At 49.5% G+C, this 71,710-nt stretch overlaps 2 non-coding genes and 6 pseudogenes across 2 annotated transcripts; all 8 read left to right on the forward strand.

The window, feature by feature from the left end:
- The first annotated feature begins 26,392 nt into the window (after positions 1-26,392).
- Positions 26,393-26,511, forward strand: LOC144825517 (5S ribosomal RNA; annotated as a pseudogene).
- A 110-nt stretch (positions 26,512-26,621) lies between these two features.
- LOC144825856 (5S ribosomal RNA) lies at positions 26,622-26,740 on the forward strand. Its single transcript, XR_013609626.1, has one exon. It is a non-coding gene; the product is annotated as a 5S ribosomal RNA (ribosomal RNA).
- Positions 26,741-27,753: 1,013 nt separating this feature from the next.
- LOC144825862 (5S ribosomal RNA) lies at positions 27,754-27,871 on the forward strand (annotated as a pseudogene).
- Positions 27,872-27,981: 110 nt separating this feature from the next.
- LOC144825466 (5S ribosomal RNA) lies at positions 27,982-28,100 on the forward strand (annotated as a pseudogene).
- Positions 28,101-28,435: 335 nt separating this feature from the next.
- On the forward strand, positions 28,436-28,554 carry LOC144825625 (5S ribosomal RNA; annotated as a pseudogene).
- A 4,179-nt stretch (positions 28,555-32,733) lies between these two features.
- On the forward strand, positions 32,734-32,842 carry LOC144825552 (5S ribosomal RNA; annotated as a pseudogene).
- Positions 32,843-45,674: 12,832 nt separating this feature from the next.
- Positions 45,675-45,793, forward strand: LOC144825626 (5S ribosomal RNA). Its single transcript, XR_013609458.1, has one exon. It is a non-coding gene; the product is annotated as a 5S ribosomal RNA (ribosomal RNA).
- An 8,904-nt stretch (positions 45,794-54,697) lies between these two features.
- On the forward strand, positions 54,698-54,816 carry LOC144825388 (5S ribosomal RNA; annotated as a pseudogene).
- The last annotated feature ends 16,894 nt before the right edge of the window (positions 54,817-71,710 follow it).

Here is a 71,710-nt window from a genome sequence, read left to right on the forward strand (position 1 = left end):
AACATACACTCACACTCAGCAGTCACACGGATAACTCACACATACGGGCGCACAAGGGGGAAGTGAGGCTTACTCCTATTTAGGATCTTTTTGGCATCACGGGGTGGAGGGAAGGTAAAACCATGCTGTCATATTCTGCGAAGGGGAGATTGAAAAGATATCTGTCACGGATTGGGTTTCAGGATACTGAATCCGAGTAGTCAGTATCGGGCTCAGAGTTCTACTTACAGTTCAGTTGGTCTCAAAGTTCTAGGTACCTACTCGCCTCTCCGTGCCTCCCCGTAATGATACAGACGCCGCCGGGATTGTTATAGCGGCAACTGTGCTTCCGGGTTGGGCGTGGCCACGACCATGCGTAATGACGCAAATGTGACTCAGGAGTGGAAAGAGAGAACGGGGCGAGTGCGTCCCGGGCGTTGCTAGGCAATGCCAGGCAGGATTGTTTACGTGAGAGTAAAAAGCAATCCTGAAAAGGGGGTATTTATACAAGAAACAGAGACTGTGAGTACATCAAATTAGGCATAAATCACATATCTCGGGGTTATACAATATGAAAACTAACCCCGAGATATGTGATTTATGCCTAATTTGATGTACTCACAGTCTCTGTTTCTTGTATAAATACCCCCTTTTCAGGATTGCTTTTTACTCTCACGTAAACAATCCTGCCTGGCATTGCCTAGCAACGCCCGGGACGCACTCGCCCCGTTCTCTCTTTCCACTCCTGAGTCACATTTGCGTCATTACGCATGGTCGTGGCCACGCCCAACCCGGAAGCACAGTTGCCGCTATAACAATCCCGGCGGCGTCTGTATCATTACGGGGAGGCACGGAGAGGCGAGTAGGTACCTAGAACTTTGAGACCAACTGAACTGTAAGTAGAACTCTGAGCCCGATACTGACTACTCGGATTCAGTATCCTGAAACCCAATCCGTGACAGATATCTTTTCAATCTCCCCTTCGCAGAATATGACAGCATGGTTTTACCTTCCCTCCACCCCGTGATGCCAAAAAGATCCTAAATAGGAGTAAGCCTCACTTCCCCCTTGTGCACCCGTATGTGTGAGTTATCCGTGTGACTGCTGAGTGTGAGTGTATGTTTGTTGGGGCAAAATTCACCACGTCGATCAGTGCTCACTCCAAACCTATACGTGAGCAGGCGTGTCAAGCATTCGGAAGTGCTGAGTGCTACCCACTTTGAATGATAATGTACCATTTAACCACCTAACCACTTAGCGCACCTACATCACCGGAGTGTGCAAGTCTGAGTCATAGGTGAAGCACGTAGAATTCACTGCGTTGTTCTCTCACGCTAATGGCACTGTGAGTTTTTGTTTCCACGCACGATTCAGTGCTAAATTTGACTGAATGCCTATATTGAGTATTTAGTGATCACCGAGCACATCACCAATGGTAGAGTGTGCCAGCTTTAGTGATAGCCAATCACTACCGATCACAAATAACCTTGAATGGAATGTACGACACAGCAGAAGACACGTGAGAACCAGTTTGGCACCTCGTAACAGGCTTGTATTAATCATACTCATGACCTTTTACATTTCTTCTCCTACAGGTCTTTTTGCTTTTTAGCTCAACCATTGTTGTTTATGAGCCTTTTCACTCTGACCAATTTTGTCAGTTGTGCACAGGGAAATAGGGACCGGCAGGGCGTTAGTGTGTCCTGACCACCCATTTTCCTTCTTGGTCCTGACGAAAACCCGGCACTTTTCCACCAAACGGGTTGAAACATGTAGACCTCACACATAAGAGATACACACGGTCATAATACCTAAACGTATCCACACACGTATTTTTAATATTGTCCAGTTCTTGATAATAAAACTTTCTACACAAGTATACCAGGACAATTTTTAACATTTTTTTACTTCACACACAAAATACCCGCTCCACTGTAGTCCAGGTGTCGCAGCACACCCTGATGGCACTCGGCTGTCAGGGTGGACCCCGATGATGAAGCATGTCACCGACTAGGTCGGTGAGTGAGGGGTTTCTTAAAAAGGAAGGACTCTCTTCTTTTTCTTCTCATTCATTCCATTCAGACCGCTTTATCTAAGCTACTTCTGATGGTACTCCTCTCTTGTTTTGTTTATTATTGATACCTAGGGGATCAGGAGTACTCTCCGTTCACCTTTGTGAACAAATTCCCTCACTCTCTCCTTTGGTTTATTGTTTAATGATTTTATGTCTTCACTGGACTTAGTGATAAATAACTCTAAATCGCACGTCATGACTTTTGGGACTGTTAAAAATAACTCTAAACAGTTCTATTGCAATGGTGACGTGATCACTAACATCAAAACTTTTACTTATTTGGGTGTGATTTTTGACTCCAGAGGAAGCTGGGTTCCCCAAATTACAGCTAAAACTAAAGCAGTTAGGAGTTCGGCTAACGCCATTTTAAGCTTTTCTAGGAGACTGGGCGGAAAACCAACTGGTGCTCTATTAAACATCTACAGGGCGAAATCTGTGGCAATAGCCAGGTATGGTTCAGGTTTGTGGGGGTATGTGAATGGTGAGTCGATCCAGAGGGAAGAAAATAAGTTCCTTCGATCAATATTAGGGTTACCACAGTCCACAGCCACGTTTTCAGTCCACCAGGAACTTGGTCTAGGGTACATTTCTGACACCCTTCTTATGGCCCCAATTTTGTTATGGATAAGGACCTGGATTAACACCAATCTAGGCCTGAACCATAAAAGTTTGGTGGACTGTCTAAAACTGGATAATTTTGTTAAAATAGTTTGGCTTTCTTATATTCAGAAATGTTCTTTGGTTCTTGGACGTCCCGATATTTTTACGGCCCCCCAAGACCTAAGGAAATCTGATTTGGATTGGGTTAAGCTTAACTTTATTAAAATTAAAAATATGGAGAGGGAGGAACGACAACTGACCAAAACTACGGTCAGAGCTCATTATCTGACCATTACTTCCCTCTCTATACAACCATACCTTACCACTGTTAACATCCCCTTTCACAGGTGGCTTCTGGTTAAACTTCGGTTTAATCAGATTTATATGGTGCTCTGTGATAGTCAATGTTGGTATAGGGAGGAGGACGCCCCTGTCTGTAATTGTGATAACTTTTCAGCACAAGACAATATGCACTTTATGTTGTTCTGTCATTTTTTTACTGTGCCCAGGCAGAAATATTTGGTTCCACTATTGAAGGACAAAGCCTTCCAACAGGCTAAACCAGCCCTCCTGTATCTTCAACTTTTGGATTCTGCTTTGGCTATGTTTAGCGTGGCCAATTACCTTGTTGCTGCAGTCAGGATCAGGAGGAAAAGACTTAAAATTTAATACCTGGGTTTTTGCATGGAAGGCAAAATTGGATAATGTTCTGTGTATTTGTAATCTGCTAAAAGCGTAATATGTACTCCTATTTCTAGCTGTATTTTTAAGTATGATTCATATGTTTTAACTGATGCTTTTTAACTTTTTAACAGTGTGAATCTGTATATAGTACTGACTCAATGAATTTGTATTTTCTCAAGCCGTATTATTGTCACCTCTATATGAATGTAGTATGCTTTTATGATTTTTAACTAAATCGAATAAAGTGGTTTTTGACTTGACTTGGATAGCCACAATTATTGGTCAACCAGAACACTACTTTGTTCATAAGTGAACCATGGTCTTCTACCTGACCAGGTTGAAGTCTGGGTACATTAGCCAATATTGCGACATAGGCACTACATTCAGGGAGTAGATTTATAGACGTGACAGATTTTCTATCCTCATAAGCTGTGGCTTTTAGACTATCAGACTTTGCAGGATCAGATCTAATAGAGTTACCCAGCTTAGGGCCATATGTAGGTGGCCAAATACCAGTCGGTAAAGCCGAAAATCGGTAGATTTCGGCTTTACCGACCGGTATTTAGCCATGTGAGATGTACGTATTACCGAATGGCATCGGTAATAACAAATCTGTAAATAATTACTGATTCCTTATTTACCGATCGGGGAACACCGAAAAAATGAATACCGAATCGGAAATAACGAATCGGTAAAAACCCCAAAATGCGATGTAGCAAAAATCAGTATTACCGAATTTGACCAAATTTGGTAATAACGATTCGGTATTTACCACTTATCCTGAGCAGGTGGTAATCAGGTGCAGTGTATAAAAACAGCCCCAAAATCCAACTGTGTGAACACAGTGGCGGGCCTCTACCTCATAGCAAGGCGGCTACGCTTGAGGGCAGCTGGAGTGAGGATCTGGATACGGGAAGAGCGGGTGTACAGACTGCGCATCACATTGTTTCAATTGACTGAACCTGAAATCCATGAATGGTACAAACTGCACCCACACACCATCCTTGACCTAATACAGGACCTAAAACCCTATCTTGAGCATCAGACACCAAGGGCGCACACAATCCCCACCCATGTCCAGGTACTCTGTTGCCTGCACCTCCTAGCATTAGGAAGTTTCCAGGGTGTGATAGCCGCAGTGGGTGGTGTGTCACAGAACTGTCTATCCCATTTTTTCAACACCTTCCTGGATGCCATGATGGACAGAATGGAACATTACATTACCTTCCCCAGTACACTGGCGGAGCTGCAGAGGAAAAAGCTGGAGTACTACCAACTTGCGCGTTTCCCACACGTCATTGGCTGCGTCGATGGGACCCATATACCAATCTGCCCACCTGCAGCAACTGAATACATTTACAGAAACCGCATATCCACCCACTCCATCAATGTGCAGGTGATATGTGATGCCAAGTACATCATAACTGACATTGTGGCCAAATTCCCCGGGAGTACCCTCGACTCGTACATATTCCGGAACAGTGGTATCCATACACGTCTGGCTGCTGGTGAATTTGGAGAAGGATACGTACTAGGTAAGTCAATGTGACACACCCTGATGTACACCTTGGCTCAATCTATTGGTCACACAAATGAATGGCACTTTCTTCTGTACATAGGTGACAGCGCATATGCCCTCCGGCCTTATCTACTCACACCCAACCACACCCAACTCATGTTGCCACCCAACCACCCCAAGGGAGAGGAGATACAATGTGGCACATAAGAGCGTGGTGGAGCGCACATTTGGACTGCTTAAAAGCAGATTCCGTTGCCTCCACAAAAGTGGAGGTGCACGTCTGTACAGCCCCATCAAATGTTGCAAGATTATTGCTACATGTGCAATGCTACACAATCTGCCCACAAAAAAAGGAACAGCAGTGGAACTAACTGACTCTGAGGACGAGGACGAGGACAACCCTCAGCCAGAGCCCTGCGCAGCTGGTGTTGCAGTTGAACATGATGGGAGACAGAGACGGGCAGAGATAACGTCAAACTATTTCTGAGTGAGTAACGAGACAGAGCCAGTAACAGTTTTATGTTATGATGTTTAATAAGCACACCACCAGTATTGTAAGAAATGTCCATTTGGACATGGGTTACATCAACCATCTAATGTTTGACAATAGGCAGTGGTCCCTACTTCCTGCGTCCACGCGCTGCATGTGCACGTACCCTGGCAACACTGTCTGTAGTGTCAGACTGTTCCTACGCAGTGCCGTGGCGTTCGCTGCGCCTCCTGCCCTTGATGGGAGAGGGCGTAATGCTACCACGGCTGGTAGCCTCCTCACTGTCCCCCCCTCTTCCATTGTGGCCGCCTTCGCATTCTGCAGGAGCTCTAATGCAGAGGTCATAGAAACCATGCCCCTCGCCACATCCCTGCTGCAATGCGCCATCTCCTCCTGCATGGCGATGGATCTGCGACACATCAGTGAGGTTGCAGTGGCCAGCCGGTTCACGTCCTTGGTATAGGCCTGGAGCCTCTGCCTCTCCCTGCGCCTGCCAAGACGGTCCTGCTCCAGCTGGCTGCAGAGGTTGTCCACAGAGGTTGCTACTCTCTGCATTCCCTCACACATGTTGTCTCCCATTGCACTGATGCCCTTTTCCATCCTGTGCATGTGCTTGTTGATGTGTGCCACCTCCCTGTGCAGTGATCTCATCTCCCTCCATTGCAGGCGCTGGACCTTCAGCATATTGCCTTCCAGTCCAGCAAACACACTTTCACCCTGTTGGGATGCTTCAGGACTGTCCGGCCTTGCCTTGCGGTGTCTGGATGAACTGTGGGCGCCTTCAGACGGAGTAACATCCCTCTCCCTGTTGCCTCCCTCATGGATTGGAGTCTGTTGGCCCCCTGTGCCCTCCTCCTCCGACGACGACTCCATCTGCTGGAGGGTGGCCACGGCATGCCTCCTGCGTGACTCTGGTGGTGGTGGTGGTGGTGGTGGTGTTGGTGATCGTCGCAGTGGGGACTGGGTATGAGGGGATGGAGGCGTTCCCTGGCGCTGTGGTGATGCATGTGATGGAGAATTTGGTGGTTGTGGTTGCGTGGAGCTTGTGGTCCCTGCAGGCATGCTTTCTTCCTCATGTTGCCTCCCCTCTGGCCTGGCTGTCTTTGCTCTGCTCCCCTCTGCAGCACTGCAAGATGTCTTGCGTGTAATGACACAAATGTATATATTCTCACTGCTCTGTCTGCATTTGAATTACATTAAACATCATGCCTACAGATCACAGTGTTTGTCCTGACATTGCCAATTACTTTAACATGCTATTGTGTTTGCTAGCCTGACTGTCCTATACATCAGTTCCCTCTAACTATATCTCCCAAAATGCATAGCAGGTAATGGGTAAGACATGGAGTGGAGTGGGAGCCCCTATGCCACTATGGGGATTGGGGTTGGGGAGGGGGTAGCACAGCATGCTGGGCATGCGTCTTACCTTGTTTCCTTGCTGCTCTGGCAGAGCTGTCTGCGTCTCCCACGCCACTCACACTCTCCGGCTGGAGGGTGGACTCCACCATCAATTCCAGTGGTGTTGGTGCTGGTGCTGTTCTTTCCTCCACCTGTTTTGCCAGCCTGCCTCTGCCTCTCTGCAATCCTTGCTTTCGCTGTCTTCCTGAGGTCGTACCACCTCTTCCTGATGTCCTCAATGGTACGCTGGGTCACACCTATGGCATTTATTTTGTCCTGAATGCCAGTCCAGATCTGCCTCTTTTGAGACTCAGACACATGGAGGGACTGCTTACCAAACAGCCTGTGATAGTCCTGACTGACAGCCTGGATCAGTACCTCCAGCTCCTTGTCACTGGACTTCAGCTTTCTTTTCCTCTCACTTCCCTCCTTCTCCCTGTCCTGGCTTGCCATTTCAATGCTGTTTTCTTTTTTTTTATTATTGTTTGTAGCTGTGAGGCTCTGTTGCTGCTGGCTCCTCAGCTCACCTGCCTGCCTCACAGTGAGCTCCAGGTCCTGTGCAGCTGCCTGGGTGTGGCCACCTCCTGTTTGGGAGGTGATTGGGTGACACAGGATTGGCTGATTCATCGAATTACGAATTTTTGAATTAACGAATCGGTATTTACAGATTTGGTAATGAATTCTGTAATTCCGAATCGGTATTGGTTTTTCGGTATTTTTTTTTTACCGAATCAGTATTTTTTACCGATTTTTAACGAATCGGTAATGTTTACCCATTTTTTATCTACATCGCATTTACCGATTCCTTAATACCGAATCGGTAAAATTCAGTATTATGGAATCAGTATTCATGTTTTACCTACATATGGCCCTTAGTCTCTAAACATACCTTCTTGGTTGGGATAGATCTATAACTATTATTAGAAGATTTACCTAAATTGGCATCTTTTTCTTTATTCACCACCTCTACACAATTGTTCCCTTCCTTAGCAGTATTAGTATATTTGTTATCTAAAATAGTAATCTGGTTGGTGGGGTCCGCAACAGCAACTTTCTGTAGAGTTCTAATCACCTCATTTTGAAATGTACCATTGACATTGGCCAGTGATCCGCGAGTCTTATGGATTTCTCTCGCCAAAGTATCTAGCTTGTCGTAAAGCCGCCTTAACAGCTGAATCACCTTCTCAGAGGTAAAGTTAGGCCGTACTGTGGGAGGTCTAATTTAGACGATGAACCTGGTTTCCCTGTGTGAGTATTCTTTTTATCTTTTTTTGTCTTGGGGTTGGGATTGGCGTTCTCTTGTTCTATGTGATTCTTTCTGCATCCCCTAATCTTTTTCTGGGGCGGAGGGCTTCCAGGGGTAATCAAAGTAGGAGTCAAAGATAATCTGGTATAATCTCCGTTACTGCCTTCCGCTCTATTGTCGTCAGGGGCTGTCTCCTCGACTAGCAACGGGAGGTTAGTCGATTTATCAAATAGATTCTCGCTTGAAGGGCTTGTAAAGGCCCTGGCCTCGGGCCCCTGATCTCCCCCCATATGACTAGATCCTATAGACAGACGTCTCTCAGTACGGTCTATTTCTACTGAGAGGATGTTTACTGCTTTAACCAGATATGTATCAATCGTAGTACAGGATTTATCAATATACGGCTTGGCAGGCTTCCTCCTTGCCATAATGTTACAAGTAGGTAAAGCTCCAGTAATGGGGCCTTACTGCTATCAATAAAGTGCAATATGAGTTGACCTTGATTAAAGTGACACGTGCCTCATGGCTATCAATACAGTGCAATGATAAGTTGACCTTGGTAAAGTGACGCGTGCCTCACTGCCAACAATAAGGTGCAATGTATAGGTTGTCCTTGAGTAAAGTGACACGTGCCTCATGGCTATCAACAAAGTGCAATGATGGATTGATCTTGGTTAAAGTGACGCGTACCTCGCCGCTAACATTAGAGTACAATATAGGTAAACTTTTTTTAAAGTGGCACGTGCTATACAGTACAGACTTAACTAAGTCGAGCTTAGTAATCTAGGCAACCAACTAGAGACAACAAGCAGGGTGGATCTGTCAGGCTCTGCTTTCTGGCCTCTTCGGGGCTGTATTGCTAGGCCTATATCCTCCCCTATGAACTGCTTCAGAGTCTGAATCTGATAACACAGACTGCTAAGGGTGTCCAACCGGGGAGGGAAAGGAAGGGGACAGCAGGGAGGGAGACCTGAAATGACAAAGAACAACTCGTTTAGGAAGACCCTCCCGATCGTGCAATTCTAACCCACCCACTTCTCTTAGTCTCTTTAACTCAAAGGAAATCTACACAGTAAAACACACTCGTACCTGTAAAGGAAAATACATGTGACAGTTTCTGTGGAAGACACGCAGTGAGGAGGTACCAGGCACTCTACCCAGCTGTAAGAATGACAAAGAGAGACACGTTTCAGGAAAACCCTAACCTCTGAGGGCTGCGCTATGTACCTGGCTGCTTAACACACCTACCTAAAATAAGTAGGAAACATTCCTCAATGGGTGAGATTAATCCCTCTGAAATAGTACCCCTCGGGTGTCTCCTAAGTTAGGAAAATGATAAACAATTGTTGTGATTGGAAAAGCATTGAACATAACAATAGAAACGGAAAAGGGTTCTCTGGTCCGTTTCACAATAAAGCGTGTCTTTGATTGTGGGTGTTCAAAAGACCACACCCTGAACTCAGAAGCACCAAGTAACAATTAGTCAGACTAGTCCACCGGGGTTTAGAGCCTCGGTTCTCTGACTATGCATCAAAGTTACTCGCGTTTGGAATGTTTGTTTCCCCCTCAGCCGAGAGAAACTCAATTATCCGTCAGGTCGCCACGTTCACTGCGTGGCTCGTATGTTGTAATCACAGCGTGCAGCAAGCAAAGGAATTCGCTTTTGTTTCCCCCTCAGCCGAGAGGAAACCGAACTGGCAACAAGACTCCACGCCCCAGCGTGGTACACACGAAAGTCAAAGTGCTGAGTAAACAGGACAAACGCGGATAAGATCTGCTTTCTTACCGCTACTCCTCGAACACAAACCGTTCTCCAAGATGCGAAAGGAATTATCGGCAACATCAAGTTCCCCGGGGCTCCCTTTGATTACGCAATGCGATGCGCACGCACCGTGTGTTCATTACGTGACTGCCCCTCAGCATGACGGGAAATGTAGTTTGCAGTCGTTCCGATGCGCTAGGAGCGCGGTATTCGGTTCGTTGTTCCCCCTGCCAGGCGGAACTTGACAGTACATCCCCCTTTACAAAGGGCGGGCACCGGCCGCGGGACGGTCGGGACATAAGCGATGGAACCTGGAGACCAACCTGGGCGCATGCACCGACCCAGCCGGCTCCCAGGAATTCTCCTCCGGACCATAGCCCTTCCAAGAAATCAGGTAGTGCAAGCGTCCCCTCACCCACTTGGAATCGAGAATTTTCTGCACTTCAAACTCCCTCTCCTGCTGTACCCAGATAGGCAGGGGAGCTCGGCGTACAGGACAGAGAGAGGGCTTCAAGAGAGACACATGGAACACAGGGTGTATCCGAAAGTGTGCTGGTAATCGCAACCTCACAGCAACAGGGTTGACGTGTCCCACCACCCGGTACGGTCCTATGAACCGGGGATTGAATACGCTATGTCTCTTAAATTTGATGTGCTTGGTGGACAACCACACCAAATCCCCTTTCCTGTACACTGGGCCGGGCCTACGGTCTTAGTCCACCTGTGCCTTGTAACTAGCCTTGGCTTTTATCAGGTTCTTACGCGTGGCCATGAGCACCCTGCGAACATACAACAATCTCTCCCTGACTTCAGGCAGCTTAGTACTAACATTAGGCAATAACATCGGATTGAACCGGGGATGATGCCCATAAGTGCTATAGAACGGGGTATGTAAGGTAGAGGAGTGTTGGGAGCTGTTGTAGGCGATTTCTGCCACCCACAACCAATCCACCCAAGAATCTGTGTTTTCTTGCACGTTACAACGGAGATACTGTTTCAGCGTCTGATTCAGCCTCTCCGTTTGTCCGTCGGTCTGGGGGTGGAAACTGGTGGACAAAGAGGACTTGATTTGCAGTTCTGAACACCATGTTTTCCAAAAGCGTGCTGTGAATTGTGCTCCCCTATCGGACACAATATCCCTCGGGAGCCCATGTAGTCTAACAATGTTCACAAGGAGTGAGTGTGCTAGCTGTCCTGCTGTTGGGACCTGACCGCAGGCTACGAAATGCCCCATTTTAGTTAAGTAATCAACCACTACTACTATGGCTGTTTTCCCCTGATCTTTGGGGAGACCCACTATAAAATCAATGGAAAACCGTTCCCACGGGTGTTCGGGTGTGGGCATGGGTCGTAGCAGTCCTGTGGTTGATGACTATCCGACTACATTTGATTGCACTTCGTGCATTCATTTACCCATCGACGAAGATCCGGCCTAACAGAAGGCCACCAGAATTGTCGTAAGACCTTTTCGAGAGTTTTTCCATACCCCATGTGGCCTGCGCAGGGGGCATTATGACACCATGAGTATACCGTTCTACGTAATGAAACAGTAGGGCTGAGGACTTGGGTTCCCTTCATAGGTATTCCCTGTTTCACCCTCCACTCAGGGTGGAGTCTCAGCCAGGTTCTCCACACGCAAGTTTGTACTCCGTTTCTCACTCCTTTCAGAAAATAGTGGGTTTGGTTTACCCCTACGACCTTGGAGGGTTCGATGATGGCCTTAATAGGCGTCGCGGTGTGCAAGGTAGGATTTTCTTTCCTTGTTAGAGCATCCGCTTTTCTGTTTTGGGTACCGGGTCTTAAGGTTACTATGAATCGGTACTCTTCGAAGAACAACATCCAACGTAGTTGTCGGGGAGTCAAATGTCTGGCGGCCCGCAGGAACTGTAGATTTCTATGGTCCGTATACACGGTGACTTGATGTTTCGCTCCCAACAACCAATGCCTCCATTCCAAGAAGGCGTCGCGAATGGCCAGCAGTTCCTTCTCCGTGATTGTGTAATTGTTCTCCACCAAACTGAGTTTTCTCAACATGTAGGCGATGGGGTGCAACAGGCCTGAGGCTTCATCTCTTTGTGACAACACCGCTCCCAATGCAGCTTCGGATGAGTCTGCCTCCACTATGAAAGGTAGATCAGGATTGGCATGAGTGAGCACCATTGCCGTAGAAAAAGAGGTCTTTAACTGGTCGAAGGCGTCTTGTGTGTTACTATCCCACACAAAAGGCTCGTTCTTCCTCGTGAGTCGAGTTAGAGGGGCCACCATACCCGAGAATCCCTGGATAAAACACCTGTAAAAGTTAGCGAACCCTAACAGGCTCTGGATGTCCTTTATGTTACACGGACTAGGCCATTCTTTAATGGCTTGAACCTTCCGCTCTGCCATCACTTGTCCGGAGGGGGTGAGCATCACACCCAGGAATTCCACCGTTGTCACATGGAATTCGCACTTAGTGATTTTGCAGTACAAGTGATGTTTTTGTAACGCTTGTAGAACGGAACTTACGTGGGTTACATGTTCTTCTGTTGTATTTGAAAAGATGAGTATATCATCGATATACACCACGACGTGCCAGTCAAGGAACTCTCTCAGTACTTCATTTAGAAAAAACTGGAATGCGGCCGGGGCGTTACATAGCCCGAAGGGCATCACCAGGTATTCATAAAGCCCATACCGCGTCTTGAAGGCCGTTTTCCACTCATCGCCTTTTCTTATACGAACAAGGTGATAGGCGTCTCAAAGGTCCAATTTGGTGTAAATTGTTGCTGATCTTACCTGTTCCAACAGAACAGGGATTAATGGCAGGGGATACTGGTTTTTAACGGTGATGGTATTCAACTCCCTGTAATCGATGCAACATCTTTTTTATCCATTTGCTTTCGGAATAAAAAATAACGGCGATGCCGCGGGAGATCTAGAAGGACGGATATATCCTGAGGCAAGGTATTTCTCGATATATGCCCGTAAGGTTTCATTTTCTGGTATCGTGAGAGCATAAATCCGACCATTGGGAATTACTGCCCCTGGTAACAGGTCGATTCGGCAATCATATGCCCTGTGAGGAGGGAGCACCTCCGCTTCTTTGTCGCTGAATACTGCCTCGTAGGTCTGGTAACATGGAGGGAGAGACACCTCTTTCTCAGCGGCCGTAGCTATCCTTAGCACTGAGGCTAACGTTTGCGATGGATTAGGTAACCCGGAGAGACAATGTTCTAGGCAGTAAGGAGACCGGAATTGAACCGTTTTATTAGTCCATTGTATAACTGGTTCATGTTTCTGTAACCATGGAAGCCCCAGAATTATTCCATATTGGGGTGCCTGAATGATATTGAAAGACATGTGTGCATGATGTGTTCCTTCATAGTGAAGCCCATATTCCGGGGTATGGTGTGTAATGGGTCCGGCCTCTACCTCTTTCCCGTCGACTGCGTACACGACTTCCGGGTGTTCCTTGGTAATAAGATGCACTCCCAGCCTCCGGGCTTCTGCATAGTCCATAAAATAACCGGTAGCCCCCGAGTCCACCATAGCACGCACACCTTTTTCCACGGAACCCATCACCAACATCATACTTAGAAATAAATGGTTCTTCTCCTGGTCAACATCTGGTGTTTTGGAAGGGATGATGTACCTCCTTGATGGTTCCCATTCACGCACCTTCAAGCTTTGGAGTTTTCCGACTCCTTCCCTGCAACGCCTGCTGCGGTTTGCCCGGTTCGCATTCTTCCGGGTTTGGGCTTCACCGGACACTCCCTTAAGAAGTGTCCTTTCTTGCCGCAATAGAGGCATAATCCTTGTTTGCGACGATAGTCTTTTTCACCCACGGTTAGGGAGGCTCTCACCGCTCCTATCTCCATAGGCTCTGGCTGAGTGGATGGTTTCTCCCCAAGGCTCTGGCTTTCATAGGGTGTGACCGTCAGGTCTCTTTTCTTGTGATCCCCCTTTCGTTCCTTCATCCTGTGGTCCAATCGTAATGTAAGTTCGATAAGGGCTGTGCAAGTCCGTGGTTGGGGGTCGATTTGTGCTAAAACGTCTTTCAGGTCCTCGTTCAGACCTTGATAGAACAAGGCCGTTTGCTTTACTTCGAGCAAATCGGTTTCCGCCACCAACCGACGAAAGTTTTTCAGATACGTTACCAAATCCGACTCACCCTGCTTGAGCTTCAGCAGCTCCCGATCCGCTGTGAATGTTTCTGCCCTTCTGTCGAATGTCTTTTCGAATTCTGCACGGAACTCATCCCATTCGTAAAGGAGAGGGTCATCTCTCCTAACCACAGGGACTGCCCATTGCGCTGTCTCACCCCCAGATATGAGATCAAAAAGGCTACTCTAGCCTGGTTAGTGGCGAACATCTTAGGTTTACACATGAAGTGCATCAATACTTGTGTTATGAACACCTGCACCTTTTTGTTGTCTCCATAAAACCGCTCAGGTGGGGCCAGGGGTATCTGAGAGGGCATTTCTACCACTACTGAGGTGGAAGCAGAGGGACCCCAACCCACCGTCGCTGGGGTTCCAGGCAATGTGTCCAAACGTGCTCGTAGTTGTGCATTCTCCGCCCTAGAGGCGGCTACCTCTCTATTTGACGCCGTTAGTTCTACCTGGACCTGCGCTAACGCTGCCAGCACATCATCTAAGGTTGTCATGGTAAGGGTCAACACAGCCAAGAAGCGGATAGAATTCTTGGGCCGATAATTCTGTCAGGCTCTGCTTTCTGGCCTCTTCGGGGCTGTGTTGCTAGGCCTATAACCTCCCCTATGAACTGCCTCAGAGTCTGAATCTGATAACACAAACTGCTAAGGGTGTCCAACCGGGGAGGGAAAGGAAGGGGACAGCAGGGAGGGAGACCTGAAATGACAAAGAACAACTCGTTTAGGAAGACCCTCCCGATCATGCAATTCTAACCCACCCACTTCTCTTAGTCTCTTTAACTCAAAGGAAATCTACACAGTAAAACACACTCGTACCTGTAAAGGAAAATACATGTGACAGTTTCTGTGGAAGACACGCAGTGAGGAGGTACCAGGCACTCTACCCAGCTGTAAGAATGACAAAGAGAGACACGTTTCAGGAAAACCCTAACCTCTGAGGGCTACGCTATGTACCTGGCTGCTTAACACACCTACCTAAAATAAGTAGGAAACATTCCTCAACGGGTGAGATTAATCCCTCTGAAATAGTACCCCTCTGGTGTCTCCTAAGTTAGGAAAATGATAAACAACTGTTGTGATAGGAAAAGCATTGAACATAACAATAGAAACGGCAAAGGGTTCTCTGCTCCGTTTCACAATAAAGCGTGTCTTTGATTGTGGGTGTTCAAAAGACCACACCCTGAACTCAGAAGCACCAAGTAACAATTAGTCAGACTAGTCCACCGGGGTCTAGAGCCTCGGTTCTCTGACTATGCATCAAAGTTACTCGCGCTTGGAATGTTTGTTTCCCCCTCAGCCGAGAGAAACTCAATTATCCGTCAGGTCGCCACGTTCACTGCGTGGCTCGTATGTTGTAATCACAGCGTGCAGCAAGCAAAGGAATTCGCTTTTGCTTCTCCCTCAGCCGAGAGGAAACCGAACTGGCAACAAGACTCCACGCCCCAGCGTGGTACACACGAAAGTCAAAGTGCTGAGTAAACAGGACAAACACGGATAAGATCCGCTTTCTTACCGCTACTCCTCGAACCCAAACCGTTCTCCAAGATGCGAAAGGAATTATCGGAAACATCAAGTTCCCCGGGGCTCCTTTTGATTACGCGATGCGATGAGCACGCACCGTGCGTTCATTACGTGACTGCCCCTCAGCATGACGGGAAATGTAGTTCGCAGTCATTCCGATGCGCTAGGAGCGCGGTATTCGGTTCGTTGTTCCCCCTGCCAGGCGGAACTTGACAGGATCGGCCTCAAATGAGGTGGAGAGGGCTGTGCAATTCAATTATATCACAGAATAACAAACACACTATGTAAAAGAGAATAAACAATTAAAACCGATAAAAGTTAGCATATAAAAGTTAGCATAAAAGGGTAATCGAACCAAGGGTATTAGCAGCATAAATGTCATTAAAGTGCAAATTTTGAGTAGGAGTAGTAATCACCAGGGTCTAGAATGAGTGAAATGAAATATTCTGAGCCTCAAACTACTCACAAGTCAGGGTAGGCACAAAATAGTCAGACTCAATACCTTTCCCAAGATTCGCTCCGGCCCTATTGTTAGAGAGGAGGCCCTGCCCTGCCTCTTCCTGGTGATGACGGGCCCGCCCCGGCGCGTCCCGTGCTGCGGGGGTTGCTCGACGATTTTCTAGCGCCTCCGGGCGCAGGCAGGGGCGTCACAGGTGCGCCTTGTGACCCCGGGGCTGCTGGGAGTGGTAGTGTCGCTGGCCGTTTCCCTCACGGCACGGAGAAAAGAAAGAAGCACCCAGCCGTTTCCCTCACGGCTCCCGGGCTGGTGCTGTTGCTGCGGGTGAGTTCCAAGCGTCCCGTGCTGCGGGGAGCGTTTGCCGATTTTCTAGCGCCTCCGGGCACAGGCAGGGGCGTCACAGGTGCTCCTTGTGACCCCGGGGCTGCTGGGAGTGTTAGTCTCGCTGGCTGTTTCCCTCACGGCGCGGAGAAAAAGAAAGAAGCACCCAGCCATTTCCCTCACGGCTCCTGGGCTGGTGTGTTGCTGCGGGTGAGTTCCTAGCGTCCCGCGCTGCAGGGGGCGCTCGCCGATTTTCTAGCGCCTCCGGGCGCAGGCAGGGGCATCACAGGTGCGCCTTGTGACCCCGGGGCTGCTGGGAGTGGTAGTCTTGCTGGCCGTTTCCCTCACGGCGTGGAGAAAAAGAATGAAGCACCCAGCCGTTTCCCTCACGGCTCCCGGGCTGATGCTGTTGCTGCGGGTGAGCTCCTAGCGTCCTGCGCTGCAGGGGGCAGTCGCCCATTTTTCTTGCGCCTACTGGCGCAGGCAGGGGCGTCACAGGTGCGCCTTGTGACCCGGGGCTGCTGGGAGTGGTAGTCTCGCTGGCCGTTTCCCTCACGGCGCGGAGAAAAAGAAAGAAACACCCAGCCGTTTCCGTCACGGCTCCCGGGCTGGTGCTGTTGCTGTGGGTGAGTTCCTAGCATCCCCTCCACTAAAAAAAGCATCAATAAAAGCCCTCCGAGGTCAGTAGGCTCGCTGTCGTAATATCGTAATAAATGAATGGCTAGAGTCTCGTGACACAACCCCGGGCCCCTGAATACAGTGGCCCTCACCACAGAGAACAAAACGTGATTGTGATATTGCATAACGACTACTGGTAATACCCATGTCCTCTCACCTGTGACCTGCATCTGGCAAATTATAGTCCCACTGGCCACCGTATGTTCATGCTACACTGCGCGTGACACAATGCAGTCACACCCGTCCTGTCCCACCCTGTACTCAACCCCGAAGACCACGCAGCGGCACGTGCTACGCAGCCTACAACACGCAGCATGCACCATGTGATCGTGCGTCCGGTGTGCACAGTGTCGGCACGTGTGCGCTTGAGCGTAGCTATAAAACAATCTGGTCCGAGACCCACTCAGTGAGTGTACTGTGCTGAGGAGGGCTGGAGCTCTGGTCACCATGCATGGCGAGTGATTATGTTACGTCACTTGGGTGTCTTCCCTCAAGTTTTCACAGAAAGGCCTGAAACATTGGGCAAACTGGATAGGATTTGAAGAAGTTCACAAGGAAATTTTAAGATTGAATGAAAATGTTATTAATTAATTCTACCTATCATCTCACTCGCCATTTGGGGTACAGCAGTAGTCACACGTGTCACACATTGAATTATATATCTGAAATTATTTCCTACACAAGAAAACAGAGGCACATCCATATTATATAACAACTTTAGTTCGGCCAGACCAAATGGCTTTCAGATGACACCGTCGCGCTTCTCCTTCATCAGGAACATCATGACACAAAAAGAAATACATTCTGACGATACAGTGCAAGCAGGACAGTAAAACACATTGAATTTCAGGCAGTATATGAAGGCCACCGCACCTTTACAACTCTCAGTGCACAGGCAGAGAAACCACAAAGTGTCTGCTTTAACATGCACATTACACGGCAATTATAGTATATTTGAAGCTTCACTAAGCCTACTCATGTCAATTTAAAACGACTTTATATTAATTACAGTGGAAGCATTTGATGTGTGTCTTGTTCATGTTGATTAAACATACATAGTGTATTTTTATATTTGCGTCCTCACTAATTCAAATCTAACAAAGGCTGATTAAAGCGTCATTCCTACCTCAGTTCGTAAAAGTGTAATTCAGTTGTGTAACAAAGAGAACTATTATTACAGGTCATAGAAGTTTCAAAAAAAGGTTGCTATTATTACATGAATGACTAGCAAAAATGGAGGCCTAGGGGTGACAGTCGAGTGCGGCCAAGAGGCACTGGTTTGTAAGGGCTGAGGACGCCCACTGACAATGGGCTGGATGGGAGGAACTGTCCTGCCCTAGGAGACTGAACTATGCCTCACTATCCGATGCCCTTGATCTCTGTTGGGGGCTTTGGCTCACCTGTGCTTTGTTGCGGGGGTCATGCTCTTTTCAGCGCTGCCACAGATGACAGGGGCGGGCCCAACATGGTTGCTGGCAGATTTCCTGTGCCGGTGCTGCGAGCACTTGGAGTACTGCAGGCACTGGTGTAGCCAGGGCGTGTCGCCCTTTGGGTGCCTGGTGTTGCAGTGAATGGGCATTCTGGACTCCTGAATGACGTCGCCTCAGAACCCCATGGCCTGCTTGTGCTACACTTGCCTGGAGGATTGGGAGTGCAAGCGGGCCGCTTTATGTTGAAAACGGAGATTAGCATACTTGGTACAGAGGAGGATGGGCCACCCTCCCTCCCTCAGGTAACTTAATTGCTGGAGGCTGCTCCTGTAGGTGCGTGCTGAAGGTCCTGGGCTCACCCTATCTGAGGAGACATACAGTTGGAGCTACTGAAGTGCGACGGCTCGATATTTGATCTGGGTGACCGTTGTGCAGGATGCGTTGCTCTACTCCTCTTCCTTGGGGGCCTCACACTGACGCACCTACAATAAGCCATACCTCCTTGGGCCTGCCCCCCACCCATTGATTACTGTGATTGTTAGCAGCAGGATATTGTTAAACTGAAGACTTCAAAGCCCCCCTGCCAATGTCGATTAGTACCTGGATGGGAGACTGCCTAGGAATACAAGATACTGTAGGCATTTTGTTTTGCTTTAGGTCAATGAGAGTGGCGTGTTTCTCTTACTATGGCCAACACTGAAGTAGGATGAAAAAGCTATGGGGCCCAAAGTCAGTGCTCTTCATGCCTACGGCTAAACCACCCTGAAAGCATCTGATCTTGTCTGATCTGTAGGCTTTTTGTTTTGCTTTAGGTGAATGAAATGGCTTGTCTTGCTTACTATGGCCAGCACTTAAGTAGAATAAAAAAGCTAAGATCCCAAAAGTCAGTGCTCTTCATGTCTCTGGCCATACCACCCTGAAAGCACCTGATCTCGTCTGATCTCAGAAGTTAAGAAGGGTTGTTTGTTTTACTTTAGGTGAATGAGGATGGCTTATCTTGTGTACAATGGCCAGCACTGAAGTAGAATGAAAAAAGCTATGATTCCAATGTCAGTGCTCTTCATGCCTACTGTCACGATTCGCTCCCTGTGTTCTCGTGTCCACCACCAGGGGGCTGAACTGTGGGACTCTCCAGTGTTCTAATATGCATCCTGAAACTCCCCTGCATGCATATCTTGACTTCCAGCCATTTGGACACTATTTGGGAAATGACATCCATTCCCAATCCATGCCGGGTTTTGTGAAAGCCAGCCTGCTTAGACTTAAAGCCAGCCTACTTATGCCTGAAACTCCATTAGGAGAAGCAAAGGAATTCGCTTTTGCTTCTCCCTCAGCCGAGAGGAAACCGAACTGGCAACAAGACTCCACGCCCCAGCGTGGTACACACGAAAGTCAAAGTGCTGAGTAAACAGGACAAACACGGATAAGATCCGCTTTCTTACCGCTACTCCTCGAACCCAAACCGTTCTCCAAGATGCGAAAGGAATTATCGGAAACATCAAGTTCCCCGGGGCTCCTTTTGATTACGCGATGCGATGCGCACGCACCGTGCGTTCATTACGTGACTGCCCCTCAGCATGACGGGAAATGTAGTTCGCAGTCATTCCGATGCGCTAGGAGCGCGGTATTCGGTTCGTTGTTCCCCCTGCCAGGCGGAACTTGACAGGATCGGCCTCAAATGAGGTGGAGAGGGCTGTGCAATTCAATTATATCACAGAATAACAAACACACTATGTAAAAGAGAATAAACAATTAAAACCGATAAAAGTTAGCATATAAAAGTTAGCATAAAAGGGTAATCGAACCAAGGGTATTAGCAGCATAAATGTCATTAAAGTGCAAATTTTGAGTAGGAGTAGTAATCACCAGGGTCTAGAATGAGTGAAATGAAATATTCTGAGCCTCAAACTACTCACAAGTCAGGGTAGGCACAAAATAGTCAGACTCAATACCTTTCCCAAGATTCGCTCCGGCCCTATTGTTAGAGAGGAGGCCCTGCCCTGCCTCTTCCTGGTGATGACGGGCCCGCCCCGGCGCGTCCCGTGCTGCGGGGGTTGCTCGACGATTTTCTAGCGCCTCCGGGCGCAGGCAGGGGCGTCACAGGTGCGCCTTGTGACCCCGGGGCTGCTGGGAGTGGTAGTGTCGCTGGCCGTTTCCCTCACGGCACGGAGAAAAGAAAGAAGCACCCAGCCGTTTCCCTCACGGCTCCCGGGCTGGTGCTGTTGCTGCGGGTGAGTTCCAAGCGTCCCGTGCTGCGGGGAGCGTTTGCCGATTTTCTAGCGCCTCCGGGCACAGGCAGGGGCGTCACAGGTGCTCCTTGTGACCCCGGGGCTGCTGGGAGTGTTAGTCTCGCTGGCTGTTTCCCTCACGGCGCGGAGAAAAAGAAAGAAGCACCCAGCCATTTCCCTCACGGCTCCTGGGCTGGTGTGTTGCTGCGGGTGAGTTCCTAGCGTCCCGCGCTGCAGGGGGCGCTCGCCGATTTTCTAGCGCCTCCGGGCGCAGGCAGGGGCATCACAGGTGCGCCTTGTGACCCCGGGGCTGCTGGGAGTGGTAGTCTTGCTGGCCGTTTCCCTCACGGCGTGGAGAAAAAGAATGAAGCACCCAGCCGTTTCCCTCACGGCTCCCGGGCTGATGCTGTTGCTGCGGGTGAGCTCCTAGCGTCCTGCGCTGCAGGGGGCAGTCGCCCATTTTTCTTGCGCCTACTGGCGCAGGCAGGGGCGTCACAGGTGCGCCTTGTGACCCGGGGCTGCTGGGAGTGGTAGTCTCGCTGGCCGTTTCCCTCACGGCGCGGAGAAAAAGAAAGAAACACCCAGCCGTTTCCGTCACGGCTCCCGGGCTGGTGCTGTTGCTGCGGGTGAGTTCCTAGCATCCCCTCCACTAAAAAAAGCATCAATAAAAGCCCTCCGAGGTCAGTAGGCTCGCTGTCGTAATATCGTAATAAATGAATGGCTAGAGTCTCGTGACACAACCCCGGGCCCCTGAATACAGTGGCCCTCACCACAGAGAACAAAACGTGATTGTGATATTGCATAACGACTACTGGTAATACCCATGTCCTCTCACCTGTGACCTGCATCTGGCAAATTATAGTCCCACTGGCCACCGTATGTTCATGCTACACTGCGCGTGACACAATGCAGTCACACCCGTCCTGTCCCACCCTGTACTCAACCCCGAAGACCACGCAGCGGCACGTGCTACGCAGCCTACAACACGCAGCATGCACCATGTGATCGTGCGTCCGGTGTGCACAGTGTCGGCACGTGTGCGCTTGAGCGTAGCTATAAAACAATCTGGTCCGAGACCCACTCAGTGAGCGTACTGTGCTGAGGAGGGCTGGAGCTCTGGTCACCATGCATGGCGAGTGATTATGTTACGTCACTTGGGTGTCTTCCCTCAAGTTTTCACAGAAAGGCCTGAAACATTGGGCAAACTGGATAGGATTTGAAGAAGTTCACAAGGAAATTTTAAGATTGAATGAAAATGTTATTAATTAATTCTACCTATCATCTCACTCGCCATTTGGGGTACAGCAGTAGTCACACGTGTCACACATTGAATTATATATCTGAAATTATTTCCTACACAAGAAAACAGAGGCACATCCATATTATATAACAACTTTAGTTCGGCCAGACCAAATGGCTTTCAGATGACACCGTCGCGCTTCTCCTTCATCAGGAACATCATGACACAAAAAGAAATACATTCTGACGATACAGTGCAAGCAGGACAGTAAAACACATTGAATTTCAGGCAGTATATGAAGGCCACCGCACCTTTACAACTCTCAGTGCACAGGCAGAGAAACCACAAAGTGTCTGCTTTAACATGCACATTACACGGCAATTATAGTATATTTGAAGCTTCACTAAGCCTACTCATGTCAATTTAAAACGACTTTATATTAATTACAGTGGAAGCATTTGATGTGTGTCTTGTTCATGTTGATTAAACATACATAGTGTATTTTTATATTTGCGTCCTCACTAATTCAAATCTAACAAAGGCTGATTAAAGCGTCATTCCTACCTCAGTTCGTAAAAGTGTAATTCAGTTGTGTAACAAAGAGAACTATTATTACAGGTCATAGAAGTTTCAAAAAAAGGTTTCTATTATTACATGAATGACTAGCAAAAATGGAGGCCTAGGGGTGACAGTCGAGTGCGGCCAAGAGGCACTGGTTTGTAAGGGCTGAGGACGCCCACTGACAATGGGCTGGATGGGAGGAACTGTCCTGCCCTAGGAGACTGAACTATGCCTCACTATCCGATGCCCTTGATCTCTGTAGGGGGCTTTGGCTCACCTGTGCTTTGTTGCGGGGGTCATGCTCTTTTCAGCGCTGCCACAGATGACAGGGGCGGGCCCAACATGGTTGCTGGCAGATTTCCTGTGCCGGTGCTGCGAGCACTTGGAGTACTGCAGGCACTGGTGTAGCCAGGGCGTGTCGCCCTTTGGGTGCCTGGTGTTGCAGTGAATGGGCATTCTGGACTCCTGAATGACGTCGCCTCAGAACCCCAGGGCCTGCTTGTGCTACACTTGCCTGGAGGATTGGGAGTGCAAGCGGGCCGCTTAATGTTGAAAACGGAGATTAGCATACTTGGTACAGAGGAGGATGGGCCACCCTCCCTCCCTCAGGTAACTTGATTGCTGGATGCTGCTCCTGTAGGTGCGTGCTGAAGGTCCTGGGCTCACCCTATCTGAGGAGACATACAGTTGGAGCTACTGAAGTGAGACGGGTCGATATTTGATCTGGGTGACCGTTGTGCAGGATGCGTTGCTCTACTCCTCTTCCTTGGGGGCCTCACACTGACGCACCTACAATAGGCCATACCTCCTTGGGCCTGCCCCCCACCCATTGATCACTGTGATTGTTAGCAGCAGGATATTGTTAAACTGAAGACTTCAAAGCCCCCCTGCCAATGTCGATTAGTACCTGGATGGGAGACTGCCTAGGAATACAAGATACTGTAGGCATTTTGTTTTGCTTTAGGTCAATGAGAGTGGCGTGTTTCTCTTACTATGGCCAACACTGAAGTAGGATGAAAAAGCTATGGGGCCCAAAGTCAGTGCTCTTCATGCCTACGGCTAAACCACCCTGAAAGCATCTGATCTTGTCTGATCTGTAGGCTTTTTGTTTTGCTTTAGGTGAATGAAATGGCTTGTCTTGCTTACTATGGCCAGCACTTAAGTAGAATAAAAAAGCTAAGATCCCAAAAGTCAGTGCTCTTCATGTCTCTGGCCATACCACCCTGAAAGCACCTGATCTCATCTGATCTCAGAAGTTAAGAAGGGTTGTTTGTTTTACATTAGGTGAATGAGGATGGCTTATCTTGTGTACAATGGCCAGCACTGAAGTAGAATGAAAAAAGCTATGATTCCAATGTCAGTGCTCTTCATGCCTACTGTCACGATTCGCTCCCTGTGTTCTCGTGTCCACCACCAGGGGGCTGAAATGTGGGACTCTCCAGTGTTCTAATATGCATCCTGACACTCCCCTGCATGCATATCTTGACTTCCAGCCATTTGGACACTATTTGGGAAATGACATCCATTCCCAATCCATGCCGGGTTTTGTGAAAGCCAGCCTGCTTAGACTTAAAGCCAGCCTACTTATGCCTGAAACTCCATTACCCAGAATTCCCTGCTCACTGCTTTGTCTCCACCCCTGCAGGCCAAGGATGGGTGGAGGAATTCAGCTCACCTGCGGGTGGCTGCTGCTAGCCTGCTCACACCAGCTGCATGTGATTACTGTGAGCTCTTTTAAGCCCCAGCTCCCTACAGGCAAAGGTTGGTCATTGTAACTGTTTACCGGTCAGACCAATCCTTGTTTCCAGAGTTCCCTGAGCTTTTGCTATTCTTGTTTCCAGTGTTTCCTGACCTTTAATTATGCTTTGTTCCTGACCTGCTGCTGTTTTCCCTGTTCCTGAATTAGCACTGCCTGCAGTGGTACCCTGACCCCATAGCCTTAGTATTCCTTGTTCCCGAACTGCAGCAGTTGCCCTTCTCCTGAATTAGCACTGCTTGCAGTGCTACCTTGTTTCCTGAGTTCCTGAGCTATAGCTATTCCCTGTACCTGAATTAGCACTGCCTGCCGTGCTACATTGTTTCTTGAGTTCCTGAGCTATAGTTATTCTTTGTTCCTGGGCTTAGCTATGTCTTGTTCCTGATTTGCACTGCTTGCAGTGCTCTCTTGACTCCTTGTTTCCTGAGCTGTAGCTATGTCCTGTTTCCTTGAACTAGTATTGCCTGCAGTGCTACCTTGACTCCTAAGCTCTAGTAATTTCCGTGTTCCTGAACTAGCACTGCCTGCAGTGCTACCTTGACTCCTGAAGCTTTGGTAGTTCCCTGTTCCTGAACCAGCACCGTCTGCAGTGCTGCCTTGACTCCTGAGCCTTAGCTCACTTCTTGTTCCTGCCCCAGCACTGCCTTCTCTGCTACTTAGTTTTCTTGATTCCTTAACCTGCACTATTCTAGTATACCCTTGTAGCCTCCCCTTCTGTATATCCGTTTCCAGTCCCTGCCTTGCTTCCCATTTCCTTGGCTCCAGTTCTAGTTTGCTGCCTTTCTATTCTGCTGTCTTACTTCTGTTACCTTGTATGTTTGTTACCTGCTTTCTGCCAAGTGTGCCCTGTCATTTCCTTCCTTTCCTGTTAAGCACTCCTCCTTGCTAGCTCCTTGTCTATTGTGCTTGTGTTTAGTTCTACCCCTTTGCTGTTACTGCCTTGCGCGTTCCTGTTTGATCGCCAGGATCCGTGGGCTCAGCTGACTACCTAGGTGGTGTTTCTTGTTCACTGTGAGTTTTGTCTTTGAGTTACATTTATAACATCACTATAGGTATAAGTTCCACAGACCCTGCCTTTGCATGCATATCCTACATGTGGGTATTTGCAGTCAGTATCTGTAACAGCAATTGCGGGTAAGAAACTTACTGAGCTTCAGTCTTACCATGTGGAGCTCCTGAGTGCTTTACCCCACACACCCTTTATTGTTAATGTTGTATTATATATATATGTCTTGCACGTCTGTCCCGGGTGTTCACTTGTACAGGCTTCCTCTTTGGATCCCTTTTTCTCCTCTGAATTCCTTTATGATCCTGGGCAGCACTGTACTCCTCCTTTCTATGTACGTCTTCTACCCAGTTCCCAGTTCTTGTCCAAGTCCCTGACTGTGTTCCCCACATAGTCCCGGACAGTCCCTGACACCTACAGCCACACCACCCTGAAAACAGCAGATCTTGTCTTATGGAAGAGGTTAACCACGGTCGGTCCTCGTTAGTACCTGGATGGGAGACCTGGGAATGCCAGGTCCTTTGACTTTCTTTTTGTTTTGCTTTAGTTGAATGATGGTGGCTTGTCTCACTTACAATGGCCAGCACTGAAGTAGAATGAACAAAGCTTAGAGCCCCAACATCAGTCCTCTTCATGCCTAGGGCCAGAACACCCTGAAAGCACCTGATCTTGTCTGATCTCAGAAGTTAAGCAGGTCGGGCCTGGTTAGTACATGGATGGGAGACTGCCTGGGTAGCAGGTCATGTTAGCTTTTTTTCTTTGCTTTAGGTGAATGAGGGTGGCTTGTCTCACTTACTATGGCCAGCACTGAAGTAGAATAAAAAACACTTAGAGCCCCAACGTCAGTGCTCTTTATAACTAGGGCCTGAACACCCTGAAGCACCTGATCTTGTCTGATCTCAGAAGTTACGCAGGGTCGGGCCTGTTAGGTACCTTTATGGGAGACCGCCTGCGAATACCAGGTGCTGTGGGCTTTGTTTCCTTTAGGTGAAAGAGGGTGGCTTGTCTCGCGTACTATGGCCAGCATTGAAGTAGAATAAAAAAAGCTAAGAGCCCCAAAGTCAGTGGTCTTCATGCCTATGGTCATACCACCCTAAAAGAGCCTCATCTCGTCTGATCTCAGAAGTTAAGCAGGGTCAGGCCTGTATGCGAGACTGCCTGGGAATAAAAGGTGCTGTAGACTTTTTTTTTTGTTTTGCTTTAGGTGAATGAGGGTGGCTTGTCTCGCGTAATATGGCCAGCACTGAAGTAGAATGAAAAAAGCTAAGATCCCCAAAGTCAGTGCTCATTATGCCTACAGCAACACCACCATTAAATCACTAGATCTCGTTTGATCTCAGAAGTTAAGCAGGGTCGGGCCTGGTTAGTACCTGGATAGTGGTACACCTGGGAATATCAGGGGATGTAGGCTTTTTGTTGTTGTTTAGCTTTAGGTGAAAGAGGGTGGCATGTCTGGCTTACTGTGGCCAGCAATTAAGTAGAATATAGAAAGCTATGATCCCCAAAGTCAGTGCTCCTCATGCCTACGGCCATAACACCCTTAAAGCACCTAATCTCATCTGATCTCAGAAGTTAAGAGGGGTCGGGCCTGGTTAGTACCTGGATGGCAGACTGCCTGGGAATACCAGGTGCTGTAGGCTTTTTTTTGTTGTTCTGCTTTACGTGAATGAGAAAGGCCTGTCTCGTGTACTATGGCCAACACTGAAGTAGAATGAAAAAAGCTTAGAGCCCCAATGTTAGTGCTCTTCATGCCGAGGGCCAGAACACCATGAAAGCACCTGATCTTGTCTGATCTCGGATGTTAAGAAGGGTCGTGCCTGCTTAGTACCTGGATGGGAGACCGCCTGGGAATACCAGACCAGGTGGTGTAGGCTGTTTTTTGTTTATTTTGCTTTAGGTGAATGACGGTGGCTTGTCTTGGATACTGTGGCCAACAGTGAAGTAGGATAAAAAAAAAGCTAAGATCCTGAAAGTTAGTGCACTTTATGCCTAAGGCCATACCACCCTGAAAGCATCTGATCTCAGAGGTTAAGCAGGGTCCGGCCTGGTTAGTACCTGGATGGGAAACCACCTGTGAATACCCGGTCCTGGAGGCTTTTTTTATTTGTTTTGCTTTAGGTGAATGAAGGTGGCTTGTCTCGCTTACTATGGCCAGCACTGAAGTGGATTGAAAAAAGCTTGGAGCCCCAACGTAAGTGCTCTTAATGCCCAGGAATAGAACATCCTGAAAGCACCTGATCTTGTCTAATCCCAGAAATTAAGAAGGGTCGGGGGCCTGGTTAGTACCTGAATGGGAGACCCCCTTGGAATACCAGGTCCTGTAGGCTTTTTGTTTTTTGTTTTGCTTTAGGTAAATTAGGGTGGCTTGTCTCGCTTACTATGGCCAGCATTGAAGTATAATTAAAAATCTAAGAGCCCCAAAGTCACTGGTCTTCAGGCCTACGGCCATACCACCCTAAAATAACCTGATCTCCTCTGATCTCAGAAGTTAGGCAAGGTCGGGCCTAGTTAATACCTGGATGGAAGACAGGTGCTGTAGGGTTTTATTTGTTTGTTTTGCTTTAGGTGAATGAGGATAGCTTGTCTCGTGTACTATGGCCAGCATTGAAGTAAAATGAAAAAAGCTGTGATCCCCAAAGTCAGTGCTCTGCATACCTACGGCCACACCACCCTGAAAGCACCTGATCTCGTCTGATCTCAGAGGTTATGCAGGGTCGGGCTCGTTCGTACCTGGATGGTAGACCACCTGGGAATACCAGGTCCTGTTGGCTTTTTTTGTTTATTTTGCTTTAGGTGAATGGGGATAGCTTGTCCGGCTTACTATGGCCAGCACTGAAGTAGAAAGAAAAAAAAATAGAGCCCCAACATCAGTGCTCTTCATGCCTATGGCCAGAACACCATGAAAGCACCTGATCTTTTCTGATCTCAGAAGTTAAGCAGGGTCGGGCCTGGTTAACAGCAGGATGGGAGACCACCTGGGAATATCAGGAGTTGTAGGCTTTATTGTTTGTTTTGGTTTAGGTGAATTAAGGTGGCTTTTCTCGCGTACTATGGCCAGCATTGAAGTACAACGAAAAAAGCTAAGAGCCCCAAAGTCAGTGCTATTCATGCCTACGGCCATACCACTCTAAAATAACCTGATCTCATCTGATCCTAGAAGTTAATCAGGTATGGGCCTGGTTAGTACCTAGATGGAAGACCACCTGGGAATGACAGTTGCTCTATTTTTTTGTTTGTTTTGCTTTAGGTGCATGAGGGAAGCTTGTCTTGCAAAATATGGCCAGCACTGAAATAGAATTAAAAAATCTAAGATTCCCAAAGTGAGTGCTATTCATGCCTACGGCAATACCACCCTGCAAGCACCTGATCTCATCTGATCTCAGAGGGTAAGCAGGGTCTGGCCTGGTTAGTACCTGGATGGGAGACAGCCTGGGAATACCAGGTCCTGTAGGCTTCTTTGTTTGTTTTGCTTTAGGAGAATGAGGGTGGCTTGTCCCGATTACTATGGCGAGCACTGAAGTAGAATGAAAAAAGTTTAAAGCCCCAACATCAGTGTTCTTCATGCCTAGGGCCAGTACACCCTGAAAGTACCTGATCTTGTCTGATCTCAGAAGTTAAGCAGCAACAATGGGCCTGTGCACACGTCCACAGTGTATGCAGAGCAATTTCTCTTTACCAAAAGCTTCTGACACATTGGTGATATGGTGTTACACAATATATTACAAATCAATAAGAACAATCAGGAGTATTTATTTGTTCTTTTAATTCTGAATGGTTGCCCAGCCAACACGTGTTTCGTCTGGGGAAGTACCCCAAGACTTCTTCAGGGCTTTTAGGCAGATGAAAATGTTGGCAACAATGGGCCTGTGCACACGTCCACAGTGTATGCAGAGCAATTTCTCTTTACCAAAAGCTTCTGACACATTGGTGATATGGTGTTACACAATATATTACAAATCAATAAGAACAATCAGGAGTATTTATTTGTTCTTTTAATTCTGAATGGTTGCCCAGCCAACACGTGTTTCGTCTGGGGAAGTACCCCAAGACTTCTTCAGGGCTTTTAGGCAGATGAAAATGTTGGTGGATCTCTCTGCAGGTTGTACTTCCGTCCCAGCTGGCGTAGGTAAGTAGGAGATAAAATCTTGTCAGGTCCGGAAGTGAGGACCATGTGGAGGAGCAGAGAGTTGAGGCTTCACTTCTTGTGGTGTGCCTTGTTAGGCGGCAGCGTGCCCCGTGGTTTAGCCCGGTTCAGATTCGGACAGGGGGAGCCAATGACGATATCTGTAGCTGTGGAACAGTGAGTGCGCCGCACGTTTTTGACTGCCGCAGTGTCTGAGACTGGAAGTCCGGGTTGGGCCTGGTTAGTGTCTGCATGGGAGACCGCCTGGGAATAACAGGTGCTGTAGGCCTTATTTTTTGTTTTGCTTTACATGAATGTGGATGGCTTGTCTTGTGTACTATGGCCAACACTGAAATAGAATGAAAAAAGCTTAGAACCCCCACATTAGTGCCCTTCATGCCTAGGGCCATAACACCCTAAAATCACCTGATCTCGTATGATCTCAGAAGTTAAGCTGGGTCGGGTTCGCACCTTGATGGGAGACCGCCTGGGAATACCAGTGGCTGTAGGCTTTCTTTTAGGTCTCGTCTACGCAGCGCGCATGCGCTGCTTAGGAGGAGACCTTTAGAAATCGATTCACTTTTTGGTCCAAAAACGTGCACGCTTTGCATTGCTTTCAATGGCAAAGCGTGCACATTTGGCGATTCCCTTGCCGGAGCGAGCTTTGAAACCATCTGTTTGTAATAAACTTCCAAACAGATGGTGCCCAAGGCTCACTCCCGCAAGGGAAACGCTGTGTGTGACCTCGGCCACACTCCCCCACCCTTCCCACTTGTTAACCCGCAGGCTATTATTGTTGGGTGAATCCGCCTCGGGAGCAGCTGTCAGGAGGAGGTAGAGGGCTCGCTCTCCCACTCTGCGGTGCTTTATTTCATCTTTTCCAGCGCGGCGCCCACAAGGGACACCGCGCTCACTAATTTATTTATTTATTTCTTGCTCTCCCAAGCACGCACGCACCACTCGCGGGCTTTTTAGGTCTTACTCTATAAACTATTACCCCACCCAGTCTTTTTGCCCTCTCCATGCATCCTGTTCTCCTCATGGGATCCCTCTCTTTGCTCCCCATGTACCTCCCTTGCTCCCTCCTTTGCCCCCTCTTTGCTCCTTTCTCCCTCTCCTTGCTTCCTATTTACCTTCCCTACTTTTTCTCCGTTCTCCCACTTCACAAGCTCCTCCGGACTGCTCCATCTGCGCCAGAAGCTTCCCAAAAGAGTGAGTCACGGCTGCCAGGTGGCCCCAGGCCATGCGTGACACTTTTAATCCGAGCAGAACACCCACCCCGCATGCACACGCCTCGAGCCACACGCCGACTATAGCCGCTATAGCGCCTCCAATCCTTGGAAACCGCAGCAAGGATCCCTGGAGATGCAGGCAGCAGAGCCCTGGCTGGGTAGGATTAAACATAACCGTAACTTACCAGGGCAGTCAGTGGGCCGGGCGCCTCCTCCAGAGGTGCGCACCCGACACAGCACGATCCCAGCAGGTACACGCACGTTACACCCGCGATCATTACGTAACTGCCAGTCCTACGTTTAAAGATGGTAGCTCAGCTGTTCATGTGCCTGCTGCATAGATCCCAACACAGCACGCAAACTGAGTCGGTTTACCAGCCAAGTGTGTAATTGCTGTTTCAAGGAGGATCGTGAGACCCCAATCCCAATGAGACAGTAGTTTATTTGGTTAAAGCACCTGCTGCCTAGTAGTGAGTAACTTCCAGATAATAATTCTAGCTGACAACTAACAAGGCCTGCAGCAACGCTCTTTGCTTTTTCCCCATTTGCATGCCTTTTCCATATCAGCCATGCTCAACTTATTTAGTTCCTGCCTCGCGCCTTTCTTCTTCCCTCCAGTTTCCCTTCCCACACTCCTTTTCGTTCCACGCACCTCGTGTTTTGCAGCGCCTGCATGAGGTGCCCCCCTGGCGGACTGTTTTCATGGCAGATTTACTCTGTGTGAACCAATCCAACCCCCTTTACCGCCACCCGCCCCCACTTCTGCAGACTCAACACTACAGAGGAAACTGAACAAACAGGTATCAGTTTGGGAATACGGCTGCTCTATTCGTGTACTTTCAGCTGGTTTGCTCCCAACTTTACCCTTAAAGTTCATACATTAAGCCCTAAACTGTCAGTGCTTGGGGATGTTAAGACAACATATAACAGCAAAATGTGTCACTTACATGTTTATGCGCCTCCTTGAGGTGCCCCCCTGGCTAACTGCATTCATGGCAGCTTTACTCTGCGTGAACCAATCCCCCGCATCCCTTCCCGCCCCCACTTCTGCAGACTCAACACTACAGAGGAAACAAAACAAACAGGTATCAGTTTGGGAATACAGACATTCTGTTCATGTACTTTCGGCTGGTCTGGACGCTGCTTCTGAGCAAATCTTTCAGCACCGGCACTCATTCACTTACAAATTAAGCACTTCTCTCTTCCCTTCCTTCATGCATTATCTTTCTCCCTAGCTTTCTATCCTCTCAACCGACCACCTTATCCCTCTCAGTTTCCCTCCATATGACTGTTGCCAAAGCGCCAACATAACATTCAACAATCTAAACAGCAGTCGCATTATTAGAATATTTGCAGTATTTTTCTCTGCATTTTCCAAAGTTTTATGTACAATGTGCAATCAGCTGCACTATCTACTTCTCATGTTTGTAAACTCGCAGCTTGTGTGCTGCATGGCTAAACACTTATAAGGTCCCAAGGCAAGACCCATTGGCTATGCTTATTTCTTTTGCTTTAGATGAATAAGGATGGCTTGTCTCGCTTACTATGGCCAGCACTAAAGTAGAATGAAAAAAGCTAAGATCCCCAAAGTCAGTGCGTCTCGTACCTACAGCCGTCTCACCTTAAAATAACCTGATCTCGTATGATCGCAGAAGTTAAGCAGGGTCTGGCCTAGTTAGTATCTGGATGGAAGACCGCCTGGGAATAACAGGTGCTGTAGGCTTTCATTTGTTGTTTTGCTTTAGGTGAATGAGGGTGGCTTGTCTCGCTTACTATGGCCAGCAATAAAGTAGAATGAAAAAAGCTAAGAGCCCTAAAGTCAGTGATCTTCATGCCGAGGGCTAGAACACCGTGGAAGCATCTGATCTCTGAAGTTAAGCAGGGTCGGGACTGGTTAGTACCTGGATAGGAGAACGCCTGGGAATACCAGGTACAGTAGGCTTTTTCTTGTTAGCTTTAGGTGAATGAGGGTGGCTTGTCTTGCATACTATGGCCAGCACTGAAGTAGAATGGAAAAAGCTAAGAGCCCCAATGTCAGTGCTCTTCATGCCTAGGGCCATTACACCCTGATAGTACCTGATCTTGTCTGATCCCAGAAAATAAGCAGAGACATGCCTGGTCAGTACCTGAATGGGAGGCCACCTGGGGACACCAAGTGCTTCCGTTTTTTTTTTTTTTGTTTGACTTTAGGTGAATGAGGGTGGCTTGTCTCGCGTACTATGGCCAGCATTGAAGTAGAATGAAAAAAGCTAAGAGCACCAAAGTCAGTGCTCTTCATGTCTACAGCCATACTAGCCTGAAAGCATATGATCTCAGAAGTTAAGCAGGGTCGGGCTTGGTTAGTATCTGCATGGGAGACCTCCTGGGAATACCAGGTGATGTAGGCCTTTGTTTTGTTTATTTTGCTTTAGGTGAATGTGGATGAGTTGTCTCGTGTACTTTGGCCAGCACTGACGTAGAATGAAAAAAACTAAGCACCCCAAAGTCAGTGCTCTTCAGGCCTACTGCTAAACCACCTGAAAGCATGTGATCTTGTCTGATCTCTGAATGTAATCAGGGTCAGGCTTGGTTAGTACCCGATGGGAGACCGCCTTGGAATACTAGGTGCTGTAGGCTTTTTTTTGTTTGTTTTGCTTTAGGTGAATGAGGATGGATTTTCTTGTGTACTATGGCCATCACTGAAGTAGAATGAAAAACAGTTATGATCCACCACAGTCAGTGCCTGTCATGCCTAGGGCCACACCACCCTGAAAGCACCTGATCTCTTCTGATCTCAGAAGTTAATCAGAGTTGAGCCTTGTTGGTACCTAATGGGAAACCACCTCGGAATACAGGTGCTGTTTTTTTTCGCAACCACGAATTCATACTCCTCCCGATCCAGGTGTCCCGATATGGCGTCCATGCAAGATGTCCTTCAGGCCTTAGTATTAGTTCAACAGGAACTGGCCTCTTCCAAAGCAGAAACCACTGCATTAAGAGAAAAGGTTGACAAATTAACCAGAAACCCTTTTGACGTGTCAGCTTCTACCTCACAAATACAGGTCACGGTTCCGCCTCCCATACCACTGGCTAATTCAGAGAGGTATGCAGGAGACCCTCTGAAAATACAGGTGTTTCTGACTCCGATAATGCTGCACTTTTCATGTAAACCTGCATCCTTCCCAAACAACCATTCTAGAGTAGCTTTTGCCATATCTTATTGGGTGGGTGACGTCGCCACCTGGGCCGTCCCTTTGGTTAGGAATAACGATCCAGTGTTGTCAGATTGGGCTGCCTTCTGAGCCGAATTCGAGAGAGTGTTCAATAGAAGAGCAACCACGTTCAGTGCTGATCATGAATTGTTAGATCTGAAACAAGGGAGAAACGATTTAATATCCTACCTTACGTCCTTCAACCGGTTAGTGGTCGAAGCCGCATGGCCAGAGGAAAAGAGAATGTCTCTCTTTTATCAAGGTTTGCGTGATGACATGAAGGATGTGTTGGCACAAATCGACCCTCAGCCTACCAATTGTACAGATTTGATTAATTTGACATTAAAACTTAATAGCCGGATGTCATAAAGAGGGGGAGAGTAATAAAAGGTGGAAAGAGTTTATTATCGGTCCTACAAAAACCCTGTAGGGCTATGTTAAGCAGTGAGGCGGGGCGGAGCCAATGGAAATAGGAGCTATTAGAGCCCTGTTAACAAGAGAAGAAAGGGAGGGTCGTAGAGTGCAGAGATTGTGTATGTACTGCGGGAAAAGAGGGCATTATGTAAGAGACTGCCCCTCTAAACCCAAGTCACCAGGCGCCTGGTCTAGGAATAAGAAGGTGGCTGTTTCAGTCACACGCTCAGAGTTAGGGGTACCCGGGGTGATGTGAACAGAATGTGACACAGACAAGGGTAGGGGGATGCCATCTTTATCGACCACTGCATTAAAAGACACTGAATCCCACATCGTGCTCCCTATGAGTCTTGAGTGGAATCACCACTTCCATCATGTATTGGTCACATTGGATTTTGGGCCACGGGGAATTGCATTGATAGTGGTTTGGGGACAAGCCTTGATTTAGGTAGAGTTCCCCATGGGATGCTGGAAGAGGTATTGCCCGTAGATGGCAAGTCTCTGCAATCTGGTCTCATTACGGATCAAACTGAGTCCATACTGTTATCAGTAACTGATGCTACCAGACTGCCTGTAGAGGAACTATCCTTGAACATTATCGAGGCCCCACAATATGAGGTGATATTGAGGATGCCTTGGTTCTGTCATCATAATCCCACTATAGATTTGAGGACTAAAACAGTACGGTTTCTATCAATGGAGTGCCAGAAACATTTTGCTCAGAACACTCTGTCTCAGGCTGCAGCAAAAACTTACCTATTTTATGTGGCTACTACAGCTGAGAAGGAGACGGTGTTACCTTCGGGGTACGAGCAGTTTGCAGATGTCTTTAGTGAAACTCAGGCAGAACATCTTCCCCCACACAGGCAATATGATTGCCAGATAGATTTTGTAGAAGGAGCAACCATCCCTGCTTGTAGAGTGTATGCATTGTCGGAGCCAGAGACCAAACACTTGAGGGAAAACATCGATCACTATCTGGAGATTGTGTTTATTAGGCCTTTCCGTTCCCCTGCAGCCTCTCCACTGTTCTTCGTAGCTAAAGCGAACGGTGACCTGAGAGCCTTTATAGATTACTGCATGTTGAACAAAAACACTGTAAGCAACAGATACCCTTTGCCACTCATCTCGGTGTTATTGGATCAGGTGCTTGAGCCTACGGTCTACACTAGGCTGGATTTGAGCGAGGCCTTTCACCTGGTGCGTATTTGAGAGGGTAAACCGCTTTGAGACCCTTTCTGGCTTATTCGAGTATACTGTAATGCTGTTTGGGCTTTGCAATGCCCCAGCGGCGTTTCATTATTTCTTAAACGATGTTCTTAAAGAATATGTGGACCACTTCGTAGTAGTCTACATTGATGACATTTTGATTTACTCCACTTCTAATGAAGTACATAGAGAACAGGTCACGCTAGTACTAAAGAAGTTAAGAGAGCACCACTGGTATTGTAAATTGAGCAAGTGTGAGTTTGGAGTGCATGAAGTGGAATTCCTAGGGGTTATGCTTTGTCCAGAAGGGTTACACAAGGCTGAACCTAATGTACAGGCGGTGGAAGAATAGCCTACTCCCAAAAATGTGAGAGACGTCCAATGTTTTTTGGGTTTTCCGAACTATTAACGCAGGTTCATTCTGCATTTTTCCTAAGTTGCGGTCCCAATCTCTTGATTGCTACGAAAGGGAGTCCCTTTCATTTGGACCAGCGGGGCTGAGAAAGCATTCCTTTCTCTAAAGAGAGCGTTCACTATGGCGCCAGTACTTACACGTCCCAAACTTGAGAATCATTTTGTGGTGGAAGCAAACGCCTCTGATGAGGTCATTGGTGCCATACTCTATCTGAGAGATAAACACACTGGGCAGATACATCCAGTGGCATACCTTTCCAAGAAATTGTACCCAGCAGAAAAGGACTATACAATCGCTGAAAAGGAACTATTGGCTATTAAAAAGGCCCTTCAGGAATGGAGACAGTACCTGTGGTGGGCTCGTTACCCCATCACAGTGTACACCGACCATAGGAACCTCTAATATATGAAGACGGCTCTGCATCTCTCACAGCAGATGAGATGGATGCTCTTCTTTGCAGAAAATGACTTTGATGTTACCTTTAGGCCAGATACTGAGCAAGGCAGACTCTCTGTCCAGACAGAAATCCATGGGAGGCACTACTAGCAAAGTCACAGAGGCAATCACTGATCCCTCAAAGGTGCTTTGTGCCATCAGGGTGGCAAATCTTCTTGAGGAGGTGCGCCAACACAAGACAACCTCTGTGTGGGAGAAATGGGCGGAACAAGATGTCGACCGCACTGTGAAACAAGGGCTGCCTTTTTATAAGAACAAGTTGCACCTAACTACTTCAGAACTGCAGAAGGAAGCCTATGTCTGGTGCCATGAATCCCCGTTGGCAGGGCATCCAGGAACACTCAAGACGACGCAGTTGGTACAGCGACATTTTTGCTGGAAACATTTAGGTAAAGATATCTCTTCTTGGGTTTCTCAGTGTGAGGAATGTGCTAGAACCAAAGGGGAAAACTCAAAGCAGAAAGGGAAGCTTTTGCCCATGCCTACTCCCCAACAACCCTGGCAGAATATTAGCCTGGATATTATAACAGGGTTGCCCCATGATTAGGGTTATTCAGCCATATTGCCTACGGCGGGATAGACCGCACAGTTACTGATGAGTAATGTCCTATGAATCTATGGGTTGCCCTAGGTGATCGTGTCCGACCGAGGTCCCAAATTCATCGCTAGGTTCTGGAAATGTGGTGCAAGGCATTAAAAATCGATTCCACGTTGTCAACGAGCTTCCACCCGCAATCAGATGGCTAGACGGAGAGGTTAAATCAGACTCTGAAGAAGTATCTCCTGTGCTATGCTAAAGAGGCTCAGGACTCATGGGGGTCTCTGTTGTAGATGGCTGAATTGGCTTATAATAGCGCCTGGCATTGCTCAATGGGGGTATCCCCTTTTCTGGCTAACTTTGGGTATAATGCAAGAACACTGCCCGTCAGCATTCCGGCTGACATGGTGAATCAGCCTACAGTTAGAGAACATGTGAAGAAGCTGCAAGCTGTTCATCACTAGAGCGGCACCTCTGTTTAAGGTGGTCGACGTGCGCTGTTTTGATCTGTGCGAAATTGTGTGGGAGAGACTCTGCTTTCATTTTAATGTTTGGCAGTGATCTAAAACTTCAAAAACGTATTTCTAATTCGGGGCTTTGTTCTCAATTGCACGCAGTGTTTTTGTGTGGCACTATGTTTTGTTCTTTTTAAAAATACTATTTTACGGGGGCGTGGCTAGCAGCCAACGATGGCGGCCGCAGCTTAGAGAGGCTCCCGTGGGAAGGAGGCATCCCGCATTAATCCGCTATCTTCATCCGACTAATATTAATGTCTGAAGGGGCGGACCGTGTCTAGGGCCCTTGCGGCGCTCATCGGAGCGTTCCAGAGACCGAAAGGACAGGCGATCGCCTTGAGCCGGCTCGCGGAGCGAAGGGGAGGAGGGGCCTGTTGTCCTCCGGAAAGCTGCGGTGTGGAGTGCGGCTGGAGCCCGAGCGGAAGTCGGCCGTCGGCGGCTGGGACGGGGCGGAAGTGCCGGTCCCGCGGTCGTTCTGCCTGTCGGCGACCGGACCTACAGTTCAATCCCCAGGACTTGGTGAGGCATCTTGCGGAGCCCGGCGGAGGTACACTCGCCCACAGCCCCGGCGTGGTAGGTCCGGAGCGACGGGGCGGGCGCCCGGGGGACGGCAGCCGCCATGTTGAGGGTCGGGCCCTCTTGATACTGCAGCCCCCACCATCCACACAGCGGTCGGAGGCACCGCACCGGCGAACGAGGGAAGAGGGGTGCCCCCGTCCCTGTGAGCGGCGGCCGGCAGAGAAGCCATCGGTGAGTCCTGCGCAGCCCTCCCCCTCCCCCAACGCTCCACAGCGCACAACTGACCACGGGCGCGCTTGGGGAGTCGGGGGTACAGCGGAGAAGGGCGCCAGACAGCAGCATTTGCTACCGCACGTGGCGGTGGGAAGAGTAGCCCCTCATTCGGCCTGGCATTGCTGACACGATAGTGGAGGGGGCTCACCTGGCCTTCCCGGCAGCCATCTCATCGGGCGCAAACGTGGTGGACAGCACGGCTGCTTGCACCCAGGTTGGCCTTCCACTAACAAGCTACACTGCGTGCCCTCCGATTGCCACCTGGGACGGCCACAGTTGTTGAGACCCGAACGAGGGACTTTGGGCCCGAGTGTTGGTCGCGGACCCATCGCTGCAGGACTCATCTTTTTATTGGCCCTGACTTGCCGTATAGGTGGGGGAACACACCGCCCACGGAGGAAAGGCCATGTCAAACAGAGGGCCCAAGCTCACGGCAGCGCAAGCTAAATTGAACAGATTCGCATACGAACAACAGACACCTCCCCAGGAACAGCGCAAATCCACAGGGAAGACGATGGACTCGGAGAGCGCCAAAAAAGTCACGCTTGAAGATGTAATGGCAGCGCTGGCACAGGTTCAGGTCACGGTGGGGGCCACGGCCACGGACGTCACATTGATAAGAGCGGACCTTCAGAAAATCAACGAAAGGGTCAAGCAAGTGGAGGTAGTCGCTAAATCCTTGGTGGAAGACGTGTCTGAACTGCAAACAGCGGTAGAAAGGCTACAAACAGACAACAAATTTCTCAGGGACAAACTGGATGATCAAGAAGGGCGCTCACGACGCAACAACGTCCGAATTCTAGGCGTGCCGGAATCGGAGGACACGGGCGCTCTTGATCTCTATGTGGAGGACCTGATCAACACCAGACTCCAACCGAAGGGTCTCTCCAACTTCTTTTCGGTGGAAAGGGCACATAGGGTCCCGGGAGGAAAGCCTAAGCCTGGAGGACCGCCAAGGCCGATCCTTGCAAGGCTGTTCAACTTCCGAGACCGCGACGCCATCCTACAAGCGGCGAGAGTGGCACCTGCTATTCAGATACAGAACTCACGGATTGCCTTCTTTCCAGACTACACGGCCGAGGTGTCCAGAAAGCGAAGAACGTTCCTTGAGATTAAAAAGACGCTGAGGGAAAAGGAGCTGCCCTACTCGATGCTCTTCCCGGCCCGACTGCGAGTAGTGGCGGACAAGAAAGTGTGGTTTTTTGATTCCCCGGAGGCGGCTCGCGACTGGCTTGAGGGTTGGCGCACGGACGACCGCTCGAAGAGACACCAACGGTCCAACCACAGCCAAGGAGACGACAATGGAACTGGTTCCCAAACGTCGGGCCGGGGGGGTGCGGGAGGCTCCCCACCCCGCGGCCGTACCGGCAAAGGCGGAATGGAATGACTCGCTCTCATGGTCCTGGAATTGCATTACCTGCTGAACAATGGTTGATGTATGCATTAGCCGCGAGCAGACTCTGACACGGGTGGACCCCGGAAGCACGTGGGGATGCCGCCTGATCGGGGAGACACTCTCCCCCCACACGCAAGTACACTGGTTAAGGGGAGGTTTAAGCACTCTGCTCAGTTGGGGGGGCGGGCAGTTGAAAGTCCGTTAGGCAGGGGTGCAGGGAGGGGGGAACAGGGGAAGGGAAGTTTTGTTAAAGTTAGGAATTCACATGTAAGGTCAACACAAACACGTTGCTTTCACCTTAATTCTCAGATGATTGGTGGGATGAACGAAGACTGGCCCCCTTGGCCGAACCCCTCATACGTCCTACCACAGGTACACATACCACACGCTCAGGACTCCCACTCCCTTTGTCATGCCTTAGAACTCACGCCGCCAAATGGCTGGGAGCCAGATCCCTGAGGCAGATGGCGTAGCCTCGGAGTCTCAGCGCTCATCCCTGAGGTTATTGTCTTGGAACGTGAGGGGGCTGGGGGACAAAGTGAAGCGGGGTCTGGTGTTAACCGCACTTAAACGACAGAGACCCACCATAGCGCTGCTGCAGGAAACACACCTGACAGGGGGGGCTACCAAAGCGATGGATAGGAAGGGATACAAAATGATGGTGCATTCGAGTTTTACGTCTGGGTCGAGGGGTACTGGCATTATGATACGGAGGGCCTCGCAATTCATCCCTTTACAAACCAGGAAAGACGATCAGGGCTGCTTTGCCGCGCTGCAGGGACAGTGGGAGGGTAGGCTTCTTAATATAGTATCCGTCTATGTCCCACCGGCACTACACTCGGTGCAGCTTCCAAAGCTGGGTGATTTTCTGCTATCTCTGCCCGAGGGTGAGGTTATCCTAGGGGGGGACTTTAATGCCATAGTGGACACACAATTAGACAGGTTCCCGGCATCATCTCCCACGACCTGGACCCCCCGCCTACAGCGTTTCATTACGGCTATGGGCCTAACAGACGTGTGGAGACTCCTTCACCCTTCTCTACAGCAGTACACGTTTCACTCCGCCGTTCACGGCAGTATGACGAGAATAGATCACTTTCTAACCCTGGGAGATGCGCTCCGACTTGTGGACGCAATAGAGATCCACCCCCGAGGTATTTCAGACCACTCGCCAATCTCTCTCACACTCTCCTCCCAGGAAAGGTCCCGTAAACGCATTTACCCCATACACGCCACCTACCTGAAGATTCCCCAGGTCCGCAAGGCCCTTAAGAGAGCGACAACACATTACTTTACTGAGAATGTGGGTTCAGTGCGCTCACCAGGGGTACTTTGGGAAGCCTACAAGGCGGTCTTGAGGGGTCAAGCCATAAGCTCCATCACGAGACATAAACGGGAACAGGCACAAGAGTTGGATAAATTGGAACTGACACTGCACACCTTGCAGACAGCACACGAACGTCACCCATCCCCAACCTCCTTACATGCACTTGACATACAGCAGCGGCTATACAACGATCATTTGCGCATTCAGGTACGGAAACAGATTACCGACACTCAGGATCGGGTTTATGAGGTAGGGGACAAGGCAGGGAGAATGCTAGCTTGGCTAGACAAAAGGGAAGGGAACTCCAAGGGAATCCCACGATTAAAGGATGGTCAGGGACAGGTGTACACGAACCCACGGCACATAGTAGATCAGCTCGCAAGTTACTTTGAAGGGGTCTACACACCAACAGCAGTGATAGCCCCTGAGACGGCTAGGGAAGCATTGGCGCCAATTGTGATCCGAACTTTATCGCCGGAAATGTCCGACGAGTTGGAGGCGGACATTACCGCTGACGAAATTCAAATGGCGATCGTGGCCCTGAAATCAGGCAAGGCACTGGGTCCCAACGGCATACCTATAGAATGGTATCAAGCGGCACCGGAAACTCTTAGCGTGCATTTGCTAGGAATGTATAAGGACTGTCTAGATAAGGGCGCACTTCCTCCAGATCAGAGGATGGCAACGATTGTGGCCATCCCCAAGCCAGGGAAACCACCTGAGGACTGTTCGTCCTATCGTCCCATATCACTGCTTAACGCAGAGGCTAAAATCCTCGCCAAACTCCTAGCGACTAGGCTCTTACCGCATCTTGCGTCCCTTGTCCACCCGGACCAGTCCGGATTCATGCCACACAGGAACACGGCGTTGAACTTACGTCGGCTGCATGGGGTACTGGCCAGGGCAGATTCCATTCCGTCCCCGGCAGTGGTGCTGGCTCTCGATGCCAGGATGGCTTTTGACCTCGTGGAATGGAACTACTTGTTTGAGGTACTGTCGCGGTTGGGGTTTGGTCCCCGCTTCATAGCGTGGGTTAGACTGCTGTACACGGAACCAGTTGCTCAGGTGGTGGCGAACGGGCACATGTCGAGAACGTTTTCCTTGGGGAGAGGTACGAGACAAGGGTGCCCCCTCTCGCCATTGCTGTTTGCGTTATCCTTGGAACCACTTGCCACTCTCATTAGGACCTCACCCTTACTGAAGGGAATAAGTTGGAAGGAGGGTCAGGAGGATCGTTTGTCACTTTATGCCGACGATATGTTGGTATATCTCATGGACCCGGATACTGGGGTGCCGGCCCTGCTACACCTCTGTGATGATCATGGGAGGGTCTCCGGGTACACGATCAACTGGAGCAAGTCGGAACTGTATGTCGTGAAGGGACAACTCCCCGTGTTAGCGGCGGACTGCCCTTTGAAGGTGGCAGGCTCCTCCTTTAAATACCTGGGTATTCACGTGACTAGAGACCCCACTGAATTTTTGGACAAAAACTTGTATCCCCATTTGGATAGATTCAAACAGGATGTCAAATTCTGGGCGGGGCTCCCACTAACGCTTTTGGGCAGGGCCGCGTTATATAAAATGATGGCCTTGCCCAGATTTTTGTATGTTCTGGATAACACGCCCTACCAAGTGCCTCCCAGATTCTTTCAAAGAGTGGCGGCTCTGGTCTCCAATCTCTTGTGGGGTAATTTGCCGGCTCGTATTGCTCAGCCCAAGTTGCACAGGGGATGGTACGATGGGGGCATCGCTTTGCCCAACCTGAAACTGTACTATTGGGCAGCGCACCTTAAACCCATCAACCAATGGCTCCACGCCCCCCAAACGGAACCAGCCTTTCAGGCCGACAGGGACCAACTGGGTACTGATACCGTGCTGGCCCCGTTGTATGACCAACGCCGAGTCCGTACATTAGTGGGCCCCACCAAACTAACAGTGACGCTCTGGCATGCCTCGACGGCGGCTTTGGGCTGGAAGGGGAAAATAACGAAACTCACTCCGTTATGGGATTCCCGAGCTTTGGGCAATATGAGAAATAGCCGGGGCTTTTCCCAATGGGATGCTATAGGGATTTCCACGGTGGGGGACCTTTGGGAGAGAGGGGAGGTGATACCTTTCACAAGATTGAGAGAACTGTACACCCTGAACGAACGGGAGCTCTATAGGTACATTCAGATAAAGCATGCACTGCTCACTGTCCTACCCCCTCACGCAGACCTACCGGAATCTTCCCCGCTGGAAGACCGCTTGCTCACAGAATTCATGCCCGAACGGGCGACGTCCCTCACATATCGCAAATTACTTAACAACCTGCCAGACCCACTGATATCTCTGAAGGTGAAATGGGAGGGAGACACTAGTGAAATGGACGAACATGAGTGGAATGCAGCCATAGCGTCGCCTAAAGAGGTGGGAATCTCGGCTCGGATGCGACTAGTACAGCTGAAGATATTGCACAGGGTCTACTACACCAGAACTATGCTACATCGCATACACAGATCACAACACCCTTATTGTCTTCGCGGTTGTGGGGAGGAGGGCACATTTTTTTACACCTTATGGGACTGCCCCCGGATCAGGGAATATTGGACACGGATCCTCCGCACCATTTCACAGACACTGGAGACATCGTTGTTGCCCGAACCACGGCGGTGTTTACTTAATGTGTGGGAACCTAGCGATCTATCCAGACACGGCCAAATCTGGGCAACGGTGGGTCTAATGGTGGCCAAGCGAGATATTGCTCAGCGATGGGGGGCTGCTGAGGTACCGACCAAGAACCAGTGGTGCTTAAATATGGACAGGGTGATGATAACGGAAAGGGCGGTTTACTCCAGTAGGGCCTGCCCGGGGAAGTGGAACAAAATCTGGACTAAGTGGAATGCCTACAGAGGGGATATTTGTGAGCCCTTAGCAGAGGAGGAACTGGAGGACTCTGAAGGGGAGGAGGATGATAGCTAGTACTCCCGCGACACAACATTAAGGGGTGCATATTAGTCGCCAGGGACTCACTGGACAGCGTACTGCCACGGGGAAATGACGGGGGGGTGGTGTGAGGTCATGGGCCAGATGAGAACACATTCTTAGGGCCGCTCGCACCAGATGGGACAGCGGGCGTGGGGGGAGGTACCAAGGGACTACATTCCGGGGGGCAGCTGTTAACGATCAACACTACTCACCATATGATCGCATTGTGATTCCGATGTTTTGGTTTTGTCTGTTTAATTGTTGTCTTCGTGAGAAGAAAAAACCCAAAAACCTGTATACTTTTTGATTTAACCTGCATAACGCTGTACCTTTCATTGTGGCATCGCCATCTCTATCCTCCAATGCCAATTGTGTCTCCACGGCAAGTTACATGCTGCACACTGCTTGTTGAACTGTTATAGCGGCCAGCCCGTGGGGTTGTAGGCATTCCGCTGTGTAACTTGGAAGGTACAATAAAGGTTTTTGAAAAAAAAAAAAAAAAAAAAAAAAAAAATACTATTTTACCGTGAATTGCAGTGAATACTACCGCAATTAACTTTTATCCTTCGTGCACCGTCTGCTGGTCCCCGGTCCGCCACGGCTTGTGCCGGTTGTTGCGGACGGACACTCAGCAGCGGTACACACAGCAGCGTCAACAGAGCTGCCCCACCCCTTCCTCCTACATATTTCCCTCCACAGAGCGGACGCGCGCAGCTATAGCGGCACCCCTGTTTAAGGTGGTCGACGTGCACTGTTTTGATCTGTGCGAAATTGTGTGGGAGAGACTCTGCTTTCATATTAATGTTTGGCAGTGATTTAAAACTTCAAAAACGTATTTCTAATTCGGGGCTTTGTTCTCAATTGCACGCAGTGTTTTTGTGTGGCACTATGTTTTGTTCTTTTTAAAAATACTATTTTACCGTGAATTGCAGTGAATACTACCGCAATTAACTTTTATCCTTCGTGCACCGTCTGCTGGTCCCCGGTCCTCCACGGCTTGTGCCGGTTGTTGCGGAGGGACACTCAGCAGCGGTACACACAGCATCTATATCTCTCAGCGTTCTTGCAGCAATTGAGCTACGATTGGGCTAACTAATTTTACTAACTACCCCAATTATACCTTTTTAGTGACATGGAGGTCATTGGCTGGTGACCCAGACTCTGTCCCCTCTGCTTTCATGTACTCTTCATCCTCGATCCGCCCTTGGATCCAACCAGACACTTCCCTCCTGGTCGCCTGCAGCATCTTTCTTCACGGCTCCATAGGATTCAGCGACGAAACCCGACACACTTTGACACCTATGCACCCGCTTCCTGTGGGTGAGCTAATGCGAGTATTTCGGTACTCCTGTGGGTATTGACTATCCTAGTGTCCTAGTTTTCAGTAGCTTTCTCCCAGTCCATCCGGAAGTGACCTAAAAGAACTAGTTTCCAATTCTTTCGTTCCCATTCTAACACTATGGTAACTCGCGTGTGTGTAAAGACACTGCACTCTCATCCCGTGGGCCTCCTGCTCCCTATCCTTTGGTAGTACATCGTAGCCCCAGCGATTCTCCGGGCCCTAGGCCTATCCTTTGTTCGTGACGTGGTTCTTATACCACTATTTTAGTATATGATTTGAAGTGCCCCTAGGGCATTACTGCATTTAGTGCACCTTATTGTATGATAATTAAGTATCTTGTTATGTGCTTGTGCCTCTGATCTCATAAAGAGTTCAGAGGATTAATTTAGTAATAAATACATACATATTATATATATATATATATAACCTGTGTGGGGTCCTTTCATTTGGTATTAAAGGAGTTACATATGATCAAACAGCTGGCTTCACATGGCCTCTTGAGTTTAGCCTAAGACTGCTTTGTCCATGCTACCACTAGGATAGCTGGTCTATAAGGTTGACTTTACAACCATCACCATAAGGGTTGTTTAGACTGATACTGGGTGCCCACTAGAATAGTGGACATCACATATCAGGCCAACTTCTCACACTCTTCATGCCAATGGCCATACCACCCTGTAAGCACCTGATCTCATCTGATCTCAGAAGTTAAGCAGGGTCAGGCCTGGTTAGTACCTTGATGGGAGACCTCCTGGGAATACCAGGTCCTGTAGGCTTTTTTTTTTTACTTTAGGTGAATAAGGGTGGCTTGTCTCGCTTACTATAGCCAGCACTGAAGAAGAATGAAAAAAGCTAAGAACCCCAAAGTAATTGCTCTTCATGCTTAGGGCCATTCCACCCTGAAAGCACCTGATCTTGTCTGATCTCAGAAGTTAAGCAGGGTCAGGCCTTGTTAGTACCTGGATGGGAGACCACCGTTTTGCTTTAGGTAAATGAGGATGTCTTGTCTCACTTTCTATGGCCAGCTCTGAAGTAGTATGAAAAAAGCTAACATCCCTAAAGTCAGTGCTCTTCATGCCTATGGCCATACCACCATGAAAGCCCATGATTTTGTCTGTTCTCATAAGTTAAGCAAGGTCGGGCCTGGTTAGTACCTTGATTTTTTTTGTTAAATCTGTTTTATTTGGTTTTGGTAAACATTTACATGAGTTGTTATTACATCATTTCTGTAGCTTGTAGCAACAGTAGATATTATACGTCACTAGACATCAGCATATGTGAATACGACAAAGGCGTTACAGTATTGATTTTCATCATAATGGTTTAACACATGGTTGTTTACAGTATTGATTTGTCCATAACCGATATATCTGACATGTCTGCTCATTGTGAGGAGTATATTATGTATATGGGGCAATTAGGTGCAGATAGGTTGGTGAAGCCGTTAACGTGGCAATAACTGTGTATATAGGGTAGTGAACTTGGAGTAGGGTTGGATCGGTCACGCAAGTTTGAGTACATGCATAGCTGTATGTGTGCCTCAGAGGGCGCCCCCTTAGCAGTACCATTGCCATAAATCTATGAAGCGCAGGTGGATTGGGGTGGTATCATTTAGCTGCTGGCACATGATCGGTTGCGAAAGTGCAGTCTATGGGTGTGGGTCGCGTGCGCGGTGATGGTTGTGGAGGCCAGGTGCCTGCAGGGGCTGGGTTGGGAGGTCCGTAGATTGCTGCAGTGTTGTCAGGATCACATCCCAGTTTGCAGCTATAGGTGTTTTCCTGAGGCCCACCAGTTCCTCTCGCCTGATTGCTGTGCCCCTTGCTCTGGTGGTTATTTACAACAAGGGGTGGTGAGGGACAGAGTCTCTGAATTAAGCAGAATACTCTCACCCAGTCAAAAGATCAGGGCTAGATCCAACACCGTTTTTTAGCTCATTGCACCATCCCAGTTTCAGAACCTGGCTGTATGCAAATTAGTCTGTTCCTGTTTTGCTCTGGTGGAACACCTCCAAGCCTGTACCTGTGGGGGATCCAATGCCTTCCATCTCTTCGTAATGAGCCGTTTGGCAGTGACTATGCTCAGGTCTAAGAACCAGGAAGTGACCTTAGTGTTGCGTGTCCTACGAAAGACGGGCAGTAGATATGTTTGCCACTCAAAAGGTAACTCTCTCTCTGTACAGGCATGAAGTGCGTCTGCCACTCCCCTCCAGTAGGTACTAAGATTGGGGCAGCCCCAGAGCAAGTGCACTAGGTCTGCATCAAGGGATGCGCATCAGGGGCAGGCAGAGTCAGCTCGATGGAAATATCTGTTAATTTTAGCCGGTGTTAAGTACGCACGTTGTGTAATAAAGTATTGTATCTGTCTGAGTCTCATATTTCATGGGATACAGGTTGGGCTGGCCAGTATCTGTGACCAGGTTTTATCTGAGAGTTGGCGTCCTAAGTCATGTTACCACTTGTGTCTGAGGGGGTCTAGGCTAATTGTTGCGTGGTGACACAGTGAAGCATCGAACCAACGTATCAAGTGCTTGCCTCGTTCCATAACGTGTAGATATTGGATGGTGAGGTGCATTTGTAGTTCAGCGCCTAGATATCCCCATTTTTCTGTAAGGGTGGCCACCAGTGAGCAATGTAGGAGGAACTGTCCGGCCGGAAGTCCTTTGTTTGCTGCTAGAGTTGCGTAAGGAATCAGTGAGCCCCCGTGATAGAGATCCCCTAGGGTCCAGATCCCAGCTTCGCGCCAATGGTGCAAATCAGAGGCTGTGCATGTCATCAGTACCCTAGGGGCGCCTTCCAGCGGGAGAGCAGGGGCATAGGGTGTGACATGCCGTGTTAGGTAGAGGCTCCGCCGATAGCACCTGTAAGCCATGTTCAAATATAAAGGCTCCAGGGGACGTGCGCGTGCTCCAGGGTGGAAGAGCATAAGGATCTGCAGCTGAGTGTATGGCGGTCAGGTGGATGCCGTGTCACTTCACTGTCGATATGCAAACCGCCTGGCGACCCATTGGAGCTGAGCTGCGAGATAGTAGTGCTCAAAGCAAGGGACCGCCAGACCCCCCTGATCTGTGGGTAAATACAACTTCCTGATCGCTACCGTGTCGGTTGGGACCCCAAATAAAATCTCTGGTTGTCTGTTTTAGCTGGGCAAAGAAGGAGGCTGGTACATAACTAGGCAGGTTGGCAAAGTAGTACAGGAGCTGTGGTAAGGCCACCATTTTCAGCAGTGCTACTCTGCCCGTGACTTTTAGGGGAGTGTACTTCAGAACCGCATCTGAGAATGGCTGTTAAGGCCCTACCTAGGTTGGCGATAGACTCGTCTGCCTAAATAACGAAAAGTGTCTGGGCTCCATTGTACTCGCTCCCCGTTGGCATAAATCCTGGAACTGTAACTCCTGCTCCAAAGGCATATAACTTAGATTTAGCTGCATTAACTTTGAGACCTGATATAGCTGCAAACTCTCCCAGAACACAGGCCAGGTCCCCCGGGATCCGACTGACGTCCCTGCAAGATATCAACAGGTCATCAGTATATAGCGAGACTGTGTACGTCGCCGCCCAGTGGAATGCCATTTTGTAATTGGGTTCTCAAGGATTCCGCAAGTGGCTCCATCGCCAGTGCGAAGAGGAGAGGGGACAACGGACAGCCCTACCTCGTGCCCCGTCGCACCTGGATGGCTTTGGAAATATAGGGGCCCACCCTCACTCTCATCGTCGGGTTCGTATAGAGCAGATGGGTCAGCTGCAAAAAGGTGGGACCTAACTGGAATCGTTCGAGGGCCACAAACATTTAATCCTATTCGAGGGAGTCGAAAGCCTTTTCAAAGTCGAGTACAAGGCAGCCCGCCCGTGGCATTCATATGTGGAGTAGGTTGCCACTCGGAAGAAGCGGCGCAGCTTAAGGGAGGTACTACGGGAAGGTACGAATCCATTTTGATCTGCGTGTACCAGTGAGGGGATTGCTTGTGCTAGTCTGTCCGCTAGAATTTTAGCCAGATTTTTATAATCGGAGTTGAGAATGGCGAGGGGTCTATATGAGCCCATGTCAGTGTGATCTCTATCGGGTTTAGGCAGCGAAATGAGATGTGCCTCGCAGAGCGAGGAGGGGAGGAGACCCACATCTACCGAGGCTGCAAAGAGGCTGTGCAGGTGTGGTACCAATGTTACTGGATACGCCTGGTAATATTCGTCCGGGAAGCCATCAGGTCCCGGGGTCCTGCCTGTCGCCAGTGATGAGATTGCCTCCCTGATTTCCTCTAAGGATATCCTACCGTCTAAGAGCTCTGCATGTTCCGGTAACGCCTCAGGTAGTTGTATCTGGTCGAGGAAGGATGAGAGGGCGTTCTGTGATCTGTGGGATTGGCAGGCCCGGACTGGCCATAGCGGGCACCGGGCAATCCCCCGGTGCGCTGCATGGGTGGGGGCCGGTTTTGGGCCCCTGGGGGCCGATTTTGTTACAGGGCCGTTTTTGCAGCATAGCTGCGAATCGGCCCTGTAACAAAATCGTCCGAAAACCGGCCCCGGAAAAGAGCTCGGCGGCACCAACAACCCCCATGGGGAGGGGGGCCGAGCACTTTGCCAGGGCCGGTTTTGGTTCCCAGTCCGGCCCTGGGGATTGGTATAGTAGCTTATAGTGGTGCTTCAGAGCTGAGTGAATATCGCGCTGCGTGAGCACTAGCAGACCAGTATCGGCCAGCAGGGCACTTATGGGCATGTGGGCATGTTCCTGCCTGATGAGCCAGGCTAAGAGCCGCCCTGCGCGATCAGCGGAAGCGTGTGTACGGGCTGTGTGTGCTGCATAGTTGTGGCAGGGGAGGCGTTCCAACAGTTCGGCATGCTGTGTGCGTAATGTCTTTAGGCCATGGCGGTCCCTGCCTACCTCCTCACCTTGGGTCTCGTACTGTAATAGTTGTGATTCTATTCTAGTGAGGTCGTGCTGTAGAGTCTTACGAATGTTCCAGGTCGTGCTCAGACAGTGCCCCCGCATTGTGGCCTTGAAGGCCTTCCACTCCACTAACTTGTCCCCGGCCTTACCCTCGTTGAGCTCAAAATATTCAAGGATAGCTGCTTACAGTGACGAGCCAAAGTGCTGCCTCGAGTGCCGAGGTTTGTAGTCTCCAGGTGGGGGTGGGTGGGCGTCCAGATTCCCAATTAAGCTTTAGGAGTAGAGGGTTATGGTCTGAGTATGTGCGGCTGAAGTATTCTATATGGTGTATCAGCGGGAGTAGCGCTGGGGACCCCACTATCCTATCTAGTCTCACGTGTAACTTGTGTAACGCCGACTAATAGGAGTATATCTGAGTATCGGGATTAGTGGGGCGCCATATGTCTATTAGAGCCCAGCATGTCCGCCAGTTTTTGAGGGCCCGCGCGTTAGACGCTGCAGTAGTCCTCGTGAGAGGCGGGAATGATCTATCCAGTTCGACATCTAATACTGAATTACAGTCTCCTCCGATGAGCCAGGGGATCCCGCTCCAATTAGTAAGTTTCCCTGTGAGGCTATCTAGGAAGGCGGACTGATTGTATTGGGGGCATAGACAGAGCCCAGGAGATTAGGCTGACCGTTTAGTCTCCCGCTAACAAATGCGTATCTGCACTCCGGGTCAACTGGTGTCTGTTCCCTGACAAATGGGACTCCTGCTCTTATCCGGACAAGGGCACCCGTGCATGGGCCGGGTAAACTATGCCATGTATATGTCCCCTCCATCTACTTCGCAGTCTACCGAGCTCCGCCTGTGATATGTGCCCCTCTTGGAGGAACGCAATGTTGATTGCTCTGCGCCGCATATAGGCATAAATGGAGTACCTACGTGTTGGCGTATGCATACCGCACACATTCCACGTAATCATGTTGACCTGTACCATAGCGTAGTTTGGCAACTAAGGTTGAGCAGAAGGGGTGGGGCATCATGATGTGTGTGGCGTGTGCATGGATTTCAACCCTGCAACATTAAGTAAAACGGGGGGGGGGAGATGAAAAACAAGCTAAATTACGATTAACTGTGGGGGCGAGCACCAAAGAGGTGTTCGCCCAAAGTGTGAGGCCCAACTAGGGGCTAAAAAACAGAGAAAAACTCACTGGTCGAGTGACGTCTAGTGGGGCTACTAGAGGCTCGTATGTAGTGTGTATCGGACTACCCCTTAGTACCAGGGTGTAATCCGGTATCCCATGAGTCGATCCGTGATGGTGAGAGCATTGTGAGCCGTGCACGCATTGTGGGCTGCGGTGGGAGCTGCTTGCTGCGCTGCGTGTGATATGCGTGTCAGCCGTTGCCGTCTGTAGGGAATAGGTGACTAACTAGGGTGTCAAACATTAGCGCAATGCAATGTTGGTGCTGTGAATACTTGCGATTAATGGGTACAAGATGCAGGCATCAATTTAAGAGTCATATAATTCCATCCGCCGTTTGCGGGGTGACTTCCGGCATTGGATATTCTTCGGATCCATCCAGTATGGATGACGCGGAATCCCCAGTATCTGAGAGTCTCCAGGGGCTAGGAAGGCGATCAGGATTGGGAGTTAGTGGTCCCAACGATGCCGCCATGTCTTCTGCCCGTCATCCTTAGTTAGTCTGACCCAGGAGGCCTTGGTCCAGACAGTAGGCCTGATTCCCCCAACCAATCCCAGGTATCAGAGGGGGAGTCAAAGAAGCGCGCTGTTCCGCTAGTGACCACTCGCAGCTTGGACGGAAAGAGGAGTGAGTAGTTAAGGCCCAGTTCACGCAGTTGTTTCTTCACCGCCGCGTACGCGCTTCTGCGGCGCTGCACTTGTCCTGTGAAGTCTGGGAAGAACATGATGTGGCTATTGTCTACTGTTATGTCTGCCAGCTTGCGGGTTTCTCTGTGGATCAAGTCTCTGTCCCTATAGTTGAGGACTTTAAATAGGAAAGGACGTGGGCAGACGCCTGGAGGTGGTTTCCGAGCAGGGACTCGGTGAGCTCTTTCGATTACGAAGTGGGCAGACAGCGTGCCATCCGGGAGTAGTTCTCTAATCCAACTTTCGTTGTATTCTTCTGGGCACCGCCCTTCTTTGCCCTCCGGCAGACCCACCACGCAGCTGTTATTGCGCCGGGAGCGCCCTTCTGCGTCCTCCACCTCGTCTTCCAGGTCATGCACTCGGTTAATGAGGTCCTGCAAGGCGGCCGTATGACTTTGAGTGATGGGCCTCAGTTCAGCAAGCGACTGTTCCTGTGAACACACTCTGTCTCCGAGCTTCTGGTGGTTAAAGTCTGACGTGACTTTATCGATTTTGGGCACAAGTGAGGTGCGGGTCTTGGCCAGCGAGGATCCTATCTTTTTTACTGATGTCAGCACTGAGTCTAGTTTGGTGGCCAACGTAGCCTGCGGCGTTTCGGCAATTGTTCCTCCTTGTGCCGTTGACTGGTCTGCATTGCTGCTGCGCACATTAAGGTGCTGATTGGTGTTGCATAAGCGACCCATCACCAGTTGCTCCACCGTTGGCATCCGGCACTTGGTTGTGGGGCAAATCTAGATGTCGGGTCTTCTTGCGTGTGCGCCCTTCTGGTGATGTCTGGTATCCTCTGCTGCGGGTCTCGGCGTTCTCTAATTAGCGTGCACTTCCCCAGTAGGTCCCCAGCTCTTTGTTATTGCGCGGCGTAGGCGCAGCCTAGAGTGAAGCGGTGGCCGCTCCCAGCAACCCGCATACAGCAGTTGACTTGAAGTGTGGAGGGGGACCTGGAGGGGGCAGGCCCGCTGTGGCAGAGTGGCTTAGTGGGTCTGGGACATCCACGCCATCTCCATGGCGCTAAAGGAGAAAGTACCGCTGGTCTGGGCCGCACCCCAATAATAGTGCGGTGACCTGCAGTTGCCCGCCCCCTATGTTAGTTGCAGACCTGGGCCCGTGGCATGGTCCCTCAGTCAGGCAGGCTAGTTGTGCGGCCCCCGCTGTTAAAAAGGACCCCAGAAACTCCCACCTCAGTTCAGTTTTTGGCCTGCTGACACCAGGGTCCACCTATGCGATGCACTGATCACTTCAGTCTGCTTTCAACTTTTGGCCCCTCACTGCCTCGTGGCCCTCGAATGCGCAGCGCTACCTCTGTAATTGCCTTCGGCAGGGGATTTTCCTGAGTGATTACACCCTCCACACTTGTTTGGACTCCCCTATCACAGTCTCGATCCTGATAGAGTGGTTGCACCAGTATTTAGGTGCCCTTACCAGGAGGCAAGGTATTGTGCCGTTCTCAAGGCGCCATTTCACCCCAGCGCTATGCCTCCCGTAGTGTGCCTCTTCCGTCCCAGCTCCACAAAATGGCGCTCACTCCTTATGTCTATGGCGGGCTCAGGACTCCAGCGCTACTCATTAGTTTCCCAACTCTACCAATGCCCGCCAGTTGGAGTCGACCGGGGGGCCCCACCAGGGTGTCACGCCACCCCAGCAGCCTCCTTTGCAGTGTGCTGTCCCCAGGGAGCGCTTTCGCAGCATACGCTCCACGTCTCCTCGTACCGTATTTCAAGCAGCGGGCCCCGCCAGTGATCCACTTTGTAGCTCTGGCCGCAAGACTCCGCACTCGCCACAGGGGACAGTCCCAGCTCAGCCCTCTGTCTCTCGCATCAGCTCCCTCCGTCTGTGCACGATCCAGGCAGGTCGCATTCCCCTCTGCAGTCCCCAGTACGTCTCTGAGCGCCGTCGGGCACACGGGTCCTTCACGGAGGATCTCCACAACCCGCCAGCCTGCACTCAACGTCTAACTGTCATCTACAGGCTCTGGAGGTCCCCTCCCCGTCAGGATCGTCACTGGACAGAGCGCCCTCGCTGACCACAGGAGTTGCGCCCAGCTGTCTTCACTGAGGGGTAGAATCAAGTACGCCAGCCGTAGTCTTCCACCACAAGTCACCTCACCGACCGGCGCTTCCTGGACCTCAAGACCCTCACAAGCTGCGACAGCTACCTCGCTTGCGGAAGCCGCACTTCAGTAGGCTATTCCGCTGCTTCGCCTCAGTGCCTCACCAGTTCCACAGTTTATCCGCGCTGGAGGCACCTCTTCAGGATCATTGACACAGAGTTTGGGGATATCGGCCGGAGCGCTATAGACTCATGTCCGCTGGCTAGCTACGCCCCCTGGTTAGTACCTTGATGGGAAAACGGCTGGGAATACCAGGTGCTGTAGGCTTTTTTTTGCGTGAATGAGGAGGGCTTCTCTGGCTTACTATGGAGAGCACTGGCGTAGAATGAAAAAACTAAGATCACCAAAGTCATTGCTCTTCATGCCTACGGTCATCTAACTCTGAAAGCACCTGATCACGTCTGATCTCAGCAGTTAAGCAATGTCGGGCCTGGTTAACACCTGGATGGGAGTCTGCCTGGAAATACCAGGAGGTGTAGGCTTTTTTTTTTTTTGCTTTAGGTGAGTGAGGGTGGCTTGTCTCGCTTACTATGGCCAGCACTGAAGAAGAATGAAAAAAGCTAAGAGCCCGAAAGTCAGTACCCTTAATGCCAACGGCTAAACCATCCTGGAAGTATCTGATGTCGTCTGTTCTCACATGTTAAGTAGAGTCGGGCCTGGTTAGTACCTGGATGAGAGACCACCTGGGACTAGTAGGTGCTGTCTGCTTTTTTTGTTTTTGTTTTGCTTTAAGTGAATGAGGAGGGCTTGTCTCGCTTACTATGGCCGGCACTGAAGTAGAATGAAAAAAGCTAAGATCCCCCAAGTCAGTGCTCTTCATGCCTACGGTCATATCACCCTGAAAGCACCTGTTCACCTCTGATCTCAGCAGTTAAGCAATGTCGAGCCTGGTTAATACCTCGATGGGAGACTGCCTGGAAATTCCAGGTGGTGTAGGCTTTTTTAGGAGGGTGGCTTGCCTCGCTTACTGTGGCCAGCACTGAAGTAGAATGCAAAAAACTAAGAGCAGCAAAGTCAGCACTCCTGATGCCTACAGCTAAACCACCCTGAAAGCATCTGATCTTGTCTGATCTCACCAATTAAGCAATGTTGGGCCCAGGCTGTGCCTGGACTGCGCTGCGCCTGTATCCTTGGTAATTGTCATCGCAGACTGTTTCAAAGAGCTTTTTGTTAGCTAAACTACAACTTCTAATGATGCCAAGGTTAAGCACTCAAAGTCACTCAGTTCCCGGCACCTGGCATTCAGCTCCTGGCTTCCAGCTTTGGCTTTTGTCTCTCCGCAGCTGATGGTTACAGTTTCCCTGCGGGGGTGGCCCGGCCGCGTCTGGCCTCGACCGCATCCAGCGTCCAGCTTGTAGTGAGCCACCCGGCCACTGCACAAGATTGTTGCACATTCAACTCCCTGGGCCGGGCTCGGACCAGGGAGTATATAATAAATGATGTCAGCGCACATGGCTGACGGTGTGCACTGAGCATTGGTGTGAACGTCCCTTTATTGTAGCTCCGCTGTAAAGTTAGGCCTGACCCCCGGCCCACGATCCCTAGAAGACAGTTGAAGCCCCGACCGCATTCATAGGGTATGCCCCGTAATCCTTAGTGTCCGGTCAGACACAACACTGGCGACGAGGGAGCGAGAGGATCTACGCATTCCCCCCGCGCCAGCTGAAAGAGACGCAATGCAGTGCTGGTGGTAGCCACTGTGAAGCGCGCCTGTGTGTGGCGGCTGCCGCTACGGTCTCGGTGGCGCACAACACCCCCAGTGCCGGCACTTGTGGAACGCGGTAAGGTGCCTGCATGGGCGAGCAGTGAGGGTCGGAGAAGGTCTCTCCGCCCGGTCTCTTGTCACTCGGTGGTGCACTTATCGCTAGCAGCGGAAGCTGCCTGAGCGTCAATGCGCGGGTGCGGCTGGCGGGGAGCAAGCACCGGAGCGCCCAGGGACGGTGTGGCAGCCCAGGCGGAAGTGGAAGGCCCAGCGAGGGGCCTTGAGCATGTTTGCGGCCCGCGGGAAGAAGAAGAGCAGTCTGGTCGAAGTGACAGTGTCCCAGACGGTAGCGCTAGCAGAGCCCCAATCATTGCCCGTGCAAGTGGGTGTGGATGCACAGCAAGTTTGGCCTGCATCTAGGGGGTATTGTGCAAGAGCTGAGAGTGCACTGGCCTGCCAGAACCTTCCTTAATACCCAGTGACTGTGGAAATAAGACCAGCGCGGTTGGTCCAGGAAGTAGTCAGGGTGCTGGAGCAGGTGTGGTGGTGCGCCGGTGTGTTCAGGTCCCAAGCGCTATACATGGGAGAGGCAGCTCCATCTTGACTACGCCACAGGCGGAGGCTGTGCCTCCAGATGCAGGAGCTGCAGGAATGACACCAGGGCACTGGCGGTGAAGGCTCTCCCCGAATTCAGCCAGCTGGCGGACCCTGCGACGGCGGCGCCGCGGTGGTAGAAATGGTTCGGCCAGTTGTAGAACTACTTTGTGGCCACCCAGGAGATGGATAACACCGTGAAACATTCTACCATGCTCCTAATGGGGGGCGAATAGCTATACAACCTTTTCCAAGATCTACCGGATACAGGGGACGGCAATGACTATGAAAAAAGCAGTTAGGGCCCCGGACCACCATTTTGATCCTCAGGTCAATCCAGACTTCAAACACTTCAAGCTGCAACACGCCAAGCAGAAGGATGACGAGTCGATTGACATTTTCTTTGCGTAGTTGCGGAAGCTGGCAAGCACCTGCATTGGAGTGGATCGGTCATTGGAGATGAGGACTCAGCTCATCGTGGGATACAAGTCTCTGGAACTGCGCAAACTGATCCTGCAACAGCCCGGGATATCGTTGGATGACATACTAGTCTTGGGGAGGTCACATGAGCTGGCGGACATCAGGGCTGGTGAAATGGAAGTGGCATTAGCCAAGAAATCCGCGACCACGCAACCCTTGTACCCTACACCCATCAAGGAGGAGAGGGTGGATGTCATTCGGAAGACATACAACAGAGGGGCAACACCCAATAGCCGCCCAGAAGAGCGGCAAATGACGCAAGAGTGCCAGAATTGCGGTCTGGCAATGCATTCCCAAAGAGCCTGCCCGGCACAAGGAAGACAGTGCCTCAAGTGTAACAAAAATGGGCATTTCGCGAAAGTGTGCCAGAAGACGGCGAGATCCAGCGCAAGTAGACCCAAAGGACCCAGATTCCAGAGAAGTGCCAAGGCGGTTCAGGAGGTAGAGGATCTGGCTAGCCGGTGCCAGAAGTTGGCAGTAGCTGATGACGATGACGACGAGAACGACTTTGTGGTGTCTAACTTCCAAGGAGTTAGCACTACCAGGAGACCACCTCCACTATGCCAGGTATGGATTGGGGACAACTGCATCCAGACGCTCATCGACACAGGGGCGTCAGTGAATATCTTGGACGCGGTGCAGTACAGTGAGCTCTGACCAAAACTGCGGTTAATGCCTACCGCCGCCAAGATACTTACCTATGGAGATCACATGCCGATCCCTCTCCAAGGGGTGATTGATGTGGAGGTCAAAGACAGAGCTACAGCCACAAGGTTCTAGGTAACATGTGACCGGGAGGGGTCGTTATTGAGCTGCCGCACTGCGGAGGATCTGGGACTAGTCAGGTTTGCAAAACACATACACCAGTCGCAGGCGGATCAGGTACTGGCGGAATTTCCAGAACTCTTTTGAGGACTAGGATGTCTAAAGGGGGTGGAAGTCCAGCTGCACATTGACGAAACCACCAAGCCGACTGCACTACGTCACCGGAGAGTGGTGTTCCATCTCAGACCACTGGTTGAAGTTGAACTGGAGCAACTCGAGAAGGAAGGAGTAATCGATAAGGTGTCGGGCCCGACACTTTGGGTGTCGCCCCTGGTGATAGCACCTGGCTGTTGGGTTTTGGCGCTATCAGACTAGGTGTCGACATGAGACTGCCTAACAAAGCCATACGCAGAGAGAGGCACATCACTCCCACCATCGATGAGATTGTGATGGACATTAATCGGGCGCAATGGTTCTCCAAAGTGAATTTGAACTTGGGGTACCATCAGTTGGTTTTAGCCGAAGAAAGTCGCTACATAACAACATTCTTGATGCATGTCGTGCTCCACCGGTTCAAACGGTTGAGTTTTGGAGTATCCTCAGCAGCGGAGGGTTCCAGGAGGCTGTGAGAGAAGCACTGTCAGGACTCGTAGGTGTAATCAATGTCAGTGATGACATCCTCATCTTTTCAAAGACACTGGAAGAACCCCATGCAAGACTGCGAGCGACCCTCCGGAGGTTAGTCGAACAGGGACTAACACTTCATTGAGCTAAGTGTGACATTTGCGCCAATGAGGTGGAATTCTTTGGCTACCGTTTCTCCGCGAAGGGCCTGCAAGTCGATGCTGCCAAGGTGGAAGCAATCAGAGCAGCAGCCATCCCACAAACACAATCAGAAGTCCGGAGTTTTCCAGGCATGGCCAATTACTGTGGCCGCATCATTCCTCATCTGGCCACGATATAGGAACCCCTCAGGAAACTAACAAAGAAGGACGTGCCGTGGCAGTGGACTGATAGTGAAGCACAAGCCTTCAATGATATCAAGAGTGCGCTATTGAAAGGAGCCACTGTGGCGTAGTTTCAACCAGGGTCAGCCACGGAACTCATCGTGGATGCTAGTCCAGTGAGACTGGGAACAGTGCTACTTCAGAAAACCAGGCAGGAAGATTGGGTGCCGAATGCTTATGCCAGCCGGGCGCTCTCAGCGGTTGAGACGAGGTATGCTCAGATTGAGCAAGAGGTACTGGCCATTCGCTGGGCATGCCAACATTTTGACATCTATTTGTGTGGGCATACGTTCACAGTGGTCACAGATCACAAGCCTCTGGTACCTCTATTCGCTGGCATGGCTCAGAATGGTCCTCCCCGGATTGAAAGCTGGGCAGTCTAGATTCAGCATTACTGGTTTGAAGTGGTGTACCGCCCCGGAGCCAACAACCCGGCGGACTATCTGTCAAGACACCCTATCGCATTGCACGCTGGAGGCAAGGGTGATTCGGACAGAATCATTTGTGCGGCAGGTCGTGGAGGAAGCGTGCCCCCAGGCTTTGTCGTTGGAAGACATCCAAGAGGCGACCAGACAGGATGAGTGCCTAAAAGCTGTTAAGTGAACACTCCGGGACAATCAGTGGAAGTGGTTCTTGCAAGGGAAGGATCAATGGACGGAGGACGAGAAAGAGTATTGGGAGAGTGTGTGGCAGTGCCGTGAGGATAGTGATATCGGCAACCCTTCGGCGAAGAACAGTGGACCTGGCCCACCAGGGTCATCAAGGAGTCGAAAAGAGTGGTTTCCGGGAGTGGACCACCTCATAGAGGACAATGTGTGAGGATGCCACGCCTGTTTGATAACAGGAGCTGACCCGCCGGGGGTACCTGTCATTACGGAAGGACCGAGCCTGACACCATGGGCTCAAGTGAGCTTGGACTTTGGCAGTTTTCCCATTGGAAGACACACGGTGGTGCTAGTTGATAGTCACTCCAAATTTCCTGTGGTGGAGGTGGTAACATCCACAGCGTTCGACCAGTGCTGGAAAGGGTGTTTGTACTCCTGGGGATGCTGGAAGATATACGAACAGACAACGGGCCGCCATTCCAGGGCCAGGACTTTAAAGAGTATCTGAGCCAGCACGGTATCAAACACCGCCGAGTAACTCCCCAATGGCCACAGGCCCAACAGGGATGTGGAACGGCTTATGCGGACCCTTAACAAGGCACTGCAGATCGGGTTGGACCAAGGGGGCAACTTGGAGAATTGCTTGCATCAGTTCCTGAGAGTGTTCCTGTGAGTGTACACCCCCCACTGTACCACCCGATGTGCACCGAGTGATCTGCTCCTGAAGCTGGCGGTGCGAGACAGCATACCCACCAGTAAACAGTGGGCCCGGCAGTTCTGGACACGTGGCAGTCCCAGGCCAGATGCCAACGCAACAACGACAGGGCAAGCAAGAAGAGAGGAGCCCACCCAGCAGCCATCGAAGTGGGGGACTATGTTGTAGTGAAGGACAGACACCCAGGGTCCATGTTTCGCACCCCCTTTGAACTAGACTTGTGGAAGGTAGTGCAGATAAAAGGGACCATGGTCGTGACGAAAAGGGGCAGCCAGCAGATAGCCTGCAACGTGTCCTGGTTCAAGAAGGTTCAGAGGCGGGTGTGACGGAGTCAGAGTCCGCAGGATGGAGGGAAGATGAGGAGGTACAGGCGTAAGGGTATACCCCAGATGAGGACACACGAGAGGTGTATCCCGAAGGAATCTTCGAGGTACCAGCAGCCGGCAACAGGGATGCCACATAGCTGCAAGAGGAAGCATCCAGGAGTTTGCAGGGAAGCCAGCACTGTAGACTGCGAAGCAATCCAGAACCCAGCTTGAGACAGCTATGAAGAAATATGGCTCCTCGACGGACAGTGACCAAGTCCCTAGAATGATGTTATGTTATTGTTAATTGGTTGGCACCTGCACAAGTTCCATGGGTTAGATGGGATGTAGTGAGCCACCCGGCCACTGCACAACATAGTCGCACATTCAACTCCCTGGGCTGGGCTCGGACCAGGGAGTATATATTAATTGACAACGTAAGCGCACATGACTGACGGCGTGAACTGAGCATTGGTGTGAACGTCCCTTTATTGTAGCTCCACCATAAAGTTAGGCATGACCCCCTGCCCACGATTCCCAGGGTATGCCCCGAAATCCTTAGTTGTCCGGTCAGACACAACACAGCTGACCAGTATGCAGACGAGTGCCGGCTTCGCTGTATCTCTTCACTTTCACTTACTACTGAATATCGATGTGCTGCGCTGCTGATTGTCAAAGTCAAAGTCAAAGGTAGCTTTATTCGACTTTACAAAGCAAGTCATATAAGCACATTTTAAAAATTTCAATTACACACAAAATATAAAATCAATTCATTTCATGTGGGTAGATAAAAACAATCTAAAATAGCATAAAGGCCGTACAATAATAAATACTAGAGACTGTAAACTATACGAATTAAACAGGTATTTTAAAAAGGGCATCCCAGGCCTAAGGTGCAAATTAACGCAATAAATAGGATAGAAAATACATCAGGTACAGTTAGTTACAGATTACAGCTTCCTCGACCTATTGCATCGACGATCTGCATCTAATTACGTATTTTAAAAACTTTGCTGCTGTTAAAATAGTCAGATCATCTTGTAACATATACAGCTTAATCAAAGCAGGTCTACACTGTCTCAGGCCCCATGATTTTAAAAGGGGTAGTAGATATCTTTTTCTCCCCCGGGCAAAGTATTTGCAAAAGAAAATAAAATGTATATTAGACTGTGCTGAGACTTCATCACATGGGCAATTAATTAAATTGCGAGACCACTCATTTGTATTCGGAAAAGTCAACAGTCTGAAAAAGCTGTCTGTTCTCATCCTAGATAGCAACAATCTAGTATAGCTCGAGTGATCTGGGGATAAATATGGGTGTAAACCCCGTCCATGTAACACGAGATGATGATGTATAATACTAGGTTTGCCTCTCTCGGACAGATCACGTCTGTCTTCCAGTAAGGCCAGGCAGCTTTTCTTGAGAAACCTTTTTGAAATTGATTCACATGTGATAGGGGAATCATACAGTTCTGGATGACCTAAAGTGGATAGAAAATTTCTAATGTAGGACAGCCATGTGATATTTTTTGCCCCCTCTAGTTTCATGCAGTCACCAATAAAAAGCCTATTAAAAACTGTATCTTCTGTGGTCCATATCTTGTGCCACAACATGATTGGGCTAATTTTGATTAAATCAGATATATGGACCCTATCAAGCTCCCTATGACAAATGGTACTAGAGGTTGACCTCGGAACAGCCAAGAGATATCGGAAAAAAGCATTTTCCGTTGTCTGTATCTCCTGGCAGTTCGCCATCCCCCATATGCCAGCACCATAGATTGCTGTAGATACACATTTTGCAGCATAAATATCAAGAAGGGTTTGGACTGGTTTGCCACCCAATTTATTTGTAAATTGCTTCAATGCACCAATGGCTCGAGAGAAAGGTGGTTATGGCAGACGTCCATGAACCCCAGCAGTTAAACATGATGCCTAAATATGAAAATGTTTTTGTATAGCTAACCTTTAATTGATTTAAAAAAGTTTTACATTTGGTGCTAGATTTCGACGAGCAGCACATGGTGAAGGTCTTTCCCACATTAATTATTAGGCCTCTAGACCCCATATAATCAGAAAAACTGGTCAATGCTTTCTGTAGGCCCAACTGTGTTCTCACCATGATAACTGCATCGTCTGCATAAAGTAGGATTGGAACAGCGCAACCATTTATTTGGGGGTAATCTACGTCAAGTTTCATTAAATGGTCAGCCACGCCATTGATATATAGATTAAAAAGGAGTGGCGCCAAAATACAACCTTGGCGCACCCCTTTTTTAATGGGGAATTTTGCCGTACATTCCCCATTTCTCCCGTGTCGCACCCTCGCACCTGCCCCTCTGTAAAGCTCCCTTAAAAAATCGAGAATGGGCTTATCAATCCCCAGTTCAGTCAATGTATTCCATAGAACGTTATGACTAAGGCAGTCAAAGGCTGAGCTTAAGTCGACGAATGTCATAAAGAGGTCGCCTTTCTTGGCTGCCTTATATTTCCCTGTGATTAGTGCTAGATTGAGACCTTGCTCAATGGTCCCCAACCCTGCTCTGAAGCCATACTGGAATCTGGAAAGGATACCCCTATCCTTAACCCAGGATTGCAGTCTATTCAGCATATTTCGGCCGGCTACTTTCATCATTAATCTAACAGGGAGATCGGCCTATAGCATTTGGGGTCCTAACGGTTTCCCTTTTTAAAAATGGGCACTACTATTGCCTCCTGCCATGTGGTTGGAAGACCAATGATATTATAGCTGTTAAAAACGTTGGTCAGGAGTGGTGCCCAAAGAGCAATATTATCTTTGTATATATCAATAGGAACCCCGTCTGGGCCTGGGGCTTTAGATTTGGAACTTTCCTGTATTGCCAGCTCAACCTCAGCTAGTGTGAATACTATCTCTAGTGGGAAGGCAATTAAAGGAGCATCTTCTGGGGTAGGACCCTGAGCGGATGAGTCCGCTCGAATAGAGATTTCTAAACTGCCCAGGTCATCTTCTTTAAACAAATCTGTAAAATAGTTGACCCAGACCGATTCTTCGATAGCGATCTCAATCGAGTCTGTTTCCCTGGCATTGAAAAAGGGGGCATTGACCTCTCTCCAGAACAGAGTATTATCTCTTAATTCACTAGCCTTACACAGGGCCTCCCAAGCCACTTCCTTAAGTTCCATTTTACGGTTATGAAGCGCAAGTTTATAGGCTGCTCTTGCCCCCCTAACCTCAATCTTATCTCTTGGTACCTTCTTCAGTACTTGCTTCAGGTATTGATGTGCTTTAGTGCAACCAGAACTGAACCAGCCCACTGCTCTATCCCTATCACATTTCTTCCTCTTTCTTCCTAGATTGCTACTTATTTTAGATGTAATTTCCCCAAATGCTGTTACAACCATTAAAGGATTGGGATTATCTTCGAGGCATATCATAAATGGATTGAGGTCGTCTGACACTAGTTCATACATAAACTTCTCAGAGTTAACTTTATTCCACTTAATTACATATCCGTTAGTCCTTGCCAGAGAAACCCCATGGCAGTAAAGGACCTCTACCAGGTCCGGAGCTTGACTATCCCTGGGGCCCATATCAAAGATGGCACTGATCGGGTAACGGTCACTCAGTGCAATTTTTTCAGTGTTGAAAGATCGAATACTATGGTGATAATTAGTGGAGACCAGCATATAATCAATAAGGGAAACCAGTCCCCGGTCGGTAAATGTAGGTTCAAAATTGACCTGTGGATCACTCAACTCGTTTGCAAATCCAAGGTTCAGGTCATGCATCATGGTGTTTAGTAAATAACCAAGGGTAGAATGTTCGAAATGCGTGCAGGGTTCACCCATTAGGTCAACTATACCACACAACTCTGTCCCATTTTGGGCGCACAAATGACAGTTGAAGTGGCCTGTTATTATGCAACATATGTCCGTTTGCTCTGTTCCCAGCCCCTTATTGATAGCTCTGTTAAGTTCTTCTAAAACCAACTTTTGCTCCTCTTTTGGGATGTTATTGTATAAATTGATTATTAGCAAGCTCAAAGATCCTCTCCCCTTGATGTAAAACATTTGAAAGAAATGCTTGTATTTGAGAGGGCAGCTGGAACTAACCAAGTTCGTTACTGTCAGGTTGGCCAAGTTGGAAAAATAAGTGGAAAGGCCACCAGAACATCTTCCTCTGCCCATATTACGCGCCGGGGCGACATATGTGGTAAAGCCCTCCAAGTGAGTCTCACCCTTATCCCAGGTCTCTTGTAGACAGATCACATCAAACTGAGCCACAAAACTTAGGAAGGTGGGGTCCTTAGATTTTTCTTGAAGACCCGCGATGTTCCAAGATAGTAGGGACAAACTATATCTTTTTACAGGTGGACTGTTCTCTTCCACTTGTAAACTCCTTCTGAACGTAGGCCTATCAGACCCTATAGAGACTTCCCTGTCGTTCTGAATGTTCTGAATCTCAACTACTTGCATGGGTTCAGTTTCCCCCTCAGCGGTGGGGCCATCTGCCTTGCTCACTTGGAACCCTAGGATATCTAGGGATTTATTAATAGGCAATTTATTGGGTGAGATTGAAGAATCAGTTGGTGTATTAATTGTTTTAGGAGATCGGTCTTTAATGAAGCTTTTAAGTGAATGCGCAAGATTATCATCTAAATTTAGAGAACCTGCGCCAACCTGCTCCATACACGATGATGGTCAATCAACCATCTCTAAACAATTGTATCTGTTAGAGATGGGTATACCACCCCATCCTTCCCTAAACACTATGTCTCTTCTGTCGTTGCCTAACCAATCCGCCCAATCTCTTCTCCCCTGCCTATTGCCTACTTGGTTCCACCCCCTGTCCCAGATGCCCGCTTGGTTCTAAGACCAGTCCGGACCTTCAATGTTGCGGGCTACTGGTGGGTAAAAGAACGATAGGCGTTTAGTGCATATTCCATCCTCCTTGGCCAGGGAGCCCCATGAGCAGATGTGGTCAACAGCACGGGGATCCTCGAAATTAACTATAATACAGTCACCCAGGGTTTTTTTTTGTTTGTGACCAATCCAGGGAACCCTGCGCACCATGTTGATCCTGCCAACACAGTTTTGAGGCAATGGTCTGTTGATATTCAACCAATGCTGGACTTTATTGGTTAAAGACCAGGTGGGTTCCTCGGTATTGTGACTCAGCTCAGGGACCGCCGTCAAAATGACTACAAATGGGCTTGCTTCGGGAGGGAGGTTTATTGGAGGAATTGTAGTCTGACTCCCGCCACCCTTAGCCCGTTCCCCTATATAATGATTTCTTGAGGGGTGATTGCTTGGGGCAACATTTTTAGGGACATCTTTAGTAGGAACATTTATAGGGGCTGGGTTTTTTTGTGGATTCAGAACCTTATTAGTCGTATCTTGAGTAGGCTTTGTTATTGGGTCTGTCCGTCCCACAGGGGTACTTTTAATACATTGCTCAGTCGTAATAGTGGCAGTTTTGTTTTTTGTGCTTTTTGTGCCCCCTACAGTGACCACCCCTAGGCCCTTCGAGTTGTTTGGATTTTTCAGTTTTGAAGTCACAGCTGCTAGTTGTTTCTCGATGGTGGCAAGGCTCGCTTGGATTGGTTGTAATTGGATCATGATAAATTCTTCAATCCTGGCCAGTAATTGGTTGCTGCCTTTACATATTTTGCAGCCTCCACCCATGATTTCAATATCTGAGTTATTAGTGTTATCATTGGGGGCATCGATACTTGAGGGGGCATTAGTTGTATCATTTTCACTGTTCTGTTCATTCGGATGGTTATTAGGTCCCATTGGCTTTGATATAGTGCTTCCCACCCCCTGGGTGTTAGACAGTGTTTTAGCTGGATTACGATGCTTTCTTTTCTTTAATTTCCTCAGTTTTGGAATTGCACCCTCCCTTATCCCCCTTGGATGTGCCTGTACAGGGTCCATCCGAACCGGGCTCGCAAAGATGTCAGGCGTTGCATCAAGAGACTGACTCAATTGCGAGTCCAGCAACGATAGAGATGCCGACAGGTTAACCAAGTTGGGCATGCCATGGATTTCTGCTCGTATTTCTGTTCCGGGAGCCATCTCCTGCTGACGAATAGGAGTTTGCGCTTGCGCCAAAGGGCCTAACGAGGACCGTTTTGCTTGGGCCAGGTCATGTGAAACTCGTCGTTTAGCTTGGTCCAAGTCATGTGAAACTCGTCTCGGTCCAAAAGTAGTATGCCCTGATCGATAGCTTCATTAGCCCTGGTAATGAATTGATCAATCGGGCCAGATATCTGTGCCAGGCTTTGTGCAGTTTTGCTCCTGCTACCTCTAGTTGACATGATTCACAATACCCAGTAGTCCCGTTAATACTAAATCACATAAACAGTTTTTATCCCAGAGAAACAGTGTTATACCGACTCAAAAATAAAAGCACAGATATGCAGAATATAAGCGATGTCAGAATATAGAAGTATGAGCGTGAGCGTTAGGGAGGTGGCCCAGTCCAGTCTAACCCGGTCTTTAACGGGCTTAAACGGGCCCGCTCTTTGCCCGGGCTTCGCCCGGCGTCCCGCGAGGCGGTGTTGACGCTGGTTTTAAGAACCTCCTGGCGTGGTTTCCGCCGTAGCAGCCCGCATGGGCCGATGGGAAATGTAGTTCCCTGCCCCGCACTCCGCTCGGCGGCTACGCTCAGCGAGCGAGCAGCGGGAGGCAGGCAGGGGTCTCCGGTGGCTGGTGGCAGGTCCACGACCAGAGGGTAAATCCCAAGGATGGATTGACAGGCTTTGTGGGTAGTAGCAGTCACACAGGATACTAAGCGGCAAGTAGATCCCCTGCTGATTGTCAATTGCACACGCTGCAGCTTCCCCCGCACCCCCCCTCCCCCGCGGAAGAGGCCTGGTGACCCAATGGCCCCGAGACTGGGCGGGGCTTGCGGGTTCAGTTGCGGCGCTCAGCTTGGGCCCAGCTTTTGCGGCATAGCGGAAGGAGGCAGGAGACCTGCTCTCAGATTACAACACAACAGGCATTGCGGCATCCTGATAAGCCGGGCCCTGCTTTTCCATTGACATTTGCATCTGCAAAACCTTCTGCACAAACCTGCCACACCTGCTTGCCTGCCACCAATAAGCTGCCACCTAGCCAACCCAGCTAACCAGGCAACCGATCAGTCACCAACTGCTCCTCTCTGTTTTGCCTGCCACCTAATCTCCAACTGACTTGCCTCCAGGAAGGCAGAATGCGGTGAGGAGGGGGAGGGCGCTGTGGGGGGGCATGCCAAACCCACAAGCGGCACAGCACAGCAGGTGGTACAGCAGGTAGCAGCAGAAAGTCCCCAACCCTCTTGCGCTACCACCTGGCCCTGGGATTGGATTGTGACTGAGACTTGGTGCGAAGCCATCAGCCATAGCAGCAAAGCAATAGCAGTCGCCACCTTCGCCAATTTCTTCCTTGGGGGGTCGGGCTGACTGACTGACTGACTGATTGGCTTGATTGGGCCCTGCGTCTTCGCTTTAACCCACCGCCACGGCCCCATAGCGCCGCAGGCTCCCTTAAGTGTGTCTTTTCTTGTCTTGTCCCTGATTGAGGTCCTTACTTGGGCACCTTTTAGCTGCCCTAGCTCGTCAGGGTGGCAAAATTAAACTTGGCACGAGGTCAAGGAGAATGAGTGGGGGTGAAAGACAAAAAAACTCAAGGCAAGCCTAAAAAGGAGAAGGAGGATGCCTGTCAAGGTTAGCAAGTAACTTTCGACTTACAGTTCTGCAGGAACGTTGCGAAATGGAGAAAGGTCCACAATTTCCCCAATGTGCATATCTCACCCATCCATGTCAAAGTATCAATAGAATCTTGGGGAAGAAAACAAGGAATAGAAAGGGTCCCATGTCGCACCCATGTCAGAATTAGGATTGGTCAGTCAACAGCGAAATCTGTTAGAAAAAATAATTGAAGGAGAAGTAAGTATGTGTTCTCTTTGTAAGTAGTCTCAATTATGCTATCTATCTTTAGGCAACTGTAACTACCTGAATAACTCCCTTCGTCCGAATACTATGTCCATTGGGGTAAAAGAGAAGTCCTAGACGTCTAAAGAAAAGACAATAGGGTGAGTATCATGTGGAAAAAATATTTATGTAAAAAGTATGGCAGTAAGAACAATGCACCATATATACCATATATTACTTATATTCAGGCTGCCTTGTACATAATGAATCCAGGAAAATCTCCTCCTTAATATGAAAACTAACAAATGTGTCCTTAATTTCAGGAAGGAAATAAAAATAACTTTGAGTGAAAGAGCTGATCTCCACAACGCGGGGCTCTATATCAGATAAGTATATTTCTCAAACAAATGAGGCTCAAGGAAATCAGCGAACAAGCGCTGTGTAAAATATTTCAGTAATGCAGCTTTGTTACACTCTGTTTTTAGGGCTCAGGGCCTACGTCACACTGCGTAGCAGTGTGGGCTGAGCCCAAGAGTCCTGTAGTTAGCATCTCCGAAAAGCTACCTAAAAAGTTCCTGGCTGCTCGTGATTTTTCGTCCTTCTTTTTAACAGCTGCATTGCAATTGGGCCTCGCATGCGTGTGTTTTTGCAAGAGAGCACGCAATAGGCCATAGGCGTTAGAGTAGCTCCGCCTAGTGCATATTCCGTGCGGACACGCGCAGCAGAAGGGCATATTTCTTCAATTACCAGCTGTCAGGGGCCGCGGTAATTGAAGACAGATGCTGGGCGCGCGTGCACCACTCTCCAGTTTGCTGCTGGGCGCTTTCTGCCCGTGGAACTGAACGCACAATACGTGTCCGGCTCTTCCGTGTGGGAGGTGTGAAAACATCCTGCGTGTGGTTACCTGACATGCACAAAGGAAGTGGCTGTGTGTCGGGAGCCTGGGACCGGACCGGCGCCGCTCTCGCTTCTGTGTTTGTCCCCAGCTGCGTAAATGACCGCGCTGCTGCTCGATTGCCAAGCAGGGCGCATGTGGGCGCTTTGCTCCCTGCTAACAGGAGCCGTGTTTTCTTTTATGCAGCATCATGCACCATGAATAGATGTTTCAAAGGAACGGCAGTGCTTCTTTTCTCAAAGATGTAATCGAGGGCTGGACTGGCTATTTGTTCACACTCAGGATTTCTTTACTAGTGAATTCTTAATTCCTGTGGGACTGGAAATATTAGAGCCTGTGTTGTTGGGATCTGACACACGCAGCCAAAACCTTTGTGTGAAAATCTGGGGGTGAAATTAGGAAATACTTAGTTGAATGGGCCCAGAATCACCCGTTCCCCTGAAGGGGACCCTCATGGTCCAACTTGTAATGCCCCGGATTTTCATCATCCCTCGAGAATACTTCCGGTATCTCTGGAAGTTGGGGGCGTGAAAGCTGGACTCTTTTCCGGGCCCATTGTAATGAGGCCTCTGGCATTTGCCTGGCTTGCTGCAGGCTTAGCTGACCACTTTCAGAGCAGGATGGACTGCCATGGCCCGGCTTTGCCCCAGTGCCAACTCTCTGCTCGTGGCCTACTGCTGCGTGGGGCTGCTTTGAACATGTGTGAAGGGTTTCCAATCAAGCCAGAATTTTCGAAAGAAAATCTTATTCCGATTGTTTAACAGTTTGGAGGTTGCTTGCCCAAAACTGTGATAACTGGGGGCGTATGTTGATTTCATTTGTAAAGCCAATCTTCATAACTCCTCCTTTGCTTCTAGGCGCTCTGAGAGAGGAGTACAGTGACTCCTCACAGCAGAACATATCTTTTGATGCGTCTACATGACAAGGGCAAGCTTTCTGACCTCAGTCGATATTTCTATAGAAGCACTGACTGCCTGGCTACACCTGAGATCACACACTTCAAAGGCCGGTAATCCAACTGTGGTGTCAGCTATATCTATCTGTAAAATGTGAAACAGCTTCATAGAGGAAGTGTGATGGGTGCAGCGCATAAGAACACACCCACTAAAGCCTGAACAAGGACAAACACTTCTGAACCTCATTCTGAATGCCCCAGTAATGCGGCTGGTAATTCTGATGACACCGGGGGACTGGGATGGCAGCCTCCCCATGGTCGCGTTCAGAGCATTGAACAATGATACATTATGTGCCAGGTGTGAGAGCGATTTGTGAGAGGCAGCTAACAAGTGTAGACATGCCAGTGACTAGGTGAAATTAGACTGATCATTGTTATAGAGTACACACTAAAGAAGATCATTTATTTGTGTTTGGCTCTGACCCACACCTGGTGTGCTTTAGTGAAAAATGTGAAACAATCTCGCTTTGAACAGTTTTCTGTAGTATCTCAGGGACTTGGAAAGTTGATTCCTTTTACTATGTTGGCACATTGTTTTCAGTTACACAAATCAAAGGCAATCAGAGGTCCAAGTGCAGATTTTGAGTGCCGAGTGCCGAGTGCCGAGTGCCGAGTGCAGAGTGCAGAGTGCAGAGTGCAGAGTGCCGAGTGCCGAGTGCCGAGTGCCGAGTGCCGAGTGCCGAGTGCCGAGTGCCGAGTGCCGAGTGCCGAGTGCCGAGTGCCGAGTGCCGAGTGCCGAGTGCAGAGTGTAGAGTGTAGAGTGTAGAGTGTGAGTGTGAGTGCAGGGGCAAAGTAAGTGCAGTTGCAGAGTGAGTGCAGGGTGAGTGCAGAATTAGTGTAGAGTGAGAGTGAGTGCAGAGTGAGTGAGTGTAGAATGAGTGCAGAATAAGTGCAGATGGAGAATGAGTGCAGAGTGAGTGAGTGTAGAATGAGTGCAGAATAAGTGCAGATGGAGAATGAGTGCAGAGTGAGTGAGTGTAGAATGAGTGCAGAATAAGTGCAGATGGAGAATGAGTGCAGAATAAGTGCAGATGGAGAATGAGTGCAGAATAAGAGAGAGTGCAGAGTGAGTCCAGAGTGCAGAGTGAGTGCAGAATGACTGCAGAGTTAGAGTGAGTGAGTGCAGAGTGTGTGCAAAATGAGTGCAGAGTGACAGTGAGTGCAGAGTGAGTGCAGGGGCAGAGTGAGTGCAGTTGCAGAGTGAGTGCAGGGTGAGTGCAGGGGCAGAGTGAGTGCAGAGTCAGTGCAGAGTCAGTGCAGGTGCAGAGTCAGTGCACAGTGAGTGCAGGTGCAGAGTCAGTGCAGAGTGACTGCAGAGTGAGTGTGAGTGCAGAGTGAGTGCAAAATGAGTGTCAGTGCAGAGTGCGTGTAGAGTGAGTGCAGGTGCAGAGTGAGTGCAAAGTGAGTGCAGGTGCAGAGTGAGCTCAGAGTGAGTGCAGGTGCAGAATGACTGCAAAGTGAGTGTGACTGCAGAGTGACTGCAGCGTGAGTGTGACTGCAGAGTGACTGCAGAGTGAGTGTGATTGGAGAGTGAGTGTTGAGTGAGTGCAGGTGCAGAGTGAGTGCAGGTACAGAGTGAGTGCAAGTGCAGAAGGACTGCAGAGTGAGTGTGACTGCAGAGTGATTGCAGCGTGAGCATGACTGCAGAGTGACTGCAGAGTGAGTGTGACTGGAGAGTGACTGCAGAGTGAGTGTGACTGCAGAGTGACTGCAGAGTGAGTGTGACTGCAGAGTAACAGTGACTGCAGTGTGTGAGTGTGCAAGGTAAACAGTGTGTGAGTGTGCAGGGTGAACAGTGTGTAAGTGTGCAGCGTGCACAGTGTGTGAGTGTGCAGGATGAACAGTGTGTGACTATGCAGGGTGAACAGTGTGAGTGTGCAGGGAGAGCAGTGTATGAGTGTGTAGGGGCACT

Source organism: Lissotriton helveticus, chromosome 3_1, assembly GCF_964261635.1.
Source record: "Lissotriton helveticus chromosome 3_1, aLisHel1.1, whole genome shotgun sequence".
NCBI classification, from domain to species: Eukaryota; Metazoa; Chordata; class Amphibia; order Caudata; family Salamandridae; genus Lissotriton; species Lissotriton helveticus.